Raw genomic sequence first — 72,089 nt, 5'->3', positions numbered from 1 at the left:
CTCTAAGACAGCATTCTCTTTCTCTGTAAAACTCATATTTCTCCCAGTCCTGGGACCTCCTGGACTTTGCTCATTTTCTTTCACGCTTCTCCTGATCTCTACCATTTGACATTGCATCTGCTGATCTCAACCAAATCATTGCACCCAGTGCCACCTTGACATATTTCACTTTGAACTGTGTTCAGAGATGCCAGGCCTGGGATGTCAAACCTCCTGTTTCAATACTCTGGTGAGACCTTTCTCAGCTCATAGAATTCCTTAATTCCATTTTGGGTTGTTGAGGGACAGAAGGTACCTGGAGGGTACTGCCCAGAAAAAAGGAGTGGTAACAGGTATGGCTTGGAAAGGTAGAGGCGGTTTTGGGTGTTACAAGCCAGATGTGTAAGCTTTTCTCTCCCTTTTCTGTTCAGATCATTATGTAAGTAGAAACTCAGCTTCTCTCTCATGTTCTAGCATGTGAATGTTCTCAGTTTTCCAGAATAAAATGTGAAAATTTTATTCTGAATATCATGTTCTCTCCTCAATTCTTTGTTGTGATAATGCCTGATGAACTTTTTAAATGCCGGAGAAACAAATATTGCTCCCCTACCCCGCTCTGTTTCCCCTAAACAGGGTGACACACCTCCTAACAAAGTTACAGAACTTAGATATAGAACAGGGCCCATGAGAGAGGGAACATATGCACATGTATCCATAAGTTAGGGGGAAAATACATACCTTAGAGAAAAAGTGCGCAAAAGTCTTCAGTGACTCAATAAGCGCAGCAAGCAAGTAGAAAGACCTAAAAAAGACACTATAAAGTACTTAATCAAGTATTTTCTACTTATACCTAGATACCCTCCTCACCTACTTCCTGTTTTACTTCCTTCAGTCACTCTAAGTCTAACCCTGTCAGATAAAGTAAGAATGTGTTAGGAATTTAAGCTCTGTGAGCTGCCATTGCTGTTCGTCTTCCTGTCACCTGTAGCCCTCCAAGTAAGCTCTCAGCATTTTGTCACGAGTAAATTAAGATAAAATTGTGCAATTCAGAGCAGGATTGTGAGAGATAAACTTCATAGCTGTAGACAGACTAACAGAACACTTTTCTTCATTGGTGCATGAATATTAATTAATCCGTTCACACACAATCTTTGCTCAGAAGAAGGAAAACAGCAAGAACGAGTAAAATCCACATGACTACAGTCATTTACTTTGGCTATGCTCCTAAAAAAATTTTGCTTCCATTATCTATTTTCTATCCATAAAATCCCCTTAAAAATTCTGTTAGGTCCAGGCACTTTCATCATTGCTCAACCATAGGTACAGTGAGGTGGACTCCATGTCACCCTTTGTAGAGGTTCAACAGTTACCAGTGTTGGAGTTTCCCCCAGTGATTGCCAATTACAATAGTGTGCCACTGCCAAAATTTATCAGTCATCTCCGAGTTCTTTGGCTTGTAGACATGTCTGTTTATATACTCATGTTGTAGTGACAGAGAACATATGGACTAATTCATTCTATATATGGACTATAGCAGCTCAGAGTCAACTGTCTGCCTTAACTTCGCTAATTAAAGTTTAAAATTAGATAGCTGGTTATATTCTCTGCATACATGACCAGCATATTTGGAAACAAAGTATTATTACAATCCTAACAGTTATTATATTTTATTTTATGTTTACAGTTCTTCCTTCCCACATTCACAATTACAGATACCAAGAGTGATCTAGAGGTTATTGAATCAGTTCAGGATATAAAAACATGCTTGCAAACTGTACTGACTCATTAGCACTTTAATGTTACAACATTTGTATGCAGATAATCACAGCTTAAGTTTGTATAAAATGAGATGTTGCACTCTTAGGATTTTTTTTTTAACTTTGCTACATTTAATAGTAATTTTTAAAATCATTTTATTGGAAGGTTTTATAGTTTATAGCACAGTTGTTAACACCTGGGTAAAATTACTCATCTTCCCATGATAAGTGATTGAAAAACATTCTCACCCCCAACTTAAGTCTTTTTCCACATCTGGACCCCAACAACCCACCCCCCAACCCCTCTTCTTCCCAAGTCCTCTGCTTGGTGCTATAAACCAAACCCACTCCAAGTTTCAATTTGTGTTTCTTCATTCAGACTTTCTTTCTTTCTTCCTACCTTCATTTTTTTTTTACATATAAAGTGGAAATATTAACAAGACTATAGGATAAGAGGGGTATATTTCCACACAATTCCCACCACCAGAACTCCATATCCAATCCCCACCCTTTATAGCTTCTCTATTCTTTATCCCTTTGGGAGTACGGATCCAGGATCATTGTGGGATGCAGAAGGTGGAAGGTCTGGCTTCTGTAATTGCTTCCCTGCTGAACATTGGCGTTGGCAGGTCGAGCCATACTCCCAGCCTGTCCCTCTCTTTCCCTCGTGGGGCAGGGATCTGGGGAGGCAGAGCTCCAGGACACATTGGTGGGATCCTCTGCTCAAGGAAGTCAGTTGGCATCATGTTAACATCTGGAACCTGGTGTTTGAAAAAAGAGTTAAGATATAATGCAGAACTATAATGTTGACTAGTCATGAACCGAAATGCAGGAATATTGCAGATGAAGATTTGGGGTCTCCATTTTGGAAAAAGCTAATAGGTTTGCTTTAGGTATATTCCAAAGGGCCCATTATTTTACTTTTTTTTTTTTTTTTTTTTTTTTGCCTGAGCCTGATATCTAATATGCAGGTTATTGTCTGGGGAGATGGTGTCATAGTTGGAAAAAGGACTAGAAAGCTGGATCAGGAAAGAGGATACCTCCCAAATGTGGGGAAAGTGTATAAATATTGTTAACACTAAACCCCACCAGTTTGATCTGGAGCCCATATTCAGCACAGGAGCCTATGTAACCTCTGCATCCCTGTAGGTCTGTGCTCACATTCTATGGTCATGACTGGGAACATTCCAGGCTGCACTAATTTCAGGACTCATCTTCCTCAGGTAGTAGGTAGAATATATTATCCAACCTCCCTTTGGAGAATGGAATATTCCCTACCATTGTTGTTCCACATTAAGGGCAAGGTCCTATAAGGGTCCACAAAGGGGTCCACTATGTTGTTCCTGATGGAGCTGACCACTGACAGTGGAGACAGGGATCTGTTAGGGGTCTAGGCCCATCATGTCTGTGTGTGAACCCCAGGGCTCCCTGACTAGGGCCCTAGGTGATAGGGTAGCATGGTAGTGACTAAAGAGTCATCATTGAAGTGTGCCAGAAAATTACTAAAAGTCTCAAAATTTGGAAACTCAACAACATACTGCTTAATAACCACTGGGTCAAAAAAGGAACACAGTTTTTGTTTCTTAAATTCTACCTAGAGTGAGATCATCCAGGTCTGATACATCAGAGATTTCTTTTCTTTTCTTTTTTTTTTTTTTTTAAAGATTTTATTTATTTATTCATGAGAAAGATAGGAGAGAGAGAAAGAAACAGACATCACTCTGGTACATGTGCTGCCAGGGATCGAATTCAGGACCTCATGCTTGAGAGTCCAGTGCTTTAGTCACTGCATCACCTCCCGGACCACATGTCAGAGATTTCTGGTTCAGTCCCCAGCATCATCTTATGTCAGAGCTGATCCTTTGATGTCCTTCTCTCTCTCTTTCTCTCTAGTAAAGTAAGTAAAAAAAAAAAATAAATCTTTAAAAAATAATAATAAGCCAACGGGCTAGGCAGTAGCTCACTGGATTAAGCACATATAGTGCCAAGCACAAGGACCCGGGTTTGATGCCCCAGCACCCCACCTGCAGGGGGTTTGCTTCACAAGCAAAAAAAAAAAGTAAGTCTGCAGATTTCTATATTTCTCTCCCCTTCTCTATCTTCCCCCTCCTCTCTCAGTTTCTCTCTGTCCTGTCCAACAACAATAACAGCACAACAATAACAACAATGGAGAAAAAAATAAGCCAACAGAGTAGGCAAGGGAGGATTACTAAGGATGAATGGGTACTAAGTCCCTGTGGTGTAATAACATGATGGTTTGGTTGAGTGAATACACTGATACATGCCTTGGGCAAATGCCTAAATGTACCCTTATAACCATAAAAACCCTGTACATCAACATTTCCTCAATCAATTAATTTGGAATTGAAAAAAAAAAGTGGGCCAAGGGGGCAACGTTATGGTTATGCAGAAGATTTGTATAGGATCTCTCTCTCTCTACATATATATATATGTCAGCACTACATGCCCTTTATACTAGTATTGATCATTTAAGACAGTGAATATTAAACATATGGATTCTGTAACTTACAGAAAGTTTAGCCCAAACATTAATGTCCATTGTGTTAAATATTCATCCCACTTATAGTATAAGAACTTTGTTTATGCATTATTATTATTATTTTTAGTAAAACTTATGACTAATAATTTCACTATGATTTATAAATTATGAGATATCAAGGATATAGTTTCACATCCATACATGTAACTCACTGCACATACTACTAAAGTTCCTGTGCTTCCAACCCTGCCCACCACTGCGGTTTTCTCAAAGTCTAAGAGACGGTTAATAATAGTTATTGCAAGTTAATTTGCCTTAGTTCTCTATATTCCAAATGTGAGCAAAAACTCCTGGCAGTTATTTTTACTCTCTTATTTCACTTAGCATAATCACCTCTGTCTCAATTTATTACATTCTAATCCATAAAATATTATATTTTTTCGATTGTGACATGTATTCCATTGAACAGCTATCTCATATTTTCTTTTTTTAAATATTTATTTATTCCCTTTTGTTGCCCTTGTTGTTTTATTGTTCTAGTTACTGTTGATGTTGAGAGAAATGGAGGGGGAGACAGAGAGGGGGAGAGAAAGATAGACACTTGCAGTCTTGCTTCACCACCTGTGAAGCGACTCCCCTGCAGGTGGGGAGCTGGAGGCTTGTGCTTTGTGCCACGTGCGCTTAACCCACTGCGCTACTGCCCAACTCCCTAACTCATAATTTCTTTACCCAGTCATCGGCCTGTAGGCTTTTAGGTTGACTCCATATTTTATATATCCCATTACCATCTAAAAATATATAAATAATCAAATTATAATAAAGTACATATTCCCATCTTCAGTGTATCTAAGTGGGATATAAATGACAGTTTTGTTGAAGGAAGTCTCAGTGTTGTGGTCTCTTCCATTGTCTCTAAAAATAAAAAAAGATTTCACAGTTAGTTATCAGATAATCATCAGTTACTCCTACAATATCTCATTAACATCTGACCCAAATGAAGCTTCCTTCGTTACCCCCATGGTCATGATCAGCAAGAATAACAACGTGATGTAGGACAGCTAGTCAACATGACTGAAAATGTACTCATTTTCAGGAAAACAAACTGCTCATTTGGAAAAATCCCGGCTACAATTTGAGAACACACCTATATAGGCTACTGATCAGGCCAAGACACACCGTTTCTAGTGAGGAAGACTGAAGTTAGGGAAAGGTTAAGCCACCTCTGAGGAGCAGTCTATACATTTCCAGATTGATTTTCTTGGGCAGTACAATTGGTCCAATTCTTCTCTAAGAAGTTTTTTTTTTTTTTTTTTACTATCCTACGCACCTTAATCCAAAGTGTGACATTTGTACAGAAGCCGTGGTGAATTAAATGAGACATTATTAATTGCACAAGGGATAGAAAAGTATAAACGTGCTTTTAATAATCCTGTATCCAAAGGAGTCTTATATGTTAATAATATGTTGGACTTTGAATTCTGTGTCTCAGCTTTGCAATGGACTCACTCTGGCCTACTGGCATGGTATCTCTTGCTTCCCGCCTATGGAAGGGTGAATATGTTACATAGAGTTGTGTCGTTTTTTTCTGAGTGACACATTCCACAGGACTTCCACATTATACACATCAGTATCATGCCTGCAGTGCTGATGTAGATTCTTGGTCCATAATTGTAGCTTCTTCTTCTCCTTTTTTTTTTTTTTTTTTAAGTCAGTGGTTTTCTCATACAGTTCTACTACAATTAGCCCAGGTTGAATTTCATCCATCTCCATGAAAGCAAAACAGTGCTGATAAGACTTTTTTTTCAGTTATATTTTTTATTTTAAATTATTACTGATTAAATATTGATTTACAAAATTACATGTCATCAGGAGTATAATTCCACACCATTCCCATCACCAGAGTTCTGAATTCCCCATCCCTCCATACTGCAGTCTGTCTGTCTACTGCGGTTCTCTCAAGTTTGCGGACATGGGTTAACCATCATCTCTACAACTATCTGTCTACATTTGTATACAATTGCCCCCTTTTCCTTCCAGATCCAGTCCTCTCTTCCCCTTCAAGCCACAAATAACCCTATCACTACATCCAGATGTCCCTCCCCTTTTCCTCCTCTCTTTCAGGGTGCTGATGGAGCTGGAGTTCAGAGCCCTCTTATCCTCTCCCTCCTACCACTTCTTCCCCGCTGGGAGTATGGATCAAGATAGTTTTGGGGTGCAGAAGGTAGTAGTTCTGGCTTCTTTAATCATTTCTCCACTGGACGGGGTGTTGGCAGATCAGTCCATACCCCCAGCCTGTTTCCCAGTAAGATTTCTTTTGTAGAGAATAAGAGAGAGACAGAGACAAAGACAGAGAGACACCTGCCGCCCTGCTTCACCACTCGCAAAGCTTTCCCCCTGCAGGTGGGGGCCAGGGTCTCAAAGCCAGATCCTTGCACATTATAACATGTGCTCTCAACCAAGTGCACCACCACCTGACCCTGCACCACCTTCTTCTTTAAATTCCAATTCTCTTCTTGCATGTTAACTGTCAGGCTCAGGAAAAAAATAGTAAAGCCATGGGCCCCTTGTACTATGCCCCAAATAGACCTACTAGCCTTTTCCAAAATGGAGACCCCAAATCTAATCTAGTCTTATCTTTAGATTCTAATCTAGTCTTACATTTAGACCTCAGATATAATCTAGTCTTACCTTTAGATTCCTGATTGTTAAACAATTTGTTCTGCTGTATATCTGAATGCTTTTCAGCCACCAAGTTGCAGGTGCTACCATGATGTCAACCTGACTTCCCTGGGAAGTTGACCTCACCAATGTATTCTGGAACCCCACCTCTCCAGAGCCCTGTCCTACTAGGGAAAGATAGACACAGGCTGGAGTATGGATCAACCTGTCAATGCCCATGTCCAGCAGAGGAGCAATTACAGAAGCCAGACCTTCCACCTTCTGCACCCTATGGTGGTCCTGGGTCCCTACTCCCAGAGGGATAAAGAACAGGAAAGCTTCCAATGGAAGGCATAGGATATGGAACTCTGATGGTGGGAATTGTGTGAAATTGTATCCCTCTTATCCAAGGTCTTGTTGATCACTATTAAATCAATAATAATAATAAAAACATCTTCTTAAATATATGGGCTAAATGGCAAATAGAAATTCTCTATTAAATTTTAAAGATACAGAGAACCCAGTGGGGGTTGTATTGTTGTGTAAAAAACTGGGAAATATTATGCATGTATAAACTATTGTATTTACTGTCAAGAGTAAAGCATTAATCCCCCAATTAAAAAAAAAGAAAAAAATTTAGAAGATACTCTAGGATTAGTTCTAGCCTCTTCAGTTTTTTCCAATTTAAATTCGTCTTAGGACTGTGGACTGTTTGGCTGGGTGGTGGTGCCCCTGGCTGAGCGCACATGTAATGTGCAAGGAACCGGGTTGGAACCCCCAGCCCCTACCTGCAGGGGGAAAGCTTTGCAAGTGGTGAAGTAATGTTACAGGTGTCTCTCTGTCTCTCTCTGTCACCCCCTTCCCTCTCAATTTCTGGCTATCTCTAATAAATAAATAAAGATAATAAAAAAATAAATGAAAAGAAAAAGAACTGTGGACTGTAAAGTGATATATACCACATAATTCCAACTATGTTGCAATTTTGCCTACACTTTTCTTTTGCTCTTTGAGTTCAGAATTGTTTTGTTCTTGGGCCTCTTTTTGTAGATGTCTTGCCAATATCTCATCTGTTGACTCCACTAGCAGGCCCCAAGAGCCCAAGCCAGTACCTCTCCCAAGATTGGTGAGCACTGCTCAGCTTCTGGGTCATCTTGCACTTGGTTGGTCCCCATCTCATCTCTTCCTTAAGTCCTGGCTCCTGGGCCCACTTGAATCTAGGCTCTTACTGTTTCACTGAGATTGCCGGTCTCAGCCTCCCATGTGTAACCAATTTCCCCAAACTCTCTCAGACCTCCTATCCCTCTACTTGTCCATAAGAGTAGTATTCCACTGAATATCTGTCTCATAACTTCTTTATCTAGCTGTCTGCCAATATCATTAAGGTATTTTCATACAGTAGCAATTGTGAATAGTGCAGGTAGGGACACACAGGTTCACATATCACTTCAGTCAGTGCTTTCATGTATTTTGGATAAATTTTTAAGAGTGGCAATGTTGAATCATAAGATATTTACATTTTAATTTGCTTCAAGACTCTCCATACTGTTATCCATAGGCACTGAACCAGACTGCAGTCTCACTCATGGTCTTCAGAAGATTTCACCACATCTTCACCAACACTTGTTTCCTGTTTTCTTAATGTCCATTTTCAAATTGTGAAGTGGTATCTCATTGTGGTATTGGTTCATATCTCTCTAGTGATACATGATATCAAACATCCCTTTACATGTCTACAGGCCATCTGAAAAGAAGCTAGATCGTGGGGGTTTTTTGTTTGTTTGTTTTGTTTTGTTTTTTTACTCATTAGTTTTTCTAAAATACTGTTTTCATAGCTTTAAAATGAGGAAATAGAGCCCCAGGATAATCTTTCTTTCTTTCTCTCTTTCTTTTTTTCATTCTTTCTAATGTAGAACAGATTGAGAGGGGTGAGAGAGGTAGAAAGAAAGGACAGGCCTGCAGACCTACTTCATCAATTGTGAAGTTTCCCCTTTGACAGTGGGAAGCATAGGCTGGAGCTCAGGTCCTCACGCATGATAATACAAGTGCTTAACAGGATAAACTACCACCTGTTCCCCCACCCCCAGAATAACGTTTAACTAGCTCTTTACTTCCTCTTTGCTATCTTTATCTTTTCTTCCTCTTCTTCTTCATTACTCTTTTTCTTCTTCATTTTGTCACTGACTCCTGTGAGAACTAGTAAAAACCATATGTATAGACACATGGTAACTAAAAGAACAAAATTTCTCCAAAATTACTGCTGGGAGTGTTGCATAGACAGAGTTCTCAAATGCATAATCTCTCCCTTTAACTGATAGAGCCTGACTACGGCCTGCCAGTACATGTTATTTGGTAATAAGTGATGAATACTGACCACTTCACCATTTCTATTAGATGGTTAATAGGGAGGTGGACTTGAAACAGGCAGTCACTTCTTTTTTCAGATTTACCTTGGCCCAGCCTGGAAACCAGATAGACAAAATAGTAACTAAGTGGGCATGATTGGAACCTTTGTTTACACTATAAGGGACTATTCTATTTATAGAATGGAATATGCATGTGAGGGAAAACATTTCTCCTTTAATACGTAGAAGTAGCTTGTAGAATTTTCAAGAAAATATGTCTTTAGGAGATGTTTTTGCCTGCATGTATATTTATTTTATTGGCTTAGGTTGAATGACCATAAGAACTAACTTATTTCCTTCCTCCCTTCCTTGATAGAGACAGAGATAAATTGAGAGGGGTGGGGGAGACAGAAAGAGGGAAAGAGACAGAGAGACACCTGTAGCCCTGTTTCACTACTCATAAAGCAGGTGGGGATCAGGGGCTTGAACCTGGGTCCTTGCGCACTGTAATGTGTGCAATTAACCAGATGTGCCACTGCTTGCCCCTTATATGGATTTTCTTTTCTGACTCTTACATTGGAAGAATTCTGGCTCCAGAGACAAAACCCTTCTGGATTATTTTGTTAAAGCCCCACCAACTGCTTAAACTACACTGAATAAACGGGCCTTTGGAAATCATAGAAGGATATTCTGTGATCAATTTACTTCTGCAGAAAAGAGATGAATTAGCAGACAGCTAGATTGCTTTCTCTGAGTCTCCCTGTGGTTTAGGTAGGTGGCAACTTAACCTTGTTCCTTTCCTGGGCCTTTCTTCTAAACATCATAATTTTAGGTTTGTGGAATGCTACTGTGCTCAGTGTGTGAGGAGAGGTCACCAGCTTGGTCACCAGTTTGTTCATTCTCATAACTGCACCTAACTCCCATTCTTACAATAACTGTCTTGAGAGCTCTTTCCTGATTGCATGCTTCACTTTCAGAAGACTCCATATTTTAATCTGCTTGTGTTCCCATTTTCCTCAATGGGGTTTGTTACTTTCCCTGTTCACTGCTAGCAATCAGAGTCTAAGCTATCCTCCCACAGGCCTAGGGCTTCTCCCTCCTTTCTTTTTTCTGCTCTTCTTTTTCATTTCTCTTAATTCCCCCCCCCCCACTTGTTTTCTTTCCATTTTAGTGGAATCTTCTGATGTGACTGAACTGACAAGAACCCAGTTGGCAGCTCCACTCAGATGATTAACATACATATCAAGTTTCACACATACAAAGCAAGACTTCTGAGTTTGGTTCCTCAAACTGCTACTTCTTTAAGGCTCCCATTTTGGAAAATGACACTTCCTTACATCCAGATGCCCAGTTCAGGAGTCTTCCTGACTTTTTTTCCTCCTTGTCTTCCTTATACCAATTCTTTGCCTGTTTACTTTTAAATTCAGTATTTCCCTTTCCTTCACTTTGCTCTGTACCATGGAAGGATGGGCTCCTGCAGGTGGTAGCTCCCAGTGTTCCCTGGAAGTCAGTGTTTAGTAGGGTTTACCTTAAAGGCATTGGCTGCAGATGAGAGGGCAGGGAAAGAGAAAGGTTAAGACTATTTCACTCCTTACACAAGTAAGCCGCTGTAATAGCTCCATCTCCAGCCTCCCAATAGATATGTCCTGCATGTTACAGATTCTGCTAGATGACTCTGATTTCTGGGCTATGATGAATTGCTTTCTCATTTCATTCCTCCAGTCTAAGCATGGTAGTGGGTTTCTGCTGTCACTAGCCTCTTAAACTCTTCACCGTTCTATATGGCTCTTTGATTCTACTGTCACTGAGTGATTCCTCAAGTTCTCTTCTGTGCATGCTGGTTAGTGTGCCATCCTTGGTAAAGGGGATAAAGTTAATACAACTGGCTTGTAATTGATTTAATTTCATCATGTAGGACTGGGAGTCAGGAAACTCCTAGTGGCCAAGTGTTCATTTTGCCATTTCATTTATTTCTGTCCAACAGCCCTTTCCACAATTTCTTAACCAATATAAGAAAAATACAGTTATCTAACTCTATTTCTGTACATATTTGGAGGAATTAGTAAATATTTTGAAGTTTTTTTCTTTTTACTGATAAGTCCTTGAGGTGGCAGCAAGATTAGAAGTTGAGACTTGACCTGTCTTTGTATTTTGCTCAAGACTTTTTCCTTTCTCTTTGCTATCATTTAAAAAAATGTGTTGGGAGTCAGGCGGTAGCGCAGTGGATTAAGTGCAGGTGGCACAAAGTGCAAGGACCAGCGTTAAGGATCTGGGTTCGAGTTCCTGGCTCCCCACCTCCAGGGGAGTTGCTTTACAAACAGTGAAGCAGGTCTGCCAGGTGTCTATCTTTCTCTCCCCCTCTCTGTCTTCCCCTCCTCTCTCCATTTCTCTCTGTCCTATTCAACAACAACAACATCAATAACAACAATAACTACAATAAAAAACAACAAGCCAACAAAAAGGAATAAAATAATAAATATTAAAAAAGAATTAAAAATGTTTTACATTAATTATGCCATTTTTATTGCTATGAGAAAAAATGTCATTGAGAAGTTTTTTTTTTCATTTTGTGTTGGGGTAGAGAAATTCTGTGAGAAAATTTCTAGTGATCATCTTAATGTAGAAACCAAATTATAGCTATATAAAATAATAAAATGCAACTTCATTGTTTAAATTTGGGGTGGGGGAGATAATATAGTGGTTATGCAAAGAAACACTCTTGCCTGGGGCTTCAAGTTCTCAGGTTCAATCACCCCACACCACCATAAGCCAGAGCTGAGCAGTGCTCTGGTAAAATAAAATAATAAATAAACAAGTAAAATTGAAGGAATATATGCACCTCCACATTCATAACTACATTATTCACAATAACCAAAATATGGAAGCAACCTAAATGCCATCAACAGATAACTGGACATATTTCAGCGGGCATATACTCAGTGGAATTCTACTGTTACAATTTGTCTCTTTTGAATGGCATGTTTCTTTCTGGTACTACCTCACATGTCATATTCAGCTCTCAGTCTACCATCACTCAAATAACTTCCTTTAGTATCTGATCTGGATTAATATCCCTTCCCCACCATTCACCCCATCCTTTATTCACTGCTACATTTATCCCATGGACTTGCTTTGTTGCTTTCTTTCACTTATTTTATCATTGCATTAAATAATGAAATATCTTTTATTCTTACCACTGTTTGAAATTATCTTACTAGTTTGTCTACTTGTCTATTGCCACCTCTCTTAGACTAGGAAGTACATGAGGACAGGAAATGTTCTGTGGTTTTTAGCTTCAACATCAAACACTGAGCAACATATAGTAAATGCTTACTTGTTAAATATTTGTTGAATGCCTTGTGCTTCTTAATCTCTATTTCCTCTCCCCACCCCCTCCTCTTTTCTTTCCTCCTTTTATTTTAATTAACACAAGGGTTATGGCTAGGCTCAGTGCCAGCACTATAAATCCACTACTCGCGGCCCTCGGTTTGTCATATTTCCCCCCTTTCTTTCTATTTTATTTGATAGGGCAGAGAGAAATTGAGAGGGGGAGGTAGACAGAAAGGGAAAGATAGACATCTGCAGACCTGTTTCACTGTTGATGAAGTGTACCCCCTGTAGGTAGGGAGTCAGGGCTCAAACCCAAGTAAGGTGTGTGCATTGCTTGTCTCCCAGCCTCCCCCCCCCCACATCCCCAGTTTTTCTTCATAACAGTCTCTGTGAATATAAATTATGTTTTCTTAAAGTGTTTCTCCCAGGTATACTCAGTATGTTTCCTTAATTGCTACTGGTCAAGAAATACTGATGGGGTCAGATAAACAGAGTGAGTAAGCAAATCTTTCCACTTAAGAGAAAGACAGTGGAGGGCGCACTGGAGGCAGCTCAGTTTGCCGCTTCTATTCAGCTCTAGTTCCTATGGCTGCATGGGAACAACAGCTCAGTGAAGCTAGGGTTGTTTTTGTTTGTTTGTTTGTTTTTGTTTTTATTTTTCAAGAGAAGACAGATTTAAAAGGAGGGGCAAGAATACAAACTTTTTATTTGACGTTCATGAATAAAATAAGACCAAATGTTGTCTTTGAGGAGGAAGGATGCATGCAAACAGAGGGATTCTTTGCTCATACACATCATTGTTTCTGTCTTTAGGGTAAAAGGAATTCCTTGTGACAATGAACAAAATTCATTAAAGATAATCTATGGAAGCAGGCAAAGCAAAGAAATGGGTTGATTTGGATGTCTATACACTTATAGCATGCAGGAGCTGGCATAAGTAATGAAGTCATTACAGCAAAAGTCTTACCTTTTCCTTTCTTTTTTAAAAATTTCTTTACTGGGGGACTTATAGTTGACAGTAAAATACAATAGTTTGTACATGCACAACATTTCCACATAACAACACAACCCCCACTACTTTTTTTTTTTGACAAAAAGATGTTTTATTAGTGTAGTTTTGATCAGTGCATTTAGGTAAAACTATTTCAAATCAATAAATATCAAATATAATTCTGTTTTGGGGTTATTCATCATATGCTAGGGTACTGGCTTATTTCTCAAAACCAGAAGTTTTCATAATTCTAACCAGGCATTAGTTGGAAAATACAAAAGATTCAGTTCTGTTCATGGGAGAGGCTCCCAAAATTGAACACTGCTCAACTCTAGTTTATGGTGGTGTGGGGGCTGAACCTGGCTGCGATGTTGGAGCCTCTGGCATTAGAGTCTCTTTGCAAACCATTATGCTATCTCACCTACCCAAATTGATTTCTTTTTTTAAATGCAACATGCAAACTTTATTTTAACAAAACTAGCAGGCAAAGTCAATCAAGCACTAATATTAAGAAGAAAAACTGACTAGGAGAAATTTTGTCTTTAATGTCTTGTGGTTACTACTTGGGTCGCATTTCACTGAGCTCTGCTGCTGTGCAGAGTACAGCTCATGCACAGACACAGATGAATATTTTGTACATTTTTTCAGGTATTCACTGAATACTACCTTATATACATCTATCTATTGATATCTACGTATATCTTATTTATATTAAATTTGAAAATTTGATTGATTTGAAAATTTTGGTTGACCTTTTGGAGGAGGTCATTAAAACAGAAGAATATGTAGCTCTTGCTTATAAAGCCGTGTAACGACCCCAGTCTAGACCTTTGTGGACACCAAGCCTCCACTTCTCCTCAGACATCAGATGGGTTTTGGGTACTTGCTTGGAAAGTACTCTGGATAACATGGCGTGCTGATACTCCATATGCGTAGTCCTGAAATTGCTTTCTGACTATCAGATGATAGGAACTGCTTTCATTTTAGGGTGGAAAGTACTCAGTATACCCACAGTGGTAAAGGAAGGTAAAATACGAGAGAGGGAGTCGGACGGTAGTGCAGCGGGTTAAGCGCACATGGTGCGAAGCACAAGGACCAGAGGAACATCCCAGTTCGAGCGCCCGGCTCCCCACCTGCCAGGGAGTCGCTTCAGGAGCGGTGAAGTAGGTCTTCAAGTGTCTCTCTTTCTCTCCTCATCTCTGTCTTCCCCTCCTCTCTCAATTTCTCTCTGTCCTATCCAACAACGATGACAACAATAACAACAACAATAACTACAAGAAAACAACAAGGGCAACAAAAGGGAATAAATAAATAAATAAATCTTTAAAAAATACAAGAGAGAAGCAGGATAGGATGTTATAACAGTAGCAGGAAAGTGTTTGACCTCAGATCTGGGAAGTCTCATAAATTTTGCAGTGAGACACAGGAGGTCACTCTGCACCACGTATACTTGGAACACTGGTGTTTTTCTTACGTCCACATGCTGACGGCTGACTTCTGCTGCCTCATTTACTTTGATTTCTACTCTAGATAGTGAACATATTGAGTTAGTAAATGACTAAGAAGCAATTACCAGTAGATTTGGGTAACCTATGTGTCAGTTATCTAAGTGTAATTTTAGCAAGTGAAAGGAGTTTACTTAGAGAAGACCCCAGTTTGTGTGACAAACGATAATTCTGATGATGTGCTTTAAAAATACCTTGTATTTTTTTGTCAGGGTGAAAACTTAAGAACAAATAAATTTGAATTTTATATAAAAATACCTTGTTAAAAATCTTTAGGGAGTCCTAGCTCCTTAAAAATGTTGGAAATCTATAGAGTTACTATAGTTCAAATAAAGCCTACCAATTACAATAACATATTCCATTTCTTAAAGTCTTTTATATTTTATCTTGCTTTCCTAGTAGGGTTTTTATGTACATTTTTTTTGACAGACCACAGATGGTATTTTACTGCATTGCTTACTCTCCGTAGATTAGCTGGCCAAATAAACATAACTATGCACTACTAATCTGACAAGGAAATGCAATGCAAGACACAAAGAAAAGACCCACAGAAACCACTTCTGTGAATGAAAAGCAAACTTTAGAAGGATAAAACAAGCCAGAGAAACAAAAAAGTACAGCGTATTTTTGAATTGCCAATGTAAGTTTTTTTTTCTTAAATCCAAGAAATATAATATAGGTAGAAAAGAGAAAGTGACTTCTCTGCCACTGCGACTACTTTTCACTGTGCTAGTAGTTGGCAGTAATGTGCACACATAAAGCTTTTTCTGAACACACACGATGGTGCATATGCTCTTAAGTAGTAATTCTGCAAATGCTGCATTCCTCTTCCATCTCTAATAGTGACCTCTTATCAACTAACAAAGGGGAAGATGAGGTTTTCCTTAATGAAGACTTTCCTAGGGAAATACTTTGTCAGCAGAGTATCTGATGGTCTGCGCCTTTCCTTGGACCACATTCCTATTGCTACTGATCAAGCAATATGATAGGACTCAGATAGAATGATTGGTTTCTATACACCAGCCACCAGAGGAATGGTGGGGTGTTTGGTTTTTTGTTTGACCCTAGCTCCTTGCATTCCACAGCACTATACATAAATTGAAGATTTTACCAAAGTGCCAAGTTAAAGGCAATGTGGAATACTCTACACTAAATGTATCTTTCCCTAAAATTTAAGGAAAACAAAATCCAAAGAGTTAAAACCTCTAGAAGGACTCCATTCATGGACAAAAGTTAGTTAGTCATCTTAGCTTGATATTTTAACTTTCTAGAAAATAACTTTTAACCAACACTTACCATAAATCCTTTTCTCTTCGGGGCTGAGTGGTGGTACATCTGATTGAGCACACATGTTATAATGTAGAAGGACCCATGTTTGAGCCCCTACTTCCCACCCACAGGGAGAAAACTTTGAGAGTGGTAGAGCAGGGCTGCAGGTGATTCCGTCTCTCTTCCTCTCTCTCTCCCTCTTCTCTTTATTTCTGTCTCTATCCAATAAATTAATAAAGATTAAAAAATTTTAAATTAAAATGTTAAACTTTTTCTCTTTTTCCTCTTAGTCCTCCATCATATATACATATATGTATGTTGATGGGTATATATATATATGTATATGTACATATATTTAGTTATTGATTTAGTAATGATTCACAAGATTATAAGATAACGAGGGTATAATTCTATACTACTTTCACCACCAAAGACATGTGCCCTCACTCCCCCTCCAACAGTCACCACTATAGTTCTCTAAAAGTCATGGATTTGGCTTGAAAAAAATGCATATGCACATATATATATATATATACAATATATATACATATATGCATATGCCCATATATACATATATGTATCTTTTCAAGTTCATATGTTTCAATTCTTTATATTCTATTTACAGTGAAATCATGCCATACTTGTACTTCACTTCCTTCACTAATCATAATCACTGCCAGTTTCATTCATTCTGTTCCAAAGGACACGGTATAGTCTGACTGCTGAGCATTACTCCATTGAGTATATGTCCTAGAATACCTCCTCCTCCCCCCACCTTTTTTGGATAGGACAGAGAAATTGGGGGGTGGTGGAAGGGAAGACAAGTAGATACTTGCAGACATATTTCACCACTTGTGGAGTGGCCTCTCTGCAGGTGGGGAACCAGAGGCAGGAACTGGGATCCTTGCACTGTTCCTTGCTCTTGGTCTTATATTTGCTTAATCCGATGCACCACCACATGACCCCTCTTTTGCTCCTTCTCTTCCCTTTCTTCCTCCTCTTCTTCATCCTCCTTCTTCTTTTTCTATGTATAAGATTCTAATGAGTGGTTTTTGTTCCATTGTTAAAGGCTTTTCTCCTGCTTAACTCTAAGTATTCCTCATAGAGTCCCCCCCCCACCTGCCGATATTTTAAACGTTTAATCGAGAAAACGAAAAAGTACATGCCAGGAAAGCACATGGGCAATCTGGGCAAAGATGGCTGATGCCATGTGGAAGCTGATGTCCATTTTTTATTCACTTCTAAAGGCCCTGCCTTCACTTCCTCTCTAAGCCACCTACACCTGTTATAACTCCCAGTTCATCCCTTTCCTCTTCCCTCTCAGATAAGGGAAATACCATCTGACTTTCTCAGGTGTCCTCCAGATTCTCTTCTTTCTCAGTAATGGGGCAAAATCAAAAGTCCTCAATGAACAGGCATAGCAGCCCTACCCCCAAGAACACTTCTGGGCATGCACAATCCATTCTCAAAAGGTGAGAAAGGAAGTGAGCAGTGGAAGGAAATCCTGAAGAAGCCCTTGAAACTATCCAGATATGGCTAAGCAAATGGAGTAACTGGTAGTGTCACGTTTGCATACCTGAGGTTCCTGGTTCAATCTGCAACATCACATATACTCTGACTTTTTCTCTGTTTCTTTATTATGTATCTCTCTCTCTTTCTCCATCCCTCCCTTCTTTCTTCCTTTTTCATATATAATAAATAAAATAAATCCTCAAATGCACATAACCAACATTCAGCACTGGGTCAGTTGCTCCACATTCTTTGGAGTATACTGTCATTCTGCGCAGTAAATCTGTACATCTGCTTCAGCAATAGATCTTTCCTATTTGTAAAGATTGTCTCTTAGTTGAAAATTTCCCCCCAAGAAGACAAGAGCTGATGGTAACACGATCTAAATACTTTCTGAAGACCAGGAGAAAGTTCAATGGGCAGAGTTGGCCTCTGAACACTGGTGACACCAGGAGTTCAAGTCCAGACACCACATAGAGCACCATGGCACCCACCTAGGGGAGCTCCTAGGATGGCAAAGTGCTGTGGTGTCTCTCCCTTTCTCTCTATCTCACTTTTTCTCATTTTCCTTCTATCTGAAATAAAAAGAAGGAAAAGTCAGCCCGGAAACAGTGGAGTAGCACATGCAATAGGCCATGGCTCTAGATAAATCAATAAATGCTCAGTGGGCAGACCTCAGAATGACTTCAGCATTTCTTGAAACAAGAAGTTCAGTGTGAACTGAGGAAGCAGAAACATCCCTATATCCTTTCATTTGCAGGGCAAAGAGCCAAATAAGAAGTTCATGGCCATTATACTTGACTTTAGCATATTTTACAGAAAGCAAAAAAAAAAAAAAATTCACATATTTATATGCTAGATTTTTCAAAATGTTTCTCTGCACTTTTTTTTTTCTTAGCCGTTGAGAATGCAAACACAACAAAATTCTACTTGGCAAAAGTGGAGATAGCTGAAAACTTTTCTATATCTTATTAAGTTTCCTATATTCCATTTCTCTATATAATAGTTGGCTCACATGTAGTTAGACTACAAAGGTGAAAACTATATCTAGAATACTTACACATCTTTACTGAAAACTTATTTTAGTCTCTGGAGATACAACACCATTGTAGACGATGTTACTATTTAAAAATATTTATTAATTTATTTATTATAGATCTAGGGCCTTGTACTTGTGCAATTTTTCATTCTGGACCATTTTTTTTTTATTATTGAAAGAGAGAGAGACAGAGAGAGAGAGATGGAAACCAGACTGACAGACAGAGAAACACCACAGCACTAGAGCTTCCTCTGTTGTTATAGCACTTCACATGTAGTGCTGGGGGCTGGAATCTGGCCTCCCAAATTCACCCTAGGCCCTCAGTGGATATGATCCTGCTGGGGAGACAATTAAGACCTGAGTTGTCCTGGTGATTACTTATGGGGTTGGTGTAGGAGGAAGGGTTGTTGCTGGAGATCAAGAGATGGGAACAGGACTCTTTCACCCCTTATGTCCTCATTCCCATCCTGGAGTTCCTGCTTATATCCAGCTGTCAGGTTACCTGACTCATCCTCTCACACAGTCAGTGGTAGACTCACCTTAATTCTGGGGCTCCAGTCCAAAATCCTGCCCTGAGGGGAAATCACACTCCCTTGACCTCCCATTCTTACCCCTAAATCTGCCATCTGCTGTCCCAGTCCCAGCCAGCTACAGGACATAAACATTATCTGCTCTCCTCCTCCACTTCCTAACTCTCCGGTTATGTGACCACCAATAGTCACTGAGCATATATCATGACCAGGTTCTTCTCCAGACCTGGACGATGCAGTCATGACAGCCAGACCCACTTTTACCTGGACAGAGAAGGTGAACTTATAAACAAGGTCCATGGGTGTGGTGTGAGCTCAGAGCTTGCTGAGGAGACAGACTCACAGGAAGTTGTAAACCTCAGCCCATGTGGGTGCTGGTGTGGGACCTGGTGGTTCAAGACCCCTGGTGAGGGTTTGGTCTATGTTCTGAAAGAGCTGAGAAGCACTACTGATATTTGTAATGGGAGTAGAGAAGAATAGATGATGGTGGTCCCAGTGCTCCAGTTAAAAATCAAAGCAAGAAAGCCTTGGAGTGGGAAGACCTCCTGGCAAACTAGTCCATCCAATCCCTGAACACAGCCTCAAGGGAAGGAACTAGGAGGCTGACCAGAGGACACCAGGTAGTAGAGGCCTGGGAGGGTCTACAAGTGGACACAAGTGTACAGCAGAGCACCTCTGAGCCTGGGACCTGGGCATACTGGGGACAGAAGGACAAGGTACCCACCAAGTGCTGGCTGACCTTTCCCCTTACCCTCCCTCCACCCTACCGCCACTAGGAGAAGGCTCTGTTTTGTTTTTTGCACCCAGTTCTTCCCTTCACAGCTCTGCATTGAGGTCTGGTTGTTGTTATCTGGCTGCCAGACCTTCTGCAAGGAGTGTGGGAGAAGTCTGGTGATGAGAGAGGGAGGCAGGAAGCATTCATTCCAAACAGGGGTTGGGAGAGGTGGGGGTGGGGAAAGGCTAGAGGGACAGGGTGGGGAAGTCTTGGATCCCCTGGGCATTCAGGGGAATGGACTAGGAAAGAGTCTGAGATTTCTTGACAGAGAAATTGAAACCTGCTGGTGTTACAGCAACCAGCTGCTCACATGTTATAGCCCAAGTTTGTTAGGACTGGAATGTTATAGCAAATGCTTGTTCTTACGGAGAATGCAGACGCTATTGTGTACTTGAGCTGTTTGGTCGAACAGGCAAGCAGGGGAATGTTTATAAATAGGCAAAAGGGGTGAGGGGTGTGGAGGGAACTAGTTCCTATTCCAGTCCACTTTATGCAAATGAGGCTTTCTGTTAGCAAACTTGTGACTAGTGGAAAGTCTGCTAAACGGCTGATTGTGTATTATTCCTAGTTGGCCTTTTCTTGCCAGTGTGGTTTCTGAAAAGGAGTGTGGGCAGCTTTGAACATGCACTGGACTTGTGGGCCTGGTGGTGCCTAGCACAATCCCCCAACAGTGTCCAGACTGTGGTGCTTACTCAAACTTAGAATGGCACCATTTCTTCCTTTGTATTATCTATCTGACTGGTCCTGGAAAGCTTTTGGAGAAAATTAAGGAGGATTTGGGTTGCAGCGTTTTCTTCTTTGCTTCAGATTGGCATAGGGGCCCAAGTTTTCTTTGGATTACCTCTAACTGGCCAGGCATCTTTCAGTAAAAAAACTCCTTTTATAGGTGAGAGGCACATGAATTTTTTCATGTGAATTCCATTTAATAACATTTTTCATTTGTTAAAAGATTAAAAGAATGTGTCAGAGTCTAAAACTCCATTTGTTAAATCAGTTATATCCACTTTGGACTCACTCAAATTGCAACCTAAGTCCTAGTCCTTACAGGTTCTGCTCTGTTAATCTTGGCAAATTTTTCTAGTCAGTGTTTAAAAAAATACTCTTCCTGGTGTTGCCATATACATGGTAGAGTACACATGCTACTATGCATGAAGACATAGGTTTGAACCTCAGGCCAACACATGGGAGCACCTACTAGGGTGTGCAGGGTAGGAGAAATTCCACAAGCAGTGGAATAATTCATCAGTTATCTCTCCCCCACCTCCACACCTCTCTTTCTTCCTCTTACCCTCTAAAAGAAGGTTAAAAAAAAGTGGCCATTGGGATCAAGGAAGTCATGTAGACAGTGAGCCCCAATGGTAACCCTGGTGGCGAATAAATAAATAATACTTTTCCTTTACAATATCCTAGTTCTAAATTCTAATTCACTTTGTTCAAATATTAATAATCTTCAGTGTCTTGACACCATATGGTAAATGATTGAATTGTTCTTCATGATCTTAGCACTTCATATAAATTTGTGAGCCATATGTCTTTTATTTAAATTTCTTTATTGGGGAATTAATGGTTTATGGTTACTAGTAAAATAAAATACAGTAGTTTGTACATGTGTAACATTTCTTGGTTTTCCACATAACAATTCAACTAGGTCCTACTAGTTCCTCTAAGTCCTCCTCTGTTTTCCAGGACCGGAACCCTCTCCCTCAATCAGAGTTGTTTACTTTGGTGCAAGACACCAACAGCCGTATGTCTTGAGTCTAAATAACTGGCTATTTTTCAGTCCTTACTTCAGCCTATAACATCTAAAATGTTACTCCATCCTCCAAAACTCCTCTTCCTTTAGTTTCTGTAAGAAACCATTTTCTTTCCTCCCCCAAACCCTAACTCTCTAGTGCATGACCCCTGGTCTGCTCATATTTAATAGAATTTTAAAATTTAGTATTTTTTTCTAGTGCCATGAGAGAAAAAAGAAACCATGAAATGTTCCAAGAGATTGAAATGTTTATCATTAAAATTTCCCTTAATTTGAGATCATCTGAAGGGCATAGTTATTCTCAAGATGCCACTTCATATCCTGGATAAGAAACTATGTCATAGCACATCTTTTTATTGTCTGTGCTGTCTGTACACAGCTAGCTCTATGATTTTTTTTTTTTAAATCAGAGCAGTGTTCAGTGCTGGCATATCCCCATAAGCAGGATTGAACTGGGGACTTTGGACCTGCTGGCATGAGAGTCTCTTTGCATAACCATTATGCTATCTACCCCCACCTGATTTCCTATCTATTCTACTTCTTTTTGTAATATTTTAAATTTTTATTTATTTATTTTTAGTGAAAGAGAGAAAGATACAGAGAAGGAGAGAGACCAGAACACTACTCAGCTCTGGCTTATAGTTGTGCTGGGGACTGAACTAGGGACATTAGGCATGAAAGTCCTTTTGCATAACTACTACGCTGTCTCCCAAGTCCCTCTATACTACTTCATATAGTCCCTAGTCGTAACCCAAAACTCCCTAAATAAGGCCCCTATTGTTTCCTTCTTATTTTTGCAAGGAAGATTTACTTAATGGATGTCTCCTCTCTCAACAAGGCCCCACAAACCCTTCACAAAACACAGCAGATATGGTCACAAGCACATCCCAGGTAAAATGACTTTGTTTCTTTTTACCTACAGAATAATGTTTCGTATTTCTCAGAGTGACATGCAAGGACTTTTATGACATGGCCCTGATTTAATATGTCCGGTATTTCAAGTATTGAAATACTTGATTACACCTCAGCAGATCCAGAAAAATTACAAATAACATTACCTCATATTTGTGGAGTGTTTACTATGTGCCAAGTATGAATCCCCTTTAAACATGGGCATCATGAGATCTGACCTAAAAGCATGGATGCATTGGATCGACCTTCTCGTGGTGCATCCCGTGAGTACCCATTCATTGGGGAAACTGACGACCCTTCCTAGCCTACTGAATCCACATGGATCCCAGTCACTTTCAAAGCCAGCAACAAGCAGCTCCTGACAGCTTTCAACCTGACCTGTTGACTGGCTATGGAAGAAGGGCAAATGCTAGAAGAAGAACCTAAAAGCAATCCTTGTCCTAAACTTACTCTTGCTCTGACACACTGTTATCCCATCCCAACCATTATTTTACTTCCTTTCCACTCCAGTCCCTCTGATTATGGCATCCTGATTCATTGGCTTTTTTAATTGCCTCTACCATCTTTATTTCCCCCAGAGTTTCATCTTTTCAGCATGACGTTTGCCAGGCTTTCCTGTTTGTTAACTAACCTTTTGGCTTGTCTCCTGGATGCCCTCTTCAGAATTAACCACCTCAGGAAGCCCTAGTGGCTTTGACCCCAACAAACAGCCCTTGGAGTTTGACAATACAGGCGTAGGCCCTTGGCACTCTGAAACTAACTCTCCTGCTTTATTCTGACTTATCATAAAGCAATACTTATTTTTAAAAGAAATCTTAATGTTCATAACAGTAAAACACCCATGTTCAAAGAATTATACTCTTTTTAAAAATTTATTTTATTATTCTTTAAAATTTCTTTATTGGGAGAGTAATGGTTTAAAGTCAACAATAAAATAATACAATAGTTTGTTCATGCATAACATTTCCACCTAACCATACACCCTCCACTAGGTTCTCCTCTGTTATCATGTTTCAGGACCTGAACCCTCCTCCCTACCCCCCAGAGTCTTTTATTATACACTAACTCCAGTCCAAGTTCTGCTTAGAGTTTTCCCTTCTGATTTTGTTTTTCAACTTCTGTCTATGAGTGAGATCATCCCATATTTATCCTTCCATTTCTGACTTATTTCACTTAACATCATATCTTTGAGTTCCATCCAAGATGGGGTTAAAAAAAAAGGCGAATTCACCATGAACCTGAGACCTTGGAGCTTCAGGAATAGGAATATCTTTGCATAACCATTATGCCATCTACCTCTGTTCAGATTTCTCAGTTTTCCACATAATAATTCAGTGGCCTTCTAGGTCTCCTCTGATATCATGTTCCAGGACCTGAAACCCTCCCACAACCCACTCTAGAGTACTTTACTTTGGTGCAATACGCCAGACCCAATCCAAGTTCTGTTTTGTGTTTATTGTTCAACTTTTTTTTTCTTCATAATTAAGACTAGTGCCTCAATTAGTGCTTGGATCTTGTCCTCATTCTTATGTGCTTCTACCTTTGAGAGGGTTTTAGCTGGGCTGTTTTTAATTTTAATTTTTTATTTATAAAAAGTAAACACTGACAAAACAATAGGATAAGAAGGGGTACAACTCCACACAACTCCCACCACCATAACTCCGTATCCCATCCCCTCCCTGATAGCTTCCCCATTCTTTATCTCTGGGAGTATGGACCCAGGGTCATTATGGGGTGCAGAAGGTGGAAGGCCCGCTGAACATGGGCATTGACAGGTCGATCCATACTCCCAGCCTGTCTCTCTCTTTCCCTAGTAGGGTGGGGCTTTGGGGAATTGGGGCTCCAGGACACATTGGTGGGGTTGTCTGTCCAGGGAAGTCTGGTTGGCATCATGCTAGCATCTGGAACCTGGTGGCTGAAAAGAGAGTTAACATAGGAAGCCAAACAAATTGTTGAATAATCATGAACCTAAAGGCTGGAATAGTGCAGATGAAGATTTGGGGTGGGGGTGGGGGTCTCCGTTTTGTAGATAGCTACCAGGCCTATTTTAGTTATATTCCAAAGGATGTGTGACTATACTAGTTTTCTTTTTCCCCTGAGCCTGAAACCCGATATATAGGTGGATCCAAGTTATAGTGTGGGGAGATGATATCATGGCTGGAAAAAGGACCAGAAAGCTGGATCAGGGAAGAGAGTAGCTCTCAATATGAGAAAGGTGTATAAATATTGTTGACTGTAAACCCCATCAATTTGATGTGATCTGGGGCCCGTAGTCAGCTTAGGAGCCTATGTGACCTCTGCATACCTCTGGATATGAGCTCACTTTCTGTGGTCATGCGTAGGAACATTCCAGGCAGCCTCAATTTCAGGACCCATCTTCCTCAGGTGGAACATAGAGCATGTTGTCCATCCTCCCTTCAGAGGATGGAACATTCTCTACCATTGTTGATGCACGTTAAGGGAAAGGTCCTATGGGGGCCCACAAAGGGGTCTATTGTTTCGTTCCTGATAGAGATGACTGGTAATATTGGGGAGAGGGATTTATTCAAGGTCTAGGCCCATCAAGTCTGTATGGGAATCTCAGAACTCTCCAACTAGGGCCCCAGCTGATGGGGTGGCCTGATAGTGACTAAAGAATCATCGTTAAAGTATTTCAGTCTCTCACCCTTATTTAGCTTTTTCAGTTTTTTTTTAAATAAGGTTAGCAAGTGAGTGAGTGAGGAAAGTGTAATAGGAAATAATAGGAGGGTTTTTAAGTCTAAGTAGATACTATTACATTATAAATTTTATACTGACTCACTGCAGACTATTGTGTATTCCAGTTTCTTGGGATGAATCACTCTGAAAATGTCCAATAGTTCCAGTTTATCTATCTCTTCATTTAGCTCCCTTATGTCTTTATTGATTTTCTGCCTGGATGATCTGTCAAGCTGAGAGAGTGGGGTGTTGAAGTCCCCTACTATAATTGTGTTACTGTTAATATATTGCTGTAGCTCTTTCAGTAGAAGTTTGATGTATTTAGATGGCTTCTCATTGGGTGCATAGATGTTAATAATTGTTAAAACCTCTTGATTGACTGATCCTGTGAGCATTAAGTAGTGTCCATTCCTATCTTTTTTAATCTTATCTATTTTAAAGTCTATCATATCAGATATGAGAATAGCTGTTCCTGCCCTTTTTGTGGGCCATTGGCTTTTATGATAGTTTTCCATCCTTTCACTTTAAGTCTTTGTTTGTCTTATTGAGTTAGGTGGGTTTCCTGTAGACAGCATATTGTTGGATTGTGTTTTCTGATCCATCTTCCTACTCTGTGTCTTTTAATAGGTGAATTCAGGCCATTGACATTTATTGATATCAAAGATTGAAGATATTTTAATGCCATTCTTGTAGAGTTTTAGAGTGTTTTGATATATGTCCTATTTGTGGTGGTCTGATTGTTTACAGGAGACCTTTCAGAACTTCTTTCAGGGCAGGCTTGGTGATAGTTGATTCCTTATACTGTTGCTTGTTTGAGAAGGTTTTGATGCTTGCATCTAGTCTGAATGACAGTCTAGCAGGATATAGTATTCTTGGTTGAAAGCCTTTCTCATTGAGCACTCGATAGATATCTTGCCATTCTCTTCTGGCGTGTAGTGTTTGTATGGAGAAGTCTGCTGCTAATCTTATGGGTTTTCCTTTGTAGGTGACTCTTTGTTTTTCTCTTGCAGCCTTCAGGATCCTTTCTTTATCCTTATTCCTTTCCATTCTAAGTATGATATGTCTTGGTGTCTTTAGGTCTGGGTTAATTCTGTTTGGGACCCTCTGGGCTTCTTGAATCTTTATGTCTTTGATGTTGTCTAGACTAGAGAAGTTTTCATCTATTATGGCCTGGAAAATGCTTTCTTCCTCTCCTTCTCTTTCTTTCCCTCGTATGCCAATAATGCGTATATTGTTTCTTTTGAAGTCATCCCATAGGACTCTCTTGTTGTTTTCAGCATCTATTAATCTCTTTTTGAGATCTCTTACTTCTTTTTTAGTTGTCTCTAATTCATCCTCGATCTTGCTAATTCTGTCTTCAGCCTCATTGATTCTATTTTCTCTGCCCTCTACTGTTTTCTTGAGTTCATCTATTTTGTTGCCCTGTTCTTATACTGTTTTAGCTTGTTCAGCTAGTTGTGTTCTTAGCACAGCGATTTCAGCTTTCAGCTCTCTAATAACCATGAGATAATTAGTATTTTCTTCCATAGTCTCATTTGTTGTTCCTGTATTTCCGATTACAATTTTTTCAAATTCTTTACTAACTCCTGTGATTATTTCCTTAGCTAATGTTTGGATGTTGAACTCGTTATTTTGTGTTTCACCCTCTGGAGGACTTTTAGCTGGACTCTTGTCCTGGTTCTATTCTCCAATATTTCTTCTTGTTGTTTTAACCATTTTATATATTATGTTATGAGTTCCCTTTATCAGTACTTTTCAAATTACTGATCACTATTGCTTGGAATGACTTGTGTCTAAGTAAGTTAAAGGGTGCACAGTGGTGGAAGTTAACAGTTGTTTCAATAGTATTTTAATCCCTGAGTTGGAGCTCAGTGGTTTGAAAGCCTCTTTTTTTTTCTACCCTGTAGGCTATGGGAGCCTGAGGGCTTTTAAACTATCAATAGGCTTCAGCTTAATCACTGACTCCTGACCAAGAGATAAAGCAGGGTGTGGCAGAGATAATCCAGTGGTTATGCAAAGAGACTTTCACAGCCCCTCAGCTATGCCACCGAGGTATAGGACTTCTCCTGAGTTTCCTGGTTAGATCTCTGTCCCCTGGTGTCCCTCCCTGTCTCTGCTCCAGATTCTGAGGGTAGTAGCAATGGAGACTCAGAGTTGCACTTGTTGAGACTCTGGGGAGTCCTCTCCTCCCTTCAGCTGTCCCCTTGTTGGTGGAGCAGCCTGGAGGTGGTATCTCAACTGATAAACTGCTGAACTGTTAGCAGTCACTTAATCTCTTCTTAGGCTCCTCTCTCTTCTCTGTCACCAGCCACACATGTTTGTACTCACTGGTGATTTTGTGGGTTCCTGTGGTCATTCTAGTCCTGTCTTGTTTCGGTCCTGGGTGGTCTCCTTTGGTATTCCTAGTTGATCCAGGATTGGAGACTCTGTTTTATATCTTAATGCTTCTCAGCCACCAAGTTGCAATGCTACCATGATGTCAACCTGACTTCTCTAGACAGATAACCTCACCAAAGTTTTCTGGTACCCCACCTCTCCAGAGCCCTTCCCCACTAGGGTAAGATAGAAATGGGCTGGGAGTATGGATTGACCTGCCAAAACCCATGTCCAGCCGAGAGATGATTACAGAAGCACCATGGTAGCATCTAGGAACTGGTGGCTGAAAGAAGAGTTAACATATAAAGCCAAGCAAATTGCTGACTAATTATGAACCTAAAGGCTTATCCAGCTTTTGTAGTCCTACCTGGCATAAGGATCCCAGTTCAAACCCCCGGCTCCCCACCTGTAGGGGTATTGCTTCATAAATGGTGAAGCAGGTCTGCAGTTGTCTTTCTCTCCCCCTCTCTGTCTTCCACTCTTCTCTCCATTTCTCTCTGTCCTATCCAACATCAGTAACAGCAACAATAATAACTACAACAATAAAACAGCAAGGTCAACAAGAGGGAATAAATGAATAAATTAAAAAAAAAAGAAAATAGTCAAACTGCAAACTGTCTCAGATTTTGTGAGAACTGTAGTGGTTATGGGTGGGGAAGTGGGCACAGAACCTTGGTCTGGATTATAGTGTGGAGGTATATCCCTTTATTTTTGTGTTCTTGTGAACTACTTTTAAATCATTAACAAAAAATTAATAGTAAATAATGTAAAACCTACTTCTAGACCCTGGTCAGTGGCAGGCGCAGCACAGTACATATATGATTAATCACAAAAACCCAGGTTAAAGTCTTCAGTTCCCACCTGCAAGAGGGAAGCTTTTTGTTTATTTGTTTTGCTTTTTTCAGTGGTAAACATATATATTTTATTTTAAAATATTTTATCTATTCATTTTCTCATGGAAAATCTTTTGGGCCACCATTATTATTGGGAAAATCTTGAGTCCACATCAATTTACTTTTCAGCATTCAGAGCAAATTGTTTTCATACATATCCTATTCAGACAGGCCAGGGTATCTGTCAATCACAGATGAGGTATCCCACATATAATACTTTCTTTGCTAACTGACTTTTTGCCCATTGTGTAGTCTTTTAATCAGTTATTCTGACTGTTCCACATCTGCTTCTAAAGATTATAGAACCTATCAAATGCTTGCCAAAAAGTCTGATTTCATCATGTTTACTGCATTCCTTTTATTTAGAGGTTTCTTGAAAAAACAAGGCATAGTTTTCTTCCATTCAAATTGTTGTTATTACTGCATCACTTTTTATTTTTTAAATTTAGACTCTGGACAAAATCCATGTCACTATTACCATGTTGTCATTTGACAATCTGTTACCATTCACCAGGTTCATTCCAGAATCAGTGATTTCCTTTTTTTAATGAAACAATTTGGATTTGATCTTCTCTGGTGGGATTATTCGTCATTCACAGAACACACCTTGTCTATCTGCTTCCCCTCCCTTCTTGCCCTTGCCTTTCAACTAACTTGCTCATTGTAGTTATATTGTTGTGTCTGTATACACTGAGTCCTTGACTTCAACAGGAGTTCTCGGGACTACATGACGTGTCAGAGCCAATAAACGAAGAGGAAGGAAGAGCCACCTGGGCATGATTAACAGGCATCATTTTTGCATAGGACTAGCAATGAATGAATGGTAATTTAAGTAGACCTTTGGCAAGAAACACTTTCTCTTGCTTTTGGTTCTTTTGGCTTTCTCTTCCATGGCCTCTTCCCTCTCATTGGATCCACACTTGTTTTGGTTTCAATCTCTGTACTGATTTACACTATATGGCTGCTGTTTAAGTCAGTGTAAATCTACAATATTTAAGAACCCAACAAACTCAGCAATTATTAAATAGTCTAAAATACCAAGGAGGCCTTTTATTTTTCTATAGCTCTCTAAATATGGAACCTTTTGTTCAACTTCCTATCACCAGGTTCATCGTGCAAAGCAAAGCAATTAGCAGTAAGGTGCAATAAAGATATAATTTCTGAATGGATAAATTAAGGACACATAAAATTCTCTAAAATATTTGCAATTTTTCCAGTTCTAGGCTTCAGTTTCAATTATATGTACATCAAGTAGACTATTTATTTATTTAATTTATTTTAGTGGCCCTGGAACCTGAGTATGCATGACTTCACCATTCTCAGCCCACTGTTTAATTTCTTTTTGCTTTGGAGACACAGAGATTGACAGTAAGAGAGGCAGGGATCCCACAGCATCAGAACTTCCCCAGGTACTGTGGTATCCTCATGCTGTGCTATAGGCTGAAACCAGGCCACATTCAGGGCAGGACACATGTTTTATAAGTGAGCTATTTTCCAGGTTCATATTTTCATCACTATATCTACTCGTGTTTTTTCTGTGTGTTTAGTAAAATTCATCATTTAGTATCAGGCCAGTCCTATTTGGATAACTTTAACTCTTTCTCTTTTGTTTTCACAGTATAGAACTCCTTGAGGCACTAATTTTACCTTTTAAAATTATTCAACTTTTCTCACCTCTTAATTTTCCTTCTTGCTGACCTTTTACATCTATCTTTTTCCTCCCCTCCTCCTCATTCCTCTTCTCCTCCTCTTCCTCTTGCTCTGTGTTCTCCTCCTCCTCTTCTTCCAACCCTTTCTCTTACTCTTCCTCCCCTCACTGCTCCTCCTCCCCCCTCCACTTCTTCTTTTTCTTAATGCAGTACTAGGAAATAAAGCAGCCTCCCTGGTCTTTCTTTCTTTCTTTCCTTCCTTCCTTCCTTCCTTCCTTCCTTCCTTCCTTCCTTCTTTCCTTCTTTTCTTCCTTCTTTCCTTCCTTCCTTCCTCCTTTCTTTTCTATTTAGGGAAAGGGAGAGAGATAGAGAGACACACAAACACAGGATAGATGTCACAGCACTGCTCTACCGTCTATGGAGTTTTCCCAGTGCCTTTCATGAAGCTCCCGTGTAGTGCTGGGGTTTAAATTAAGGGCTCCATGTGTGGTAAGGTGAGGACTCTATAGGGTAAGTTATCTCCTGACACTACTTCTTTCTTTCAGAGTTCCCAAATTCCAAAAATGCATGTGGTGTGGAGCTAAACCCTGTAATCCTACAATTTCATAACCCACTATAATCACAAATAAAACAAATTAAAGTGCATATGTATATAAATATCAAACATATGATATACTCTAGGTCCAGAGCTATTTCCGTAAGAATTTGCTCACATTAACGGACAGTCATTTAAACACAGTAACCCATATGTTTCTTGTAAATGCAACAGAAAGGAGTTGTGGCCAGTGAACAATACTGAATATTTAGCATAAATAATCTGGGGTGCATAGGCTTTTTAGGCAAACACAGCAAAAACTTATCTGGACAGCATTATCAGTCCTTCTTCCTTCCCATAACAAACTAAGGATACAAGATAAATTTATTTTTAAAGATTATTTGCCATCTGCCCTTCAAAGATGCTTATGCCTATGAAAGACTATTTCATGTGTATGAATTAAAAGTAGCTCAGCATGGAGAATAATAGGGCAGGTTCTGCCATCAGACAAACTGTGGTCACCAAAACTCCATTGCTGACTGACCTTGGGAAAAGTCACTTTAGTATTCTAGCTTAGTTTTCTTCTCAGTAAGATAAAGGGACTTAGTTAGATCCTTCTGCATATTAAATAAAAATATTCCTGCAAAGCACTTAATCCAGGATAAGCATGCAGTAAATTCTCAGTAAATATTAGCTATCTGTTCTTTTTATCAGGTCCTATGAAAAATATGTGTCAGAGATATGTTCCCTGTCCTTGATTGGCCTGAAAGATCATTACAACAGAGAAACCCTTAAGCAATGGGACCACTGACAAAAAACAAAACAAAAAACTGTACTTAAAAGAAACTTTGTTTTTTAATAAAATTTCAAGAAAGAAAGACCAGAGAATTGCTCAGCTCTGGAATATGCAGAACTTGGGACCTCATGTGCACTCCTCTATTGCTGAGATAGCCTCCCAGCTTGACACATGGAAACTTTCAAGGCCCACTTTCTCTGTGTTTTTCATTCATGTTGGTCCCAACCTCAGTGAGACTCAGGGAAATAAGTAAGGAGATGAAAGACAACCACCAGATGGTTTCACTTTTTATGTGGAGTAGAGTATAGTGAACTTGCAAAAAGAAGGGGGGACAGATAAATTGTTTCTAAGACTTGGTGAGAATTATGGTGGTTATCATTGGGTGGAGGTAGGTTATAGTTGAGGGCACAGAACTTTAGTAGTGGATGTGGTGTGGAACTATACCACTGTTAATTCACAAGCATTATTAAATCATTAATAAATAGAAAATTAAAATAAAAGACTGGTTTGTGCCATCATTGTCCTAAGATCCCCCCCCCCCCAAAGAAAGATCTAGTCCTTTAGAGTTTCTCTATTACTATTAGTCACTGTTCTCATTTCTTTTTCCCACTGAAACTGTAAAAAACTCTTTTTAAAAGAACCCTGGAGTTTCTTTCCTTTGTCTACAGAGTGTGGAGAATTAGAACTACAATTATTCAGAAAAATCTCACTGGAGCCCATGCTCCCTTTCCATGGCAGAAAAGGTTTTAGTTTGTCAAGGGAATTTGGAAGAGACACATAGTAAACTAATTTTCTAATGGTAGACATAGGCAAAATCCCAAATAAACTTGATTGAAAATTTTGAGCAAGTTGGATGAATTAATAAATCCAGTTTTTCTAGTACTTTAATTTAAAATAGCTAAATGACGTATTGTCCCCTCTCTCAGAATATCTTTAAATGCTTCTCAACTTGCCTAACTATTGTCAAATTCTCACAGGGGTAAAATATTCTAGACTGGGAAAGAATGAGCAAATGACTCTTGAGGTATAAAGGCAAAATTTGCAAGAGGCACCAGGGTTGGGCTAGATAGCATGTGAGATCCTGAATATACATAGAGGTGTAAGTCTCACTATTTCTCCTCACTGTGACATTTTTACTAAGCAGTTACAGCTGGATCCTTCAAACTCCAAGTCCCGTCAGAGTGTGGAGTGATGGTGTGCAGGCTCTTCCTGTCATCTTTCTTCCCTCCAAGGCCTTATATAGAAATCCCAGAGACATGCTAGTGATGAAAGGTGTTCAAGTACTTTCCTTTCTTCTTTATTCTCTTGAACAAACATTCACATTCTCAGAAAGCCAAAGTAGCTGCCTCACCCCTTGTCTGAATCTCTGAATATTTATAGGTCCTTGAGAATGCCAAGTCTCAAGGTCACGCAGGATGCTACTTTTACGTGGTTGCCATTTGAAAACGTACTGTTATAGTTAAAACACTAGAAAACAACTTTTCTACTTATAAATGGAATGCATTATAACTTTGAAAATTGAATAATGGTACAAATAAAATAAAAACACTCATAATACTAACAATGTTAGTACCTTGATTTTTCTTCCTCTTTCTATAGGTGCACGTATAATGATGTACAACATTCAAAATTTCATGATGCTTTCAAATTTTGTATACAATTCCACCTCTGGTTTTATTAATTTATTATTTTATTATTAAAGCACAAGCCTACCAATATGAATTGCCAAAATGTCCTTTTAATAGTTTAGTAGTATTTTGAGTTCTATTCTAATACCTAAATAATATTCTATTTTATCTGTCAAGCATAAGAGTTCTTCCCTCACAAAATGAAAGTCAGTGTACCTGCTGAAAGTAGAAGGCGAAAGTAAATTTGAAATGACTGATGCCATATGTTAGTTTGAATTTTCTTAGTTTGTATAAGATTTTTACAGAATAATGCCCAAATTATAATCTTTATGTAATTACTATAATTAAATTGTACATATAACATGTAATATAATAATTAATACAATAAAATAAATAAATTAAAAGTTAAAAAATGAGTCTGTCTTATACCACATGTTGAATACTAGACTTTGAAAATCCTTATTTGTATTTGTAATGCCCTGAGTCCACATCAGTATCTCATTCAAGTCTAGTTCTCTATAGCATTCATTACAGTACTTAAATACACCAGAAATTATACAATTACAGATTACTAGAACTGGAAGAAATACTTGCTACAGTCAGCAAGAACTTAATACAGGGCTCTGAATCAGCACAGTGCATTTTCAATTATTTATGCCATGTCATTTGCTAGCTGTGTGATCTAGAAGAGGCTACTTTACTTCTCTATGCTTCAGTTCCTCATCTGTAAAATAGCAATAATATGACTGCCTACATAATAATGCCATGATAACTAAATTAAAATGTTAAGAATAATGTTCAGTGACTGTTGGTTGCTTATAAAGTATTGGTTTGTTATAGTCACATAAAGAGTAATATTGATGAAAAGCCTGATGTGAAATTCAATGCCTATCTGATTTTTTTTCTCCTTGTAGATCATCTTTCTTTTGTTTCTGACAACTTTAAGAACTTTGGCTATATTTTGATATCCTAAAATTCTATTCACCACATACATAAGTATTATTTATTTTAAAAAATATTTATTTATTCCCTTTTGTTGCCCTTGTTGTTTAATTGTTGTAGTTATTGATGTCATTGTTGTTGGATAAAACAGAGAGAAATGGAGAGAGGAAGGGAAGACAGAGAGGGGGAGAGAAAAATAGACACCTGCAGACCTGCTTCACCGCTAGCGAAGCGACTCCCCTGCAGGTGGGGAGCCGGGGGGCTCGAACCGGGATCCTTACACCAGTCCTTGCACTTTGCACCACGTGTGCTTACCCCTCTGCGCTACCACCCGACCCCCATTAAGTGTTACATTTAAAGTGTAAATTTGAATATAAAAGCAGCACACTATCCAAGTGAGTTATTTACATTAAGGAATTAGTTTTCTTTGAAATGAGACTCTGTCTGTCTATGTTGTTCTCAGTAACCAAGATTTCAAAGGAAATTAATTCCTTAAGGTAAATAACTCACTTGGATAGTGTGCTGCTTTGCCATTTGTGTACCCCAAGTTCAAGCCTAGCCTCTACTCAAGGAAGCTTCAGTATGGTGATCCCTTTCATTTACTCTCTGCCTCTATGCAAAACTGAATTAACTTTTTCTTTGTATTTTTTTTACTTTTATTTTTTTTATTTATAAAAAGGAAACATTGACAAAACCATAGGATAAGAGGGGTACAGCTTTGCACAATTCCCACCACCAGAACTCTGTATCCCATCCCCCTCCCCTGACAGTTTTCCTATTATTTAACCCTCTGGGAGTATGGACCCAAGGTCATTGTGGGATGCAGAAGGTGGAAGGTCTGGCTTCTGTAATCACTTTCCTGCTGAACATGGGTGTTGACAGGTAGAGTCATAGCCCAGCCTGCCTCTCTCTTTCCTTAGTGGGGTGGGGCTCTTGGGAAGCGGAGCTCCAGGACACATTGGTGGGGTTGTCTGTCCAGGGAAGTCTGGTTAGCATCATTCTAGCATCTGGAACCTGGTAGTTGAAAAGAGAGTTAACATATAAAGCCAAACAAGTCATGGACTAGTCATGAACCTAAAGGCTGGAGTAGTGCAGATGAAGAGTTGGGGGGGGTGTCTCCATTTTGTAGATAGCTAGTGGGCATATTTTAGTTATATTCCAAAGGGCCTGTGGCTACACTATTTTTTTTGTGTGTGTGCTTATTTTTTTCCCCCTGAGCCTGAAATCTGATATGCAGATAGATCCAAGTTATTGTCTGGGGAGATGATGTCATGGCTAGAAAAAGGGCCAGAAAGCTGGATCAGGGAAGAGGGTAGCTTCCAAATATGTGAAAGGTGTATAGATGTTGTTGACTGTAAACCCCATCGATTTGATGTGATCTGGGGCCCATATTCAGCTTAGGAGCTTATGTGACCTCTGCATCCCTGTAGATTTGGGTTCACATTCTGTGGTCATGAGTAGGAACATTCCAAGCTGCCCCAGTATCAGGACCCATCTTCCTCAAGTGTAGCATAGAGTAAGTTGTTAGACCAGGGAGAACAGAAGCAACTGGTGGCACAGCTATATACAAATAATTTCAAAGGACATAATTTACGGTGATGTTGTGTATGATACAGCAAATCCTAACAAAGGGATTTTTCAAAGTTAACCCAATTGCCAAATAATGTGATTATAGCAATAACTATCTTTTGTCTTCTTAAGCCCTAAGACAGCAGGAACCTCCTGCTTCCTCTATAGAGCCTACATTTCCCCAGTCCTGGAACCTCTAGAGTGGGGCTTACTTTCCTGCATGCTTCTCTCAGTGCATACCAAATGATATCACATCTGCTGATCCCAACCTAATCAATGCAATGAGTACCACCTCAGAATGCTTCACTTCAGATTGTGTCCAGAGACACCAGGCATGGAATGTCAACCCTTCAAACTCATTACTTGGGTGAGACCTTTCCTTTCATAGGATCCTCTAATTCCATTCCAAGTGGTTCACTTCCCAACAAAGCCCCATGACCTAGATATAGACCAGATCCCAAGAGAGGGCACATGTTCACATGTACCCATAAATTAGGGCAAAATATATACCTGAAAGCAAAAGCACACAATAATCTGCAGTGAGTCAGTATCAAGTTCATAATGAAATAGTGTCTACTTATACTTAGATACCATCCTCACTTATTTCCTATTATACTTCCCTCACTCCAAAGCTATCCTTATCAAAGCAAGGACTACAAAAGCTGAATAAGGGCAAGAGACTGGCATACTTTACCAATGACTCTTTAGTCACTATCAGGTCACCCCATCAGCTGGGGCCCTAGCTGGGGAGTCCTGAGCTTCCCAGACAGACATGATGGGCCTAGACCTCAAATAAATCCCTCTCTCCATTGTTACTGGTCATCTCTATCAGGGGTCCTCAACTTGGATCAATAATGGTTGAGAGTTTTTTATCTTCTAACCTAGAATTCTTGATGTATCATAAAATTTTCTATAAGAAGGATTCTGACTCTTAAGGAGGTGCTCATTTTTATCCCTCTTCTTCAATGGGTACAGTTTGATGGAGACACCTTCAGGGTCTCAGACACATAACTTAAGTCTCTCCAAGTAATCTTTCGGGTTCATGCATCATCCTGTCCTGTGGGAGGACACTGCAACAAAGTTTTACATGTCAAATAATTTGTGCTTCTAGCAGCAAGAGTGAGGAAAAAAAATTAAAAATTGCAAAATATCAAGAAGACTACTCAGAAAAATTTTAACTCAATAATAAAATGTTAGCCTAATATTAATATTGCTCCAGTCCTGTGTAACATACTTAAAAATAAAACCAAAGATTGAGAATTTCTTTAACTCTATACTATCTTGTATCTAATTAAAAATTGTGTCACAAAAACAAGCAAACAAAAAAACCCAGAAAAATATGACTCACATTGAAAATACAAGTCAATCAATAGAAGCAAATTCAGAAATGATGTGTCTGCATAATTAATATACAAATCAGTAATATGAAAACCACAATATTTAGTATATTCAAGAAAGACAGGAAGGACTGAGCATGATAAACAAAGCCCTAAATATAATTATTAGCAAGGAAAACTTCAATATCTGAAAATATTTTAAATGCAATGAATGTAATTAACAGATTAAAACAAGCAGAAGTAAAGATTTGTGATCTTGACAATGCAGCAACTAGAACTATTCAATGTGAAACACAAATAGAAAAAGAACTAGAGGCAGACTGGGAGTATGGACTGACCAGTCAACGCCCATGTTCAGCGGGGAAGCAATTACAGAAGCCAGACCTTCTACCTTCTGCAACCCACAATGACCCTGGGTCCATGCTCCCAGAGGGATAGAGAATGGGAAAGCTATCGAGGGAGGGGGTGGGATATGGAGATTGGGCGGTGGGAATTGTGTGGAGTTGTACCCCTCCTACCCTATGGTTTTGTTAATTAATCCTTTCTTAAATAAAAAAAAAAAGATTAAAAAAAATAATAATAAAAAAAAAATAAATAAAAAAAAGAAGAGGGGCCAGGCGGTGGCACACCTGGTTAAGCGCACCCATTACAGTGTGTAAGGACCCAGGTTCAAGCCCCTGGTCCCCACCTGCAGGGGAAAAGCTTCACAAGTGGTGAAGCAGGGCTGCAAGTGTTTCTCTATCTCTCTCCCTTTCTATCTCCCCTTCCCCTCTCTATTTCTCTATATCTCTAATAATAAAATAAAATTAAAAAAAAAACAGATTAAAACAAACAGAAGTAAAGATTTGTGATCTTGACAATGCAGCAACTAGAACTATTCAATGTGAAACACAAATAGAAAAAGAACTAGAGGCACATAAACAGAGCATGAATGAACTGTGGGATAATGTCAAAGAACTTGACTTATCTGGAAGTGGTGTGCACAGGAGAGAGGAGTGAATGGTTCAGAAAAAAAGTTTGAATCAATAATGATTGTAAGTTTTCCAATTTTAAGGGAAACTGTCACCAGTCTGAAAAAAAAAACAACACAAAGAGAATGAAAACTATGCAAGCATATCATAATCAAACTTCTTGAAACCAATGACAAGCTATCTTAAGAACAAGCAGTAAATAGAGACAATATATCAAATGAACAAAAATGGACAGATTTCCCACTGGAAACATTGCAGTTTCAAAATATTTAAAAAATATTTGTTTTCCCTTTTGTTGTCCTTGTTGTTTTTCATTGTTGTTGTAGTTATTATTGTTGTTGTTGTTGATGTCATTGTTGTTAGATAGGACAGAGAGAAATGGAGAGAAGAAGGGAAGATAGGGAGGGGGAGACAGAGAGGGGGAGACAAAGATAGACACCTGCAGACTTGCTTCACCGCCTGTGAAGTGACTCCCCCTGCAGGTAGGAAGCCGGGGGCTCAAACCAGGATCTTTACACCAGTCCTTGCACTTGTGCCATGTGTGCTTAACCCTCTGCGCTACCCCCCGACTCCCCATTGCAGTTCTTAAAACATTGGAACATTACTTTTTAAAAAATATGTGAATGGTTTATTACCTTGTTTACAACACACTTTTATATTCCACTGTGAGATACTTCATGTAAATGCAACTACAAGTAATAACTGATCATCTTCTAAATGCTGGAATATTCTGGCCTGTAGTGTTTGTGTGGAGAAGTCTGCTGCTAATCTTATGGGTTTTCCTCTGTAGGTGACTCTGTTTTGTCTTGCAGCTTTTGTTTTTCTCTTGCAGCCTTTAGGGTTCTTTCTTTATCCTTATTCCTTTTGATTCTAAACATGATGTATCTTGGTGTCTTTAAGTCTGGGTTAATTCTTTTTGGGACCCTCTGGGCTTCTTGAACCTTTATGTCTTTTATGTTGTCTAGACTAGAGAAGTTCTTAGCTATTATGTCCTGGAGTGTGCTTTCTTCCCCTTCCTCTCTTCCTCTGGTAAGCCAATAATGCATATATTATTTCTTTTGAAGTCATCCTATAGGTCTCTGTTGTTGTTTTCAGTATCTCTTAGTCTCTTTGAGATCTCTTACTTCTTTTTTAGTTGTCTCTAATTCATCCTCGATCTTGCTAATTCTGTGTTCAGCCTCATTTATTCTATTCTCTCTCCCCTCTACTGTTTTCTGGAGTTCATCTATTTTGTTACCCTGTTCTGATACTGTTTTAGCTTGTTCAGCTAGTTGTGTTCTTAGCTCAGCTATTTCAGCTTTCAGCTCTCTAATAACCTTGAGATAATTAGTGTTTTCTTCCAAGGTCTCATTTGTTGTTTCTGCATTTCTGATGACAATTCTTTCAAACTCTTTACTCACTCCTGTGATTATTTCCTTAACTTGTATTTGGATATTGACCTCATTATTTTGTGCTTCAACCTTTGGGGGGCTTTTAGCTGGACTCTTGTCCTGGTTCATTTCTCCAATATTTCTTCTTGTTGGTTTAACCATTTTATATAGTATCCTATGAGGTCCCTCTCTCAGTACTTTTCAAATTACTGATCACTCTTGCCTGGATTGACTTGTGTCTAAGTAAGGTACTTAAAGGGTTCACAGTTGTGGAAATTGACAGTTGTTTCAATATTATTTAATCCCTGAGTTGAGAGCTCAGTGGCTTAAATGCCTCTTTTGTTCTTTTTCTTCCCTGTAGGCTATGGGAGTCTGAGGGCTTTTAAACTATAAGTAGCTTTATCACTGACTCCTGACCAAGAGATAAAGCAGGGTGTGGCAGAGATAATCCAGTGGTTATGCAAAAAGACTTTCACAGCCCCACTGCTAGGCCACCAAGGTATAGATCTTCTCCTGAGTTTCCTCATTAGTTCTCTGCTTCCTGGTGTCAGCACAGGGCCTCCCCGCCAATGCTCCAGATTCTGAGGGCAGTAGCAATGGAGACTCACAGTTGCATTTGGTGAGTCTCAGGGGAGTCCTCTTCTTCCTTCAGCTGTCCCCTTGTTGGTGAAACAGACTGGAGGTGGTGTCTTAACTGGAAAACTACCGGACTGTTACCAGCCACTTAATCTTTCCCTAGGCTCCTCTCTGTCCATGAGCCACATGTGTTTGTACTCACCAGTGATTTGGTGTATTCTTGAAGTTGTTCTAGTCCTGTCTTGTTGCAGTTCAAGGTGGTCTCCTTTGGTATTCCTACTTGACTCGGGAGAGGAGAGGACAGAAACACAGTTGCTGCTGCTCCATAGCCCTGCCTCCCAACACTGAAGTATTCTAAGGCATTGAAAAATAACCTGTTAGTCTAGAATTCTATACCAATTAAAGTTTATTTCAAAATGAAAGACATAAAAGACTCAAGAAAATGACTAAAAAAATTTCCACCAAAAACATACTATGAAAATTGTTAATGAAGCATTTTATACAGAAAGAAAATGATAGCAGAAAAAATATGAGTATGTAAAATGAACAACGTGTGCTGGAAACAACATATATGTAGCCAGACATAATTTTTCTTAATTTCAAATATAATAAAATATAATTAAATTGTAGGATGTAGAATACCTGTAGGATAAAACTATCTTACTAAATTTAGTTGAATTATATCACAAGTTAGGAGAGAAAAGAAAATGCAATACTATACATTTCTGACATGAGAAGTAAAATAAAAGTTAATTGTGATAAGGACAAATACCATTAATCCTAAAAAAAAAACACCAAAGCAAAAACATACAGTAATTATTAAACCAATCAACAAGATAAATTTGGATTATAGAAAATACAGATATATACTTAATAAAACCAAAAGAGGAAGGAGAAGAGGAAATGTCAAATAAAAGATAGGGTTTATCTTACTTGATACACAACAATAACATAAAACAGATTAAAGTAAATATGATATCTAAAACTGTAAAACTACTGGAATATATATATATATATATATATATATATATATATATTCCAGTATATATAGGGAAGTAACTACATATAAATCTTGACAATGGCCTTGTGAACATGACACTAAAACAAAGGCAACAAAGCCCATAATAGATAAGCGGTCTGTGTAAACCAAAATAGTCCTGCTGCATAATAAAGGAAAAAAATCAACAAAATGAAAGTCAGTCTAGAATTCTATACCAATAAAAGTATATTTCAAAATGAAAGACATAAAAGACTCTCTCAAGAAAATAACTGAAAAAATCATGACCAAAAAATATACTATAAAATTGTTAAAGAAAGAAAAATGATAGCAGAGAAAAATATGAAAATATCTACAAAAAAAATCAGGTAAGGTGATACTATTCAACATAGATAAGGAATTCATCTAGTTTAATAGTATAAACAAAACTAATGAGTCCGTTGAAACTAAGTAAACTCAAAATTATAGTTGAAATTTTCAATTTCTCTCTCAATAACTGATAGAAAAAGAAGATATAAGTGTAAAGAAATACAAATATAGATGTTTAATCTCTGATGATGTGCAGTAGTTTCAGGAAACAGATGAAATCTTGGAATGTATACATGAAATCTTGACCATATAAAAAGAATGAAATAATCAGAGTATCTACAACAAGAAGAGATTCAGTATGAAATCGGCCAACACAATAGCACATTCAAAGGGTAGGTAAAAGAATAATGTGTCAAAAAGATGAGATGAAAGAGCCAGAGAAGTAGTAGAAGAACCAATGTGATATGATATATTGAAACTCAAAGGGAGAGTCTCTTAAGAACTAAGAAATAATCAATTATCAATACTGAAAAGGTGATGAATAGGAATATTTGCATTTAATACTATAGGCAAGGTCAAAAAAAAAATTATGTGCTGCTGGTTCCTCCAGATTGTGAAATTACATTGTTCCCAGGTGAAAGGGAAGCTATGGGGCAGGCTATCAATCATGAAAATACACTGGCTTCATATTGTAAAAGTATCTCCATTATATTAATTAGAAGATAATTTTTGATTTTGTTAGAAGCATTTTCAGAAGTTAGGTAAGAATTTGTTACATAATAAGCGAGAATCAGGGACCTAGAGAGTTATTCCTTTTAGGATATTGCTGTTAAATAAGGTTACATAGGGTTGCAACTAGTAAGGAATGCAAGATTAAGAAAAACCTTTCTTCAATACTTTTTAAAATGGAAGAGATTAGATTTCTATAAGGGGTAGTAAAGACAGGGGGGGAAAAAAAGGTGATTTCAGACAGAAAAAATCCTTCTAAAATTAAAGTTTAGACAAAGCCTTCTGTAGATGCCCATGCATAGTTTGGTAACTGTCTTATTAGAACAATATTTTGCAAACATTGACTTAAAAGTCACCAGGATTATTTACTTAAAATTTGGATTTGCAGTCTCTTCCTAAAAGATTCTAACTCAAAAGTTTTGTATTATGACCTCCGAGTCAGTTTATTTTATGAGTACTGCAAAGAAACACTCTGGAGAATACTGCTACGATACTGCTAGATGATCAAAGACTATATATGTGTATAATATTAAGAGTTAACTCTAAAATATATAGGTCACATAACTAAAAGAAACTCAAATAAACTAGAAGAAGCAGGGTATTAGGAGACTGTCAAATGGGAAAACGAACTGGATGGTTCAATTTTCAGCTGAGAACATAAAGTTACTTTCATGGTAATCTAGAAAGTGGCCACAAACTAGCTAAGGAAATAAACTCCTATAAAAAACAACACTTGGAATCTGCTGCTTTTTAAATGTGCCAAAATTATATATCCCTAGTTTTCTCAATATTAAATGTGACCTCAAGCCAAAGTAATAACACTTGTTTCTACCACACATTCAAACTTTTACATTTAATATCACTTTTCCCCCCTTTTTCTATCTCCAGGGTTATCACTGGGGCTTGGTGCCTGCACTACGAATCCACTGCTCCTAGAGGCCATTTTTCTCCATTTTGTTGTTGCCACTGCTGATGTTGTTGTTGGATAGGACAGAGAGGAATCAAGAGAGAGGAGGGGAAGACAGAGATGAGGAGAGAAAGATAAGATACCTACAGACCTGCTTCACCGCCTGTGAAGCGACCCCCCCCAAAGGTGGGGAGGGGGGTCTCTAACCAGGATCCTTTTGCCAGTCCTTGTGCTTCATGCCATGTGTGCTTAACCCACTGCACTACCACTCAGCCCCCTTAATATCACTTTTTATTGGGACTTCAGTATTGTAGAACTCAGTGAGTTAGTAACTGAATAAATTTCACTTTCATGAAATCGAATTAAAGAAAGTAATAGTGGGCTGTGTAGATAGCATAATGGTTATGCAAAGAGGCTCTCATATCTGAGGCTCCACGAAGTCCCAGGTTCAATCCCCCAGCACCATCATAAACCAGAGCTGAGGACTACTCTGGCAAAAAAGAAAGAAAGAAAGTAATAGCATTCTTAAATGAAAAAAAATGTGATCTTAAACATCCTTTCACACAGACAAAAACTTTCACTATGAAAGATGAAATTCTTCACAATACAATACTGTGCAGGAATGATTCTTCATACTTCTTTGCTTCACAAAGTAAATATCTCCTCTTTTTCTCTTTTTAAATTTTTTTATTATCTTTATTTATTGGCTAGAGACAGCCAGAAATCGACAGGGAAGGGAGAGGCAGAGAGGGAGAGAGACGGAGAGAACCTGAAGCCTTGCTTCACCACTTGTGAAGCTTACCCGCTGCAGGTGGGGACCCGAGACTTGAACCTGGGTCCTTGTGCATTGTAACATGTGTGCTCAATCAGGTGCGCCATCACCCGGCCCCTATGACTCTTTTTTCAAGACAGAAACATTAATTTTTTTTCTTATTGAATAAGTTTGGGCTGTCTTGCCCCCATGAATTCTTCCCTATGAAGAAAGAACTAAAACCAATAAAATGTTGTCATCAAATAGTGTCCTTCAGACAAATAATAAAAAACACCAGGTATTTTATTTTATTTTCCCAATTCATTCTATTCTTCTTGAGCAAGTCCAAGAGAGTAGTCTCTTTACAGCAAGGATGGGGGAGTTTTTTTCTTTTAAAAGCCATTTGAATATTCATAACATCATTTGAAGATCGTACAAAATTATCAACTTAAAAATTAACACATAATGTTACTCTGGAAAAAATTCCCAGGTTTATTGAATTTTGAATCCTACTGGCAGTTGCCTTGGCAGGGCCAGACCAGATGTTTTCACAGACCATATACAGCCCTTGGATAAGATGGTCCCCACCCCCTGCTTTAGAAAGAAGCCTTATTCTTCAACAGTAACACAGCCTGAAGAGCCACTGCACACATTTTTTAGGGGAATGCAAAATTTTCACTAACATTTTTATGAAAATATAAATTTCAGGCATTTCAAAAGACATTATGAATGTTTCCTTTCTCTTTGTAGAAGAAAACATCTATTATGAAAGTCTTGCAAAAACTACTTCTTAACATTAGGATTAATTAATGTATTACTGATTTAACATTGTTTTACATAATTATAAAATTTTAGGAGTATAATTTCATACCTATCTGTGTGTGTGTGTGTGTTTGTGTGTACAATTCACTGCAAGCTCCATCAAAGTTCCTGTGCCTGTCCAACCTACTTGCCTCACTCTAACTCCACTATTTTATTGCACGTAAGTGCTTGATATTTTTCCCTCAAAACCTATAAACATCACTTAAGAAAGGCTTAAAAAGTAAGAGAGCTCCTGAAAAAAAAGGATAAATAAATTACCCATGACACACATGTAAATTATTTCATAGAAATGAGCTTGGAGGTGGGTGGTGGTGCACACATGTTACACACATCAAGCACACATGTTACCATGCACAAAGACCAGGGTTCAAGCCCATAGTCCCCACCTGAAGGAGGTATATTTCGTGAGTGGTAGAGCAGTGCTGTGGATATTTCTTTGTCTTTCTCCTTTCCCTCTCAATTTCTTCCTGTCTTTATCCAAATGAATAAAAAAAAAAGAGAGAGCGAGAGAGAGAGAAAGAAAGAAATGTTGTGCTTGATAGTTGGAAGGGGCCCTCAAATTTACCAGTAAAAACTCTTTGTTTTATATATAAGAAAACTGAAGCTCCTTAGTATGTAAAGTGATAGGCCTTTACTATTATCACCTCCAGTAATTTATTGATTAGGATGGGCACCCAGACATCAGAAGATTCATTGAGTCCCAATGATAACTCCAAGAAACTTTGAGAACTATAGTTTGAGAATCTGCTCTGTTTTATTATTGCTATGAGGATGAGCTTTTCATGTTTAGCACTTACCACTTCATAAAAAGTAGAAGCATGATTAAAGGAGACAATTTATAATAGTAGGGAAAAATTTGCAATTCCAGAAGTTACTATTTTACTATAAAAAAATTCTAAACATTTACAAAAGAAAATTCAAAGGAAGCTGCATTTTTTAGACCATGTTAGGAAAGTTACATAGAGTCAATGAACAAACAACAAACATCGTCAAACATCTCCGTACCATATTAGTACCATCCATGGAAATCTAGTTAGACATTACAGTTGGTGTGCTTAGTACCTGAACACTAATTCGGTGCCCTCTGCTTCACCGTTTGCACATACAAATATAAAACATTGGTATTTTTACAAAACATAAAATTGTTGGCAGTGAGCTCTAAAGAACACTATCTTGTTAAGAAAATAAAACTTAAATTAAAATATGAGATAAGTCAGCTGCCGGTCAATATTAAAGTTAAATTTTCCCAAGATGCATTTCTTTTTAACAACCTGTCTAAGCAACACTCTAATTACTGTGTACTAGAAAGTGCTGCTATTACAAGAAATCTTGCTCTGGCATAATTTTATTTTACATATATACAGATCTTGTTATTTTATGTACACATCAAGGAATTATTCTAGTCACCACATCTCAATGATAGTGCCTATTTTTTAAGTAGAAAGTTTTCCTTTGGCTTCTTGCTCACAGCAAGAACAGGCAGCCATTATCTTCTCCTATCCACTCCCTTCCCAAATAGTTCATTACATTCAAATAAGTCCAGACTCTCAGCTTCTTTATCTCATGAGATGATGAACAGTACTAAAAATTTGGGCTGAGAAGTAGTCTCTCTGGTTGAATATTTCAAACATTAGTTAGTTACACTTTTGATTTCTGAGCTTCTACGAGACTGTAGGATCCTTTCATGTTGGCTTTCCTTGCGAAGTAAATGATCATTCCAATGCCAGGTATTATTAAAGAGGATATGCAGTAGAGCACGAGAAGCTCAGGAGAAAAATAGTCCTTATTTCCCTTTCCTAGAAAATGACAAAATGGGTGCAATTAAAGTCTAGGACAAAAAGAAATTATTTAATAATACTAGTTACATGTTTTAACAGTACGACTAGTTCTCTAAAGACAGGTGTATCAAAGCAGCAATAAGGGCAAAGAGAATCCAAAATGTGCATTTCTTGGAATTATCCAATTAATCAGTTCATAGGTGCTATGATCACAATAGGTGTAAAGATGACAGATGCTGACTTACTCAAACTTGGATTCAAATAGTTGTAGAATGAAAGGAAGGGTGTAGTTTGCAGGGGTGGGGTGTGTTGACTTCGCAGAGCAGGAATTGTTGAAAAAATGCTTTGAGAGATATCAATATTTACCTAAGAATTAAGTCTTATTCATCTTAACTTGTAATGACCAAAAAGAAAGAAAGAAAGAAACAAACAAACTCTTCAAGAAAATTCTTGTAACTTCTAGGGGGCAGGCACTGTAGTAATGGAAAGAATTCTTCCTAATGACTTTTTATAGCTAAACCAATAACTTTGTAGTTTCTATCTCCAAAGTAGACAGTATTAATCTATCATTCTAGTTGAGCATGTATGTCAGCTCTTGATAAATTTAAGTCATTTGTATAGTATCAGGTGTCAGCTTAAATGCCATTTACTCAGAGGTATTCCCTGCTCCATCACCTCATCATCCTAAAGTGAGAACCCTAATAAACTTTTTCAAACTACTACCCACTGTCTTCATAGCTCTTATCACAGTTTGTATGCACACATTTATTTATATGTTTACTTATTAAATCCAGTTTCCTTCACCAGACTGTTAGTTACATAAAGGATATCTCTGTTTTCTTTTCAGACTATTACTGAATAGTCAATCCTTATCCTTGTTTAGAGTTGTGGGCATCCAATAAATATATATTTTTTATATTTACTTTCTTTATTCCCTTTTGTTGCCCTTGTTGTTTTATTGTTGTAGTTATTATTGTTGTTGTTATTAATGTCATTGTTGTTGGATAGGACAGAGAGAAATGGAGAGAGGGGAGGAAGACAGAGGGGGGGAGAGAAAGATAGACACCTGCAGACCTGCTTCATCACTTGTGAAGCTACTCCCCTGCAGGTGGGGAGCCAGGGGTTCGAACCAGGACCCTTATGCTGGTCCTTGTGCTTTGTGCCACTTGTGCTTAACCTGCAGCGCTACCACCAGACTCCCCCAATAAATATTTTTACTAGTAAGATATTTTTCTTGTCTCCTTCATTTTGACAATTAGCTAGAAATTAGGTAGAGAAGGAAATAACATACAAAGTCTTAACATCTAAGGGATGGTTTGTGGCACATCTGGTTGAGCGCATGTTACAATGCACAAGGACCCGGCTTCAAGTCCCCGGTCCCCACCTGCAGGGGGAAGCTTCACAGGTGTCTCTCTATCTCTCCCCCTCTTTTTCTTTTCTGGATGTCTCTACCCACTAAATAAAGACAATATCAAAAAATTAAATATATATATATATAAAAATCTTAATATCTACTAAACACCACTGACTGCAACAATACTATTTAACATCTTAGACTTTTAAGAACATCTGAAAAAGATAGCATGGCATTCATTTATCTTATGTATTGTTATTCCGCACATCATTAGTGTTCTTACAAGTATTAAAGTTTTTTATGTGATGTGATATATATATATACACATACATATATGTCATACATATCATATATATTCATATATATGTCTCAGCCCTAGAAGAAATGAGTGATTTGACATTGATTATGACCATTACATTTTCTCTAGAGGCTTCTAATCAGTGGAGGTCAACCAAACAGAAAAGAAGCATATATGGGAAGTGAATTTACTTAAATTATGAAAGTTAAAAATCATGTCACTTTAAATATAATGAAAATTGCCTCATTTTTCTACTTTCCTCTGTTCAGTGGGGATAGTCAAGATATAACAGTATTACTTTAATGAAATGTCCAATATAATAGTTGTAGCTAAGCATCAATAGTGATGACTTGATGGGCAGTGGTATTTGTGTCCTTATTATTATTTGCTTTTGTCTTGGTATGGTTTGCTTTGTTTTCACCAGAACATTGCTCTAGTCTGGTTTATGATGTTGGGGAAGGAACCTGAAACTTCAAAGCTTCAGGCAGGAAAGTATTTTGCCCAACGATTATGCTATCTCCTTAGCCTTTTACTCTTTTCTTTCTTCTTTTTTGTTCTCTCTCTCTCTCTCTCTTAGGAATGTAGAGGTTTTTTAAAAATGTATTTATTTATTTTTTTATGAAAGAGAGAGAGAGGGAGAGAGAGAGAAGAAGCACTGTTCAGCTCTGGTTTATGGTGGTGCTGGGGATTGAACCTGGGACCTCAGAGCCTCAGAGGTGAAAGTCTTTTGCATCACTATTACGAAGTAAAGTTCCCTTTACTATTTTCTTTTCTATTTAATCATTTTTTTTTGTATGTGTGGTTCAGTTTTCCTCTCAAGCATCTGTGACAAAACACACAAAAAACACATAGAGCAATCTTCAAGTACAATTTTCTACTAGCTGTATAGTAAATAATAAAAGTATTAGTAGTATACTAATATAAACTATGCTATTGTTTATAAACACTGAAAATCCTGCAGATTCCCAATTATTTCTATCACTGGAATACTTTCAAGGTAAATAAGACAAAATAAAATAAGTGAATAATCTCAGTTGAATATGAATAAAGACTAATTTAAAATATCCAGAACATTGGGCCAGCAAAATAGCTCACTTGGCGCTCATTTAGTAATAAACAGATTACAGTTTCTAATGTGGTTCCTCACTAGACTTAGGAAACCTCTTCAATGTGCTATCTTTCTAATTCTCTACCTATGTCTGTCTTTTTCTCTTTAGGGAAAAAAATTCAGAAAACACTGGAATTTTTGTCTCCATTTATATGTAATTATTTTAAATCACATTATATATGGAAAGACTTAGGAAACCTCTTCAACATGCTATCTTTCTGATTCTCTACCTATGTCTGTCTTTAGGGAAAAAAAATCCAGAAAACATTAATATTTTTGTCTCCATTTATATTTAATTATTTAAAATAACATTATATATGGGGGTGAGTTTTGAGCTAAAGGTTTAATAGTCTTTGTTTAAGTAGTCAATGAAAATGATAAATACATAAGTTAATAATTTGATAAAATAATTAGAACAGACAACAATATGGTAAAGAATAAGCTGAAAATGGAGTTTTATAAAACTCCATTTATAAACATGTCATTTATAAAAGAACCATTAACTAAAAGCTATTACAGAAAATACAAGAAATTTAATTTTCTGAGGAGGTCTAACTAAGTGTGATGATGACATATGAAATACTAAAGAAAAAAGGGGGGATAAATACATTTCAACCTACTCATAACCAAGATTTCAATCTATCCTGAATCATACTATATACACCCCTGTGTCATTCAGAGTGGCATGCTACAAAATAAATGTTCCTTTTTTTTTTTTTTGAACACATAGTACCTTCGTACCTTTGCTGATTAGATAAACACTTTTCAGGATAATCTCTGCAAACCGGTGACTAAAAGTTTTACATGTAATAGTAATATTTTCCCCTTCTTTCACATTTCTATATGGATGTATTGATATTTGTGTGTTCCAAGGGGGCATTATGAAGACTGAAAACGCATGTTTTCAACCTTGAGAAGTCGGATCAGGTGATTAAATTTCTACTTGTTTTCTGACCTAGTTTCAATTTTTCTTTACATCGCTTACTAATTCTAACAAGTGCCATGGGCTCTTCAGATTTGACATTTGCTAGCGTTCCTATAAAATCATGTTGAGTGAAATAAGTCAGAAACAGAAGGATGAATATGGGATGATCTCACTCTCAGGCAGAAGTTGAAAAACAAGAGCAGAAAAGAAAACACAAGTAGAACCTGAAATGGAATTGGCATATTGCACCGAAGTAAAAGACTCTGGGGTGGGTGGCTGCGGAGAATACAGGTCCATGAAGGATGATAAATGACATAGTGGGGGTTGTATTGTTAAATGGGAAACTGGGGAATGTTATGCATGTACAAACTATTGTATTTACTGTTGAATGTAAAACATTAATTCCCCAATAAAGAAATAATTTTTAAAAAATCCAAGTAGGAATTCCAACACACAATGAGACTCACTCATACAGAAAATGGGAAATTTATTAGTAAAAATTGACATAATCTCCATATGACAATGAATAAAATCATCATATCCTTCTGTATACACTTAGCAGGGGCTAGGAGATAAAAAGGACCTTAAGTTTTTCTGTGAGACCACAGCCCCCCATCAATTCTCTCTCCTCCAGAGAGGGTAGGTAGGGTAGATAAGGGAGCTGGGGTTTTTGAGTAGATAATGGACTAGAGAGTCTTTTATATGTTTTTCACCACCAAGATTGCTATTCCTGATTATTAACCTGAAAAGAGTCAGACTAGAAAATATGAAGCTACTCTATGTTCAGAGACTAACATTTTGTTCAGGCAGGAGGGCAAAGATTCTAGAGAGACCCTTTATTTCTGTGTGTCAATTGTCAATCCTACTTCTTTGGATTCCCTAATGGAAAGCTTTTGAAAATATGTTTGAACACTTACAAAATACAAGACCTCAGAGACCAGTGATGAATTGCCAACCTTGAAAAAGCAAATAGGAATTTTATACTCACCAGTGATTAATGTCAGTTTCCTGACTAAACTCCATAGGACAGAACAGGTGTGCATTATTATTTTAGGAAACATTAATAACGACAAAAATATGAAATTCAATTCCATCCTGCCAACTCATTCGTCTAATACTATACATTCTCTACAATCCACCAAACCTTTGGCTTATTATAAGAAATAATAATAAACAAAAATAAAAAAAAACTTACCTTTAACATCAAGTGTTAGACTTCTTAATTGCAAGCCAACCTCATTTTTAGATTCACATTCATATACTCCTGCATCCTCTAACTGGGCCTTGTGGATGGTATAAGCACCATCTGTAGACTTTAGCACTGTGTCTCCTGTCTCTGCCTTTTTCTTCAGGATTATCCAAGTTTTGGGAGCATTTCCACAAGTACAGGAGATAATGACAGTTTCTCCTTCCTTGACACTCTCAGAAGGAAAAGCTGTAAGTTGTATGTCTTTTGGAGTATCTGTAAAGAGAATTATAAAGACAATTCTTATCAAGTGATATATAAACCAATTCCATATTCATTTAATTCTAGCAATAGTGGCTGTCAAGGAGTTGTTTTTGCTTTTATTTTTGCATTAAATGGTTAGAGGGGAAAATTTAAAAGTATTTATTATTTATTTAAGTATTTATTGGGCTATTATAACTGATCATATTTTAAATAAGAAGGTATGTCTTATATTTCTCTCAAATTCTTTTTTTTTGTCTTCTCTCAAATTCTTTAGTGTAATTCTTTGCCCAGCCCAGCCAAAGAACATGCATTCATAAATAGCTCTGGAATTCAAATGTGGAATAGAATATTTTTGTTTCACTGTTATGCAAAATTTCTCCTCAAAGTAGGAAGGTCATTATAGGCTTCTGAATTTTGAGTTGAACTCTTCCAGAGTAAGATGAAGTTGTGAAAAGATAATTTTCTTCCTGTTCCTAACAACCACAAATATTATTTACTAGTTGTTTAGCACTTGGAAAAGTAAATAACATGAAATATCTGTATTAATACACAACCTATGAGAGCAGGTACCATATCACTGCTTTACAAGTAAGATTTTCATTGAGTTAATCCCTTTTGTGACTTAATTTGTTATTATTTTTTTTTTACCAGTCAAATTTACAGCATCATGACATTCATTCTAAGGACTTTAAGGTAGTGCACTGCCCTTCCAAGATTCTGCCTTTAAAAATACCATTCATCTGGTGTTTATGTACACTCCTAGCAAAATGTAGACATATAAATCAGTAGCTAATTAATATGAGAGGGGGAAATCAATTGTATGTCTCAAAGTTTCTCAAAAGACAAACTGAATCTTTTTAATATATAGGCTATGTATTTGATATGCGGACTCTCTCAAAAGCCTAGACCAAGTAGATGAGAAGCTTCCAATAGCACAGCTATATACAAGATACTGGGTACTGTCCAGCAAACCATAACAAAGGGACTTTTCAAAGTTAACCCAATTAACAAATAATGTGATGATAATATTAACTATTGAGTGTCTTTTTGAACCCTAAGACAGCAGGAACCTCACATCTTCACTATAGAGCCCCTACTTCCCCCAGTCCTGGAACCCTTGGATAGGGCCCACTTTCCCGTATGCATCTCTCAATCCAAACCAAATAACATTGCATCTGCCGATCACAACCTAACCAAGGCAACGATTGCTACCTCAACATGCTTCACCTCAGAATGTATCCAGAGACTTCACGTGTGGAATGACAACCCTTCAGCTTCATTACTCGGGTGAGACCTTTCCTTTAATAGTACACTCTAATTTCATCTCAGGTAGTTCACTTTCTAACAAAGTCCCATAACCTAGATATACACCAGTTTCTGTGAGAGAGAGCTTATGTGCACACGTATCCATAAACTACTGCAAAATATATACCTGAAAGCAGGACTACACTAGAGTTTGCAGTGAGTACCTCCCTAACACTTCCTCTCCACTATTCCAAGCTTGGGATCCATGATTGCTCAACAAATTGTTTGGCTTCATATGTTAACTCTGTTTTCAATCACCAGGTTCCAGATGCCACCAGGATGCTGGCTAGGCTTCCCTGGATTGAAGACCCCACCAATGTGTCCTGGAGCTCAGCTTCCCCAGAGTCACACCCTACTAGGGAAAGAGAGAGGCAGACTGGGGGTATGGACCGACCAGTCAACGCCCATGTTCAGCGGGGAAGCAATTACAGAAGCCAGACCTTCTACCTTCTGCATCCCTCAACGACCCTGGGTCCATGCTCCCAGAGGGATAGAGAATGGGAAAGCTATCAGGGGAGGGGGTGGGTTATGGGGATTGGGTGTTGGGAATTGTGTGGAGTTGTACCCCTCCTACCTTATGCTTTTGTTCACTAATCCTTTCTTAAATAAAAAATTAAAAAAAAAATACCATTCATCAGGGGCTGGGTGGTAACACAGCAGGTTAAGCGCACATGGCGCAAAGTGCAAGGACTGGAGTAAGAATTCCTGTTCAAGCCCCTGGCTCCCCACCTGCGGGAGGGAGAGGGGGAAAGTCGCTCACAAGCAGTGGAACATGTCTGCAGTTGTCTATCTTTCTCTCCCACCTCTGTTTTCCCCTCCTCTCTTGATTTCTCTCTGTGCTAACAACAACAACAACAACAATAATAATAACAACACTGATAAGCAAGGGCAACAAAAAGAAAAAAAATAGCCTCCAGGAGCAGTGGATTCATAGTGCAGGCGCCAAGCACCAGGTATAACCCTAGAGGCAAAATAAATAAATAAATAACAGACCAATCATTGAGATGAGGTAATTAAAAAAAAAAGTCACTAATACCTTAGTGGAAATAATGCCAAGAGGTAAGAGAAAAATGACAGCCCTAGTGAAGAAAAAGGGCAGAAACTATAGAAGGGAAGGTATAGAGGCAAATTCAAATTGATCATTTCACCCTTTAGCACAAAATTACCGGTGGATTCAGTCTATTTCAAACTGTCTTGTTACCAGTCTTGGCTCTCCAAGAGGTGGAAGGGGGGAGGGGCACTGGATCTGATAACCGAGTACATTCTAGTGACTGCCATTTAGCTGAGGAACAAGAGGACACTGCTACAGCTAATCTTATTTGAAGAATTACAAAACAAACAAACAAACAACAACAACAAAAACCAGACTGGTTTATTCTGCAGATCCAGGTGAGAAAGGAGGCTGGGCATCTAAGTCTCCATAGTGGAACAGGATGAGGGCTTGGTGGAAGAAAAGATGTACTGACACCTATCTTGGGGAAATGTGGAAATGCACTTTCATGACAGCATTCAAGGAATAATATAACATCCCCTTAATAAGCTGATACTGAAACTGGAAAAACAAATTAAATGGCTTCGTAGTTTTCTGAGCAAATCTAGCAGGCTTCTTAGGAGATTAGCAGTCAGAGTCTAAATTCTGTTAGATTGGTTTGAATCCTAAGTAACTCCCAAATACATACAAATCTCTTCTTGTTCTTATTTCAACATTGTGATCTTTGCCACAGAAGTAAAATAAACTTTTGGCAGAGTTCTTATAACCAGTATCCTCTTTGAGGCTAGAATAATTTCAGCATAAGTGGCTTCACATGATTGATGAGACAGGCTCATTCTACTATCCTTTCCAATGATAGCAAACCTCATGAGCTAATTCAAAACCTTCTATTCAGATTTGAAAACAAAAATATATTAGTTCCCAGGGTTAGGGGGTGGCACACATAGTGAAGTTCACAAGTTACCATGTACAAGGACCCAGGTTCAAGCCCCTGGTTCCCACATGCAGGAGAAAAGCTGCATAAACAAGCAGTGCTATAGTTATCTTTCTGTGTCTCTCTCCCTCCCCTCTCTATGCTCTTCCCTCTCAATTTCTCTCTGTCTTGTCAAGTTAAATAAAGTTAAAAAATTAATTTTTTTAAAATTTCCCACAGGGTGAAGTTTGGGCTGGGTGTGCTGTACTGCAGTAACACAAAGGACTTTCACTAGGGAGAAACAGGGACTTAGAGGGCATAGAAGATTCAGTCCACAATGACGAAGAAGGGTTTGGGTTGAGTGGTGTGTAGACATCTATCACGGGAAGATAAAACACTTTGCTCATGTATAAACAACTGTCCTGTAAGCCATTATTTCCCCAATAAAATATTTAGGAATAAATTGTTTTCATAGAAGACTCAAAACTGTTAACACAACTAACAAAATATTAGCATTAACAACTCATTAATGACACTTGGCTTACCTTGGATAATTAATTCAACTTCCTTTCTATTTCTTCCAGCCAAGTTAACTCCTTCACACACATAAGTACCAGAATCTTCTGTTTTTGTAGAAGTTAAGGTAAGAGTCGTATTCTCAGAAAGAGGCTGTAGATTCCCATTGTTTAACTTCCTGCTCCAAACGATTTTTGGAGCTGGAAGGCCATCACTAGAACATGTCATATTGACAGAACTGCCTTCCTCTAATATGTTGGAGGGGCTGACCAGGATTCTTGTATCCCTGGGAGAAACTAAAAAAAAAAAAAATACAGGCATATTAATTTGACCTTCTCTTACTTATCAAAGTTCCAACAAGTTTTTAAAAAACAGGTTACGAATTCAGTTTATAAACCTTGATAACAGCCAAAGGAGATTTTTGTGTTCATTTACTTTAGCAGACACTGAATAATAAAGGATAGAATATGGACACTTCTTGGTATTACATTTTCTAATGTAAAAAGGTTCTTCAGAAATGCGCTTATTACCCAAGCATAGACAATGGTAGCATGTATTAACATTTATGTTGTATTTAAATATGACCATACATTATTTGAATCTCTTATGAAAAGGTAGAATCTATTTTTCTACCCCATGAATCCAGACTAGCCAATGGACTTGCTCTGAGCATTACAACATAGAAGAAGTAAGACTGTAGAAGCAAGACTCCCACACCTAGGCCCTAGGAACCTATTTTTGCTATCACCCTTTTGAAATGCTGTCCTCTGCTAACTAAATCTGGATTGTCTTTCTTGAGAGTAGTACATGACACAGAGAAGGGGCAATTGGGCATCCCAGACAAGGCTCTTCATGTGAGACAAGCTGAGGCCAGCCTCCCTTCACTGACATACCAACTGCCTAAAACTGCACAAATGAGTTCCTTTGATCAAAAGGACCGTCCATTTGATCTCTTTCCAAATTGCTAACTCATAAAATTATAAATAAATTAATGGTTATTATTTTAAGGACCTGGGATAATATGTTATGATATTTTCTTTTAATATTTTTAAAATATTTGTGTTTTTAAATATTTTTATTTAATATTTTAATCATTTAAAATATTTTTTCCTCAGAGCACAGCTGAGTTCTGACTAATGGTGGTGCAAGGAATTGAACCTGGTACCTCACAGCTTCAGGCACAAGAGCCCTTCTGTATAATGCTTGTGCTATCTCCCCTGCCCCTGTTAATAATTTATTTTTTTAAATAAATGTAGTAATGAGTACCCTCATGCTAACTGTAGCCTGGCAGCCATGTTAAAGAAATGCACATCAAATTGTGGAGACATTACACCTTTACTTACCATTAACATGAAGGGTTTGTGTACTCTGCCTTTGTTTGAGCTCAAATTCCATTTCATCAATATGTAGCTCAGCCTGACAAACAAGAACTTTTCCAGTATCTTCAGTGGAGGGAATGAAGGTTATTTCCAAACTCTTGCTCTCCAGGGATTTTTTTCCTACATCCTCCAAAAAGATTTTGTTCTTCATAATACTCCCCTCCTTCAATAATTTAATCTCTAGCCGGTCAGCAGGGTACACATTGGGAACGCTGCAGTTTACAGTAGCTTGATTTCCATCTACCAATGGATCACTCATCTCAATTTCTGGGTCTCTAGGAAATGCTGAGAATACCAAAGGAAAAAGACACTTTTTAAAATTTTTATAGTATTTGATGGAAAACAGAACTAGTAGATATTAAATGCAAAATGTCTCAAAATGACAACTTTAATTCACTTAAAATAGGGTGTTCACTAATATGTAAATACCATCACTAGGTGGAAATCTTTCTGATGTTGAAGTAATTTTGGAAACATGAGTACTTAGCATGTTAAGTCATCAAGTAATAGATAAGCTTCCTATTATTCTCTTAGTGATGCAATCTCTCTTACAGTCAAAGACCAGTCATTTTAAAGGACACATTAACTTCCATCACCTTATTTAAAACCATGCATTTTAAATGTTTTAAAATATGTTATATAAAACCTGGACTAGAGTTGGTGGGTTGCACCAAAGTAAAAGACTCTGGGGTGCGTGGCGGGGAGAGTCCTGGAAAAAGATGGCAAAGAACCTAGTAGGGGTTGTATTGTTATGTGGAAAACTAAGAAATGTTATGTATGTACAAACTATTGCATTTACTGGTGACTGTAAAACCTTAATCCTCCAATAAAGGAAAAAATGTTTTTAAAATACTATATAAAGTACTGAATATTTGCATGTGCCACTCCTTTAATATTCACTTTTCAGTCTTCAAATTAACCTAATAAAGTAGTTACCACTTCCCTTATGTTACAACTAGAAAAAATTAGTGAAAACATAGTTACAGCAAAGGAAACTTAGAAAATTTGTAAAGACTCAGAGGCTTTCATTAGGCACCAGAGCAAAAAAGTCACTGAGTTAAGCTAGGAGCTCAGATCAGACCCCTATTTGTCTGAGGCCAAAGCCCAGATTTAATTTCACAGAGCCCTACAGTCCCTCAATATCAAACAATATCCAAAGGAGAGTTTTCAATTCAGATATGTTAATTTCTAGTGGCCAAGTTCTCAGATAATGCTTATAGTTAAGAAAAAAAACCCAACAAACTCCAATATAGATTCAAAATAATATTCATACTGCATCCGGTGTAATTCTGTAAAAGTGAGTAAAGTGAGGTTAAAATAGCTATCAGGAACAAGAACACTTTTATTTTCTTAGCAAAATACTGTTTAGCTGACAAATTCTCTAACAGTCCCATTATGCAGTAGGACTTCACTGCTGGTTCTCATTTTTGTTGGAAATGTGCCTACATCAGCACATCTTGGATGCCGGGTAATATGATAACACAATAAAATTTATCTGTCTTTTGAGAGATTCAAATCTCTTTACAGACATACTTCCATTTATTCTGAACTAACTCCTGAGAGGTAACACAAGTTTGGACAGTGTAAACCTCTATACGTGTTCTCTTGAATTCTGTCAAATTAAGCAAGGCAGAGAAAGCTTCTTAAAGAAATAACTTTGTGGCCATTTCACATATTTTATCTTTCATTCATTGTAAACGGAGGAGGTACTCCAACAATGATAAATTTGTAGTTATTAGAGGTTATAAAGATTTTTCATTTTCATGGAACCAGGGCCGCACCGACACATAGTTTCACTACTCGAGGCTAATTTTGCATGCAGAGAGAGGGAGAGACACCACAGCCCAGCTCTTCTTCTACTGCTATTGGCACCTCCCATGTGGTACTGCGGTCTGGATGGAACTGGACCATAATCATGATGAGGTATTTTCCCTACCTGAGGAGCCACCTCTCTGGTCTTATAAGGTGATTTTATTCAGGTGACAAAAGTAGCAAAAATAACTGTAGTGTATCTATTCCGTCATTACTAAGATCTTGTGTTGTCTACTTGTTCTGCTTTTCACCTGGGCTGCTTTTACTTATTATTACCCGTGTCAATTTAATCCCCTCATTTCAATCTTTTTTTTTTTTTTTTTTTTAAGGCTCTCTGTCATTCCATTGACTTTTTTCTCATTTTCTCATTGACATTTTTCAAAATTGTAGGCTCAGGCTTCCCCTCTAACTCAAATAGTTTAACAGCCACTCCCACTCAGTTGAACAGACACTGATTCCCCAATATTGCTACACACACACACACACACACACACACACACACACACACACACACACACACACAGCAGGTGGAGTGAGCATACAACGTGTTCAGGTACATCAGGACAGAGTATTAGCAAAGCACAAACTGAGGAAAATGAAAGCTTGTTATATGTCCTATTCACTGAAGATTTAGGCCAATTAAGTTACATCATAAACTCTGGTTTACATTTAGAACTCTTTTACAACATTCAATTTCCTCTCTAAACACACGAATCTCTGTATATCACAGGTTTGCATTCTGTTTCTCCTGAAGGAAATGGGGGAAAAAAACAGTAGACAATTCTGAAAAGCACTTACAGTAGAGCTCCACCTGGATTCCCTTTTCCAGTTTCTTACGCCCACATGTCACGGTGCACAGGTAAGAATGTTCATTCTCAAAACTCACTGAGTTCAGGGTCAGTGTGGACTTGGTCCCCTCACTTCTCACCTTCCCACTCAGAGGACTGTCAATCTGGGTTCTCCAAGAGAAAGACGGAGACTCGCAGCCTGTGATAGCACATGTCAACACGACAGAGTCGCCGATCTGAGCAGAAATCTGAGGTCCAGGGAAGACCTCAACAGTAAAGGGTTTCTCTGGTGGAAAAAAAAAGAGTAAGATAAAAAGAAGATACAAGTTTTTTCTTCTTTTATCACATACCAAATATATTTTCTTTCTTTTTAAATTTTTTAAAAATTACCTTTATTTATTGGATAGAGACAGCCAGAAATCAAGAAGGTAGGGGAAGATAGGGAGAGAGACAAAAAGACACCTGCAGACCTGCTTCACCACTCGCAAAGTTCCCCCCCCCCCCGTAGGTGGGGACTAGGGGCTTCAACTTGGGTCCTTGTACACTGTAACATGTGCACTCGACCAGGTGTGCCACCACCCGACCCCTACCAAATATATTTTCTTTCAGATCTCCTTTTCAGCTAACTTCTGTACCAAGAAGGAACTTCACCTTGGGGCCATCAGGAATAAGCTTAAATCATTTCAGGATAAACTGAAGGTTAGGTAATGGCACACCTGGTTGAGCACATGCATCACAGTGCGCTAGGACCCAGGTTAAAGCCCCTGGTCACCACCTGCAGAGAGGAAAGCACTGCAGGTGTCTCGTGGTCTCTCTCCTTCTCTAGCTCTTACCCTCTACCCAAAAAGACTGCCTGGAATGGTGGAGTTTTGGAGACAATGAGCCTCTAGGATAATGTAGGTGACAAAAAAAATAATAAACTCACAACAGGCCAAGTATTCATTTATTGACAGAATGATTATGGAAAAAAATTGTTCAGATATTGGCATATTTTCATAGAAATAATGTAGTATCTACTCAAATGGAATCCATGAATGCCCTGTAATGGACAATGACTCAAATAATTTAAGGCTCCAGTGTGTCAAGTATTATTTGGTCAACTTTACATATATTATCTCATTTAAATTCACAACTTTATGAACTTGTACCATAAATTTTCCTCCACTTTTTAAAATTTATTCCCTTTTGTTGCCCTTGTTTTATTATTGTAGTTATTATTGTTGTTGTTGTTGATGTCGTTGTTGTTGGATAAGACAGAGAATTGGAGAAAGGAGGGGAAGACAGAAATGGGGAGAGAAAGACAGATACCTGCAGACCTGCCTGCTTCACCGCCTGTGAAGCGACTCCCCTGCAGGTGGGGAGCCGGGGGCTCGAACCGGGATCCTTACACCAGTCCTTGTGCTTTGCGCCACATGTGCTTAACATGTGCTACCACCCGACTCCCTCTTCTCCACTTTTTATTTCTTTTGCTTTTGCTTATTTTTCTTTTTCTCCCTCTCTGTGCTCCCCCAACCTCCAATTTCTTCTGAAGGAAATTTAGACTCAGAAATACTAAGGGATTTAATTTAAATTGCAACTGGCAAAATGAGCACTTGAAATAAGGGGTGGGGGTTGCTTCAAGATTCCAGCTCTCAGTTGCTTAACCAACTAAATCAATCCATCCTCATGTGGAAATAAAACAAGATTTAAAAGAGGTACTGAGAAAAGCTACAAAATATGTCTTCTAATTAAACATTGTACCCAGAATGTACCAGTGCTTAGAGTTTTTGTTCCACGATATAAATTTATACCATTGAAAGACAAATCAAAACCTAAGTGTTAAAAATGTACATTAGCCACCTCTAAAATTTGTTAATGCAATGTAAAATACTGAAAAATAAAGAATTCAGTTAATTCAGGAGGTGAAAACTTAGGTGTGAGGGCAAAGTCCTTATATCGAAGAAAGGTCTTTGACTCCAGTATTGTCCCTGCTGGATATAATGGCTGCTTTGAGATAACTGCATTCTAGGGTAAAAGGGAAACCCAATTCTTAACTCCACTTCCCTGATGAGATGGAGTGGTTGGGCAAAACTAAAAGTGATAGATGAGGTCATGTAGAAAATTCACTAAAATTGTCCTGGCAATAGCAGTCTAGAAAATGGAAACAAACAAACAGAAAACTACCAACATGTAAATAATCCAAGACTACATTTTACAGAGTTCTCTCTCTTCTCCACACAAGAAGTTGTTTGTCTGGTTTATCTAATGGTGATACTGCAGTGTTTTCCAATGAATGCTTTCTTCAAATAACATTAAAAAACAACAACAATTTATACACTATTAATTTTTTGAAAGAGGTCAACCAGAACAATAATCAGTGTATCCAAATTCCTCACACACTAGTGTGAAAGTGGGGAACCATAAAACAAGTCTACTTCCTGCTTGTCAGCTCATTCTTTATAGTGGTGCTGGTAACTTAGCAGCACCTGTGGGAGTCATTCTGCAGTAATTAAATAGCCCAAAGTTAAATTCTCCTTTCAGTATTTAAGATTGTTAGTACCCTGTGAGGAAAATGCAAAGCAATCTTCCCTAATCCTAGAATACATTTCTTTTTCACACTGCAATGCCAGACAGTCTGTTAAAAGGGTGAAGACGTTCTAGGTTGGGTGATTAGCTTTAAGTGCTTTCACTATATATCTCTCAAGATTTCTTAAAAACATGAAGCTCTTCCCTTCCTCTCTCCATTTCTCTCTGTCCTATACAACAACGATGACATCAATAACAACAATAAAACAACAAGGGCAACAAAAGGAATAAATAAATAAAATAAAAAATAAGTTAAACAAACAAACAAACAAACAAAAACCCATGAAGCTCTAATATCCAACTAAATGTATGGATTAACTTGAAACTATTTTTCTCACCTTGCAAATTTAAGTTTCATTCTTCCATAGCTAAAAAATATTGTGTTAGCTATATTTGTAACTTGTTCATTCAACATTTATGGAGGACTTAAGTAACCGGTATCTATTTATGTGGTAGACATACTATACCAACATACACACATATAGTTCCTGATTTAAGGAGCTTACAGTTAAATGGAAAGGCATTTTAAATACATACATTACTTTGGCTCTTACAAAAGATGTAGCACTCAGTAAGGCACATATGTCACAGTATGTTAGGGTACAAGCCCCGGTCCCTACCTTCAGAGGGGCAGCTTCATGAGTGATGAAGCAGTGCTGCAGGTATTCCTCTTTTTCTCTCCCTCTCTATGTCTTCCTACCCTCTCAGTTTCTCTCTCTTTAAGAAATAAATAAATGGGGAGTCGGGCGGTAGCGCAGTGGGTTAAGGGCAAGTGCAAAGCGCAAGGACCGGCGGAAGGATCCCGGTATGAGCCCCAGGCTCCCCACCTGCAGGGGAGTCGCTTCACAGGTGGTGAAGCAGGTCTGCAGGTGTCTATCTTTCTCTCTCCCTCTCTCTGTCTTCCCCTCCTCTCTCCATTTCTCTCTGACCTATCCAATAACGACGACATCAATAACAACAAATAATAACTACAACAATAAAACAAGGGCAACTACTACAAGGGAATAAATAAATAAATAAATAAATAAATGAAAAATAAATAAATAAATAAGTGACCCACAAACACCACTCTTAGGCATTTGTCCAAAGGACACTGAAACACTAATTTGAAGGGGCATATGTACCTTTATTTGCATAACTGCATTATTCACAAAAGCGAAAGATTGGAGGCAGCCAAAATGCCGATTGGCAGATGATTGACTAAAGAAGTTATGGGATATATATTTCATGAAATATTACTTTGCAATAAAAAGACGGTCCTGCGTCCTTTGGAACAACACAGATGAAACTGGAAGTAATTCTGTCTAGTAAAATAAGAGATGAAAGACAACTACCATATAGTTTTACTCATATGTGACATCTAGAATCCTGAAATAAATGAACTTGCAAAGAAAAAATAAATAAAAAGAAAAGAAACCTTTTCTAAAAAATAATAAAATAAATAAGTTTTTTTAAGAAGACTTAAATTATGTATATGTCTGCCTCTTTTCTCTAGATTGCCTGCAGAGCTGTTATCATAATGTTTCCATGTGAGTAGCTCTATGGCAAGCACAATTCTAGAATTCTTAGACGATGGCTTTTATATGTATCAAAATTAACAGTAGTGTAAGCATATCTACAAGAAATATTGTTTATAAACTAAGTAATGTCCAACTTTGTGTAGCCTTATCTGGAATTAGTAGATTAACTTGAGCTTGTCATTAAAAAATGGTCAAGACTTTGCCAGGTGAGAGGAAAGACCATTCTAAGCAGAAGGAACAGTACTGCACAGAGTCAACAAAGAGGCTTTAGAGGCAATTTTTGAACAGATTTGAAAGAGTCTCATATGACATTTTTAAAGAAATGTGAATTTTAATTTATATTCAGTTAGCTTTGGTTAAAGTAATATAAGATGAGTATCTTTTATTTTTTATTTAAGTCAGTAACTCTGTATAAGGCTATCTTGGGGACAAAAATGATGCTGGGCACTCTTGTACACTGTGGTAGAATGGTAAATTGGTCCAACCCCTATGGAAAACAGTATGGAGATGTTTTAAAACATTGAAGATAGTAAAACATTAGTCCCCCAATAAAGAAATTTAAAAAACCATTGAGTTCTGAGCCCCTATTCCATCAGGACCCTGAGACAGAAGAGGAAAAAAGGAAGGTCACTGGGAAGTAGTAATAGGTATAGGTGTGACTTAGAAAGAAAGAGAAGGCAGGACCATAGAATAAATGGAATATATATATATAATGGAATATATATTATCTAATGGGATATATATTATCTAATGGAATATATATTATATAGTGGAATATATATTATATAATGGAATATATGTTATATAATGGAATATATATTATATAGTGGAATATATATTATATAGTGGAATATATATTATCTAATGGGATATATATTATCTAATGGAATATATATTATATAGTGGAATATATATTATATAATGGAATATATGTTATATAATGGAATATATATTATATAGTGGAATATATATTATATAGTGGAATATATATTATATAATGGGATATATATTATCTAATGGAATATATATTATATAGTGGAATATATATTATATAGTGGAATATATATTATCTAATGGGATATATATTATCTAATGAAATATATATTATATAGTGGAATATATATTATATAATGGAATATATGTTATATAATGGAATATATATTATCTAATGGGATATATATTATCTAATAGAATATATATTATATAGTGGAATATATATTATATAATGGAATATATATTATATAGTGGAATATATTATATAATGGAATATATATTATATAATGGAATATATATTATATAATGGAATATATATATATATATATATATATATATATATATATATATATATGACTTTGGGAGAACTACTGAAGTTTCCATTGGAGGCAATGGGGACACAGAACTCTAGTGGTGGGAACAGTGTGGAATTATAGCCCTGTTATCTTATGGTTTTGTAAATCAATATTAAATCACTAAGAAAAAATATTTAAAAAGAAAAAAATGCTTCCTTTTTAGTTATCTTTCCCTTTTGGAAGAAAGGTAAAGGAAGAGAACAAGAGCTTTACGCCTGCATGATTTCACCATTTTTCATGAGTGAGGGACAGACAGAGAGTAAAAGAAAGAGAGAGAGAGGTTGAGAACAGCACAGGAACTTCCTCTAAGTCATGGCTCTCCCATTGGTGCAGGGGCTGGATACTGGACTGGGTAACTGGTAAGGTATATGAACCACCTTGTGAGCTATCTCTCTGGCCTGTAGTTATCTCTTGAAGATTGCATATAACAAATACATTGCACCTGGAATTAACTGATGTTCAATGAATGTTGCTATTTAAGTATCTCTTGGAAGAGTCCAACTGAGAAATGATAAACTAAGGTGTTAGCAAGAGCACTGAAGGTAAGAGGTTGAATTATAGGGATAATTTTGAGGAAGAACCAACTATATATATATATCTATAGCCATATGAATATACCAAATATCAAAAAAGGATATTCCATCAAATTAGTAAGAAGTTTAATAAACTTTATGACTCAGAATTTTTTTTCTTATTAGTTGATTTATTTGATAGAAATTGAGAAGGAACAGACAGAAAGGGAGAGAGGGAAAGCGAGCAAGAGAAATATGGTTATATGGGATTATAACATCAATTTCAGAGTAAGAAGCAGATTCCAAATCTTGGAATCTAGAGTAAGAAGAGAAGCAAACTAGAGGTGGTAAGGGAATATGAATGTTACTGGGCAAAAGGAGACAACAAAGTCAAGGAATATGGTGGTTAGGAAAGATGAAAGACAGATATTTTTCAGAAAAGCAGAGCCATAGACACTGTAGGTAGAATAAGTTCCAAAAATTAAGATGAATATATAATTGTTCTCAAATACATGACCATCAGATATATCATACATAAAACTTAATGGAGCAATTTTGGCATTGAAACTGTTTCACTATTGCTCAAATCCCAGTAACAGAACCTTTATCATTCCTTTTTTACATTCTACTTACCTTTAACAATAAGTTCCACCTCTTCTCTCTGTTTTCCAACCAGATTAACTCCTTCACACACATAAATTCCAGAATCTTCCATCCTCATAGCAATTAAAGTGAGAGTTGCATTCCCAGAGAGGCGTTGAATATTCCCATCATCCAATTTTCTACTCCAGAAAATTTGTGGATCCGGTAGACCTTCACTGGAGCATGTCATTGTCACAGAACCACCTTCTTGTAGACGTTTGGAAGGACTAACAGATATAACCGTGTTTTGTGGTGAAACTGAAAAACCAGGGTACAGTTTTAGTAACCACTAAGCATCATCTGGATCCAACAGGGTTAAAGTATTTTTCTCACAGACTGTATTTATATACTTTCAGAAATTTGACAAACTTACACATCCAAACAAGTATAAAGAATTTCTGGTGAGCCAGGTGGTGGTTCACCTAGCAGAGCAAACATGCTACAGTGTGCAAGGAGCTGGATTCCAACCCCCAGGTGGAGGAGGCTTCATGAGCAGTGAAACAATGCTTTGAGTATTTCTCTTGCTCTCTTTCTCTCTTTCCCTTTCTATCTGTTCCTTCTCAATTTCTGTTTCTATCAAATAAATCAACTAATAAGAAAAATTTCTGAGTCATAAAGTTTATTAAACTTCTTACTAATTTGATGGAATATCCTTTTTTGCTATTTGGTATATTCAGATGGCTATATATACTCAGAAATTAAGAAGACCCCCCCCTAAGAGTGAAGTGGTTCAATTTCCCACACAATTTCCTGTCTCAGCAGCATTCTTGCCAAGTGCTCCACTAAGCTGGATTCAACACTCAAGACAGGAGACAGTCTACTGCTTTATGAAATAGTCCATCTGGGTTTTTTTTTGACAGCTCTAATTATTGGAACATGCCTCCTCTACTGAGCTGAATTTTTCCTCTTTTTAACTAACTATCACATACTGGTCATAGCTTGGTTTCTTAACTTACACAACAGCTGAAATTTCTCTTATATGGGGCAGCCTTTCAAATATTTAATTAGAGCTCTCATTTCCAAATTTTGTATTCATGTGGAAAATTGTACCCTAACTTGACTATTCTCCAAATATTGATGAAAAGCTTTCTATCTCATTCTCTTTTAGTTAACCATGCTGTCATATGCAATACTTGTAAAATATGGTATCTATAGCAGAATGTAATATTTTAGTCTAGAAAAGCACACTAAGTTCATTCCTTCACAAATACTGTAAGAATTCTTTAAATTTTCTGGAATATCTGATATCTTTTCTCTCACCCAATGCACATGTGTACAGGTGTGCTAAACATATGTACCTACACAGAGAGATATAATAAGTATTCACTTTGAAAAATCCTTATTTCATAGAATTTTCTTAATGTTTATAAAATAACATTGAAAATATTTATCATTTGGTACTATTTCCTACACTACACTCAATCTTATGGCATTATTACTCTCCTTTGATAAATTAAACTAAAAAAATTAAGTGGTCGGAGCCAGGTGGTAGCACATCTGGTTAAGTGCACACATTACAGTGCACAAGGACCCAGGTTCAAGCCACCAGTCCCCACCTGCAGGGGGAAAGCTTCACAAGTGGTGAAGCAGAACTGTAGGTGTCTCTCTGTCTCTCTCCCTCTCTACCTTCACCTTCCCTCTCAATTAAATTCTGGCTGTCTCTATCCAATAAATAAAGATAATAAAAAAATGTTTAAAAAAAAATTAAGCGGTCCAAGTTCACACAGTTAATGGAGCCAAAAATTAAGCTCACATGTTCTCAGTCCAAATGCAGTGCCCTTCTTGTTGAATTTGACTATTGACAAATAGTATGTTTTCAATGACTAAGCATGTAAAAGCTATGACCAACTTTCTTTTTTACTTTAGCTGTTCTATTCATTGCAGTATACATACAAGACTAACTCCCCATAAATCCCAGACTGTAACATACTTACTGCCAGTACTTACTGTAAACTTGCAGTTTTTTGGTAGTCTCTCTTTCCTTGGGTTCAAAATCAATTTCCTCAATGTGTAACTTAGCTTGGCAAACAAGATCTTTTCCAATATCTTCATTGATAGGAATAAAGGTTACTTCCAAGCTCTTGGTTTCCAGAGACTTTGTTTGCATTTCCTCTAGAAATTCCTGTGTCTTCAGGTTTTGGTTGCCCTTCAGTAAACTTATCTCCAGCCTGTCAAATGGGTAAACATCAGGAACCGAACATGTGACAGTGACTGGCTTTCCGACCTCCACAGAGTCACTCAAATAGATCTCTGGATCCTTAGGGAAAGCTGCAAAGGTCACGTGAATACATGTGAGTGGGCATTCTGTTCATGCTGTATAAAACCACTTATTGATTTAAAGTAATGCAAACCAAATGCAATGCCTTATTAATATAGTCTACCTACAATAGAATTAATTGTTTAAATAATTTTTCATGGCTCTGAAAGAGTCCAAGAACTGGAATTATTTTTTAGAGAGTTCTTCAGTTCTGATCCTGTGTGTACTAAGGGCTGCATGCTACAGGAGTAAAAGATGGGAGAATAAATTCATGTTCAGTGAACATTTATATGTACTAACTGAGCAATTCATATAGTACAAATGATTTAATTTTATCCTCATGATAACCCTAGTAAAAATAACAATATAATAATTCCATTTTATGCACTTAGAATGCCACTATAAAGAATAATTACCTGGCAAGATATGCCAAGACAGGAAAAGAGCAAATTTAAATTATTGAGTGCAAATGGTGTCTCTGACAGGAATTCATCCACCAGAAAAAAATTTCCTGTGCAGAATTTAGACTCAGGAAGGTAGATATGCCTCCTGAAATACCTAGCTCAATGTCTTTCAGCAGTCATTTAAACTCTTTACTAGTTCAACCCACTAGTGCAACCATCCATTGCCATCTTTGTAAAGATTACTTTTTATTACAGAGCGTGGTAGATGGTAACAAACTGGCTGGACCCAAGACTCTGAAATAAGTTCCAACTCCAAAGAACATTGCAATTAAATGGAAAATGGAGATGTAATTTTTTTAAAGGGAAATCCTTTTATTTATTCCCTTTTGTTGCCCTTGTTGTTTTATTGCTGTAGTTATTGATATCATTGTTGTTATATAGGACAGAGAGAAATGGAGAGAGGAGGGGAAGACAGAGAGGGGGAGAGAAAGACACCTGCAGACCTGCTTCACCGCCTGTGCGCCTCCCCTCAGGTTCGGGGACTCGAACCGGGGTCTTACGCTGGTCCTTGCGCTTTGCGCCGCCTGCACTTAACTCGGTGCACTACCGCCCGACTCCCGAGATAGAATTTTTAAACATCATGAGAGACAGACTGTCCTGAGAAAGACCTTGGGCAAGATAATTAAAGCCAGAATGATCTATATTTGTATTTTTTTTTAAATCTTCAAATTCCTGGGACATGTGAGTGAAGGTAAAGGAACTCAAAAAGTTTAGCTATGTGAGAGAAACATAGTATTTCTCACTTTTCACCAATGATTTCTGTACCTTATACTGTGCTAGAAATGTGTTTATGACCCACACAGTTTGCTCTCGGTAATATAAGAACTTGCTACTTTTTCCTGTATTTACATAAGGGGACTTTTCAAGGAGCTCAGGAGGCTGCACAGACATAAACTATGCATGTACAACCAGCATAATTGAAAACAGCTGGACAGGCACAGTTTCTTGGCAACTAGCAACACATGGGGATTGTTATTAAGCGGTCCAAGGTTACTTGACAAAATTAGGTTCTACCACTATAAAAGGGAAATTATCATTATAAGATAATCAAATTAATTCTTCCAAAAGAGATAGCCATAGAGTTATTTTATTTTTGGAAAGAGATACCAGTAAGGACAGAATAATACTTTTTTCCAGGTTAGTTTCTTAATCCTTTTACTAACTTAGAACTGGATTCAGAGTGAGTTGAGATACATTTTGGCATATTGTTAAACTAAAGATGTCATCCATATTCACGAAGCCATTCTAATCCACTGCATGAATTCTAATTCTTTAAAAATGAGCAGCTGAATGTGCTTTTAGCCACCAAATGAATCTCAAAACCTCTTAAATTGATCTCTACCAAAGTCAAATGAGTAAAATGGGTGCTAGCAGTTTCCTTAAGTCTAAGAGGAAACTTTTTGCACAGAAGCTGATTCTAAATAACACTATTCCTGTTTAATATTTAAATTAGTTTTAAGTGTTAAATTGTGTGAAAATAAATAATGGCAAATTCCTCAAGGATGAAATGTATACATCATTTAGATGTGTGAGCAAGTAATCATGCAAAGAGTATAATCAAATGGGATTTTTAAAATATATGTAAAAAAAAGAATATTAGAGTTCTTTATTTTTCAGCTAAGAGAACTAACCCAGAGTGATAAAGGTTTTGTGGCACAACTGGAAATTCAAGCTAAGATTTAGCTAAGATCTACCTTCCTTGGCTCATTATATCTGACTTAAATGTCCTTTTTAATTTTTCTTTTAAAACAACCTTTAAAAACTATTTTAAAGCAAGAGAGAGAGAGGGAGATGAGGATTCTCTAGAGTACTCACAATAGATTTCCACTTGAATTCCTTTTTCCATTTTCTTAGATTCGCATGTTGCTGTGCACAAGTAAGAGTGTTCATTCTCAAAGCTGACAGGATCCATGGTTAGTGTGGACTTGCTCCCTTCATTTCTCACCTTTCCATTTAGTGGACTATCTATCTGTGTTCTCCAAGAGAAAGATGGAGACTCGCACTCTGTTGTGCTGCAAGTCAGTGAAATGGGGGTACCAATCTGAGCAACAATTTTGTATTCAGGAGAAATCTCGATTTTAAAAGCTTGAGCTGTGAAAGCAAAAAGAGAAAATAAACAGGGTTGATTTGTTACTCCCTATTCTTTGTTCTATTATAATGTCCAAAATACATTAGGCTGATCTCTTTCCTAGACTGCTCTAAAGTTACTGTGAAACACTGGAATTGTTGCCAAAGAAGGTGTTGGAGGCGTCCTCAGTCAGAACTCTCTTTCCTGAGCTTGACGCTCACTTATCATAGTTGTTTTGTGTCTTGATAAGCTTGATCTCATTATCAAGAACAGGAAACTAAACAGATAGACCTCACTTGAGAATAAACACAATTACTTATTTAATGTTGGAAGAAAGAATTCAAAAATAACAAGTTGCCTATTCAACTATGGCAACTTAAATTTACATAGCAATGCAAAATAGTATATCAAAAATACCTAAATTAAGCATTCCCACTGCTTAAAAGTCCTCTTTTTCCTTTCCTTTTTTTTTTTCATTACCCTAGCAAACTGACTGAAGCCAAAATTGGGCCAAAAATGGAATGCAAACATTTGGAACAAATCAAGGAGAACTTACAAACTGCAAACAGCATCCAAAGCATACTTGAAGCTCCAAAGATCATGCTTATCTTCCTAGGCATTTTAAGTTGCTGCTGTGATGAGAAAAGACTGATCCCTCCAATTGTTCTTTCTGTCCCACCTGAAAGTGCCTTCTCAGAGACTTGAGCTCCTAAAGTCACTGAGCCTCAGTGAGGAATGAAATAGAAAGTCTGCTCTTTATAAAGGGTCTTGTTGCCGAAGCAAAGCGTAGAGGAGGAGGGAAATCCCTTCAAGGGGAAACCCAGACCAGAGCCAGAAAAAAGTTTCACTGACACACAGTCAAGTCCAGGATTAACCCCTTCTGAAGCTTTCAGTACTGAATGACGGTCTCTCCCCTAGAAAAGTAAAGTGTTCCTGAGAATATAAAATATTTTTTTTCCTAATCTTCACTCCAAAAGGATATCTTTGCAAGAAAGATATGATAATCCTCAATAAAGGATGAGACTTTGTGAAGCCAATGGAGAAAATACAAGAAAATAGTCATATGCTAGTTTTTGAAGTGGCTAAATAGGTAATGTGAGCTGATTTTTTTTTCTCCATTAAGAAGATGTTATTTACAATTCTAACTTAGAACCTAAGTTTTCTCTTACAAGAAAAATGAAAAGGAACTTTCTTTTGATGTGCTATTTTTAAAAAGTAAAACAGCAAAACTTGTTAGTCTCATGTTTTTTACTCAAAAAAAAATTTTACATGTATTTTACAAAAAATATCAACTTTTCAAAATGATTTTTTTCTAGAATGGGAAGTAAAAGAGTGCAACCAAAGTAAGAGGTATACTTTTTCTTTTTAGAAAAGTTACCAATCCTTTTGTTC

General features: G+C 37.7%; 1 protein-coding gene across 1 annotated transcript; it reads right to left on the bottom strand.

The window, feature by feature from the left end:
* Positions 1–44,163: 44,163 nt before the first annotated feature.
* On the bottom strand, positions 44,164–71,481 carry VCAM1 (vascular cell adhesion molecule 1). The gene is made up of 9 exons (XM_060202144.1): positions 71,254–71,481; positions 70,445–70,720; positions 67,856–68,176; positions 65,900–66,166; positions 59,331–59,606; positions 56,685–57,005; positions 55,371–55,637; positions 51,362–51,628; positions 44,164–46,499 (listed from the first exon to the last, which is right to left on the bottom strand). The coding sequence occupies exons 1-9, from the start codon at positions 71,315–71,317 to the stop codon at positions 46,342–46,344; spliced, it is 2,217 nt and encodes a 738-aa protein (XP_060058127.1). The 5' UTR covers positions 71,318–71,481; the 3' UTR covers positions 44,164–46,341.
* Between the last annotated feature and the right edge of the window lie 608 nt (positions 71,482–72,089).

Source organism: Erinaceus europaeus, chromosome 11, assembly GCF_950295315.1.
Source record: "Erinaceus europaeus chromosome 11, mEriEur2.1, whole genome shotgun sequence".
Lineage (NCBI taxonomy): Eukaryota > Metazoa > Chordata > Mammalia > Eulipotyphla > Erinaceidae > Erinaceus > Erinaceus europaeus.
This window is presented reverse-complemented; position numbering and strand designations above follow the sequence as displayed.

Coding starts and splice junctions, on each gene's coding strand:
- VCAM1 (XM_060202144.1), bottom strand. CDS start 71,317: ATGCCTAGGAAGATAAGCATGATCTTTGGAGCTTCAAGTATGCTTTGG. Junction 59,607..65,899: donor GGTGGAACTTATTGTTAAAG/GTAAGTAGAATG, acceptor TTTTTCCACCAG/AGAAACCCTTTACTGTTGAG. Junction 46,500..51,361: donor TCTAACACTTGATGTTAAAG/GTAAGTTTTTTT, acceptor GTCATTTTCTAG/GAAAGGGAAATAAGGACTAT.